This window comes from Somniosus microcephalus, chromosome 30 (genome assembly GCF_052327205.1).
Source record: "Somniosus microcephalus isolate GS21.2 chromosome 30, FLI_Smic_1.0, whole genome shotgun sequence".
In the NCBI taxonomy this organism is placed as follows: domain Eukaryota; kingdom Metazoa; phylum Chordata; class Chondrichthyes; order Squaliformes; family Somniosidae; genus Somniosus; species Somniosus microcephalus.
Window position 1 is genome coordinate 28,489,933 of NC_141016.1, and position 71,141 is coordinate 28,561,073.

The window sequence follows — 71,141 nt, forward strand, 5'->3', positions numbered from 1 at the left end:
TGTATTTTGGGCTTTTCTTTCATATTGCTAATGTCACTCATACTGATTAAGTTTGCTTTTGCCCCAGTGTCTAGTTTCAAGGTAACTAATGCTCCATTTACCTGCAGTGGGATCATCCATTTGTCCTCTTTTACTGCATTAACTTTATGTTCAGCATTGTCCATTTCTGAGGGCTGCACATTTTCTGTATCCTTTTTGATATTGTCACATGACACCATTCCTACAAAAAATGTCTCACTTAAATCAGTGTCCTCAATTACATTAACTCGTTGCCCTTTCTTAGTTTGTACTTTTGAAAAGCATTGTTTGGCAAAGTGATTCTTTCCATTACACTTTGTGCACATTTTTCCAAACGCTGGGCATTGTCTTAACTGGTGTTTGTAACCACAGCGTTTACAATTAAAAATTTCATCGTGCGATTGCTTTTCATTTCTGTTCTGCCCATGTTTCTTCCCCTTATAGGACACAGCACCGACAGCAGCATTATCACTCATTACAATCGCATCATTATTGATTTCACTGAAAGTCTTCGCGTGCTTTCGAGCTAGCTCGCTGGCTTGGCATATTTTCACCGCATTTTCCAAATTTAGTTCGGTTTCTCTCAACAAACGTTCCCTGACTTTTTTATCATGAATAGCAAACACAATCTGGTCACGAATCATGGATGCTTTGAGCTCAGAGAAATTACATGTCTGTGCTTTCAGTTTCAGATCAGTTATAAAGCTATCAAAAGTCTCATTTTGCTGCTGTGTCCGAGAACAGAAGATGTATCTTTCATAGGTCTCATTCTTTTTGGGAGAGCAATGTGCATCAAATTTTTTTAGCACATCTTCTAATTTTTCTCTGTTCTCCTCTGGATTAAATACAAATGTATTAAATACCTCTATCGCCTGTGGGCCTGCAACCGTAAGCAGCAACGCTATCTTCCTTGCGTCTGGCTTTGTACCGAATCCAATGGCTGCAATGTAGAGTTCGAATTGTTGTTTAAAAGTCTGCCAATTGTAGTCGATTTTTTCTGTGAGTTTCAAACGCTCTGGTGGCTTCAAATTCTCCATGTCACTTTTCACAATTTTTAGCAGATCTTCACCATCCTGGTACCATCTTATGTTTATTAATAAATAGAGGCCTAGAAATTCAGTGCCCTTAGCACCGATTTTGCGGTGCTAGAGGGCCTAGCGCTGCAATTGGCGCCGGTTCCTAAATTGCCTGGGGCCCTTCCGCGGCGGTAGACCGGTAGCGCTGCGCCGGCACCGATGACGTCATCGGTGTGCGCAGCGTCCCGGTTGCCGTGGTAACCCGGCCCCAAGCCGAAATTCAGTTGCGGCCGCCTCGCCAGTGGCAGCCGCAACTAAGACTCCGGAAAACGAGTGTTGCCGGAGTCTGCGCCGGCGCTTTAAGGAGGCGCGGCAGCCGGCCGCTTTCCCGCCGGCCGCCTGCCCGCAGCTCCCTCCCCGGACTTCTCCCCCCCCCCCCCACCGGAACAGATGCAAGCCCGGCACTTGTCCGAGGTGCCGGGCTCATTTTTGAAGAGATTTGCGCGGGCCGCGGCCGGGTGCAGGCAGCTCCTCCTTAACGGAAGGAGGAGGCCTGCACTTCCCAAGCCTGCCGCACCGCAGTGGGCGCCGCAGCGCCGGAATAGCGCCGCAATGCGGCGCGTTGCGCCAGTTTTCAGGCGCTAAAACCCTTCAGTAGCGCCGGCAGCCGTTTGGGCGCGGCGCTACTGAATTTTTGGCGCGCGCAAAGGGACTTAGCGCCGGCGCTAACTTCCGGCGCTAAAGCCCTGGCGCAGCGCAAACTCAATTTCTAGGCCAGACATTCTTATTATGAACACAGCTAGCTTTTGCTAGTTACTTTATTGAGCACATGTGGACTAGGTACAGTATCTGTAGAGGCTTCCATCTTGACTGCTGCCTTGTGGGTAGCCTAGTGCCTCATGGGTAATGTAGTCTTAATATACATACAGCTGGGTAGTGTAGTCTTATACATACAGCTATATACAGCTCTACACAGCTCTACGGCTCCACCTAGTGTCCACTATAGAATGACATGTTATTGATCATTACAGTCGCTGTTGCAATGTAGGAAATGCAGCAGCCAATTTGCGCACAGCAAGCTCCCACAAACAGCTATGTGATAATGACCAAATAATCTGTTTTAGTGATGTTGATTGAGGGATAAATATTAGGACACTGGGAATAACTCCCCTGCTCTTCTTCGAAATAGTGCTATTGGATCTTTTGCAAGAGCAGACGGGGCCTCGGTTTAATGTCTCACCCGAAAGACGGCACCTCCGACAGTGCAGCACTCCCTCAGTACTGCACCGGAGTGTCAGCCTAGATTTTTGTGCTCAAGTGGGACTTGAACCCACAACCTTCAGATTTACAGGCAAGAATGCTACCCACTGAGCCACAGCTGACACGACTTAATGCTTCCAACACCTTTCTGAATTTTGAAAACCTCCATTAGATTCCCCCCTTCGCCTTCTCTGTTCCATTGAAAGAATCCCAATTTTGAGCCTTTGTTCATAAGTTGTAGCCATTCATTCCTGACTTAATTTACAATCTCTTATTTCACTGTGACATTAAACCATCTTCTACCACCTCCCCCCCCACCCCAGAAATGTCCTGACAAGGATACACTGCCATTTATCGCATCAGAGAGGGATTCAAAAGTTTATCATATCTTTCTCCTCCCACATTTTGCCACTCCTGTCTTTATGGGATCCCACTTATTCAATGACACCATGCTAGCTCCAAATGTGCCTAATAATATCCCTCTTAATATTCCTCTTGTTCTCCTCTTGGTTTGATTGGTGGCACTTCAGCTCTGGTTCATTAGGTTAGAGCCCCATGTCAGGTCATAATGCTGTACTGAGGGAGTGGTGCACTGTTGGAGGTGCCCGCTTTCAGATGAAGATTTAAAACAAGGTCCTATCTGCCTGTTAGGCTGTAATTGCAAAGATCCCTGGGCATTATTTGAAGAACATCAGGGAGTTCTCCTCGTGTCCTGGCCAACATTTATCCCTCAACCAACACCACCAAATATAGATAAGTTGGTCATTCATCGCATTGCTGTTTGTGGGATCTTGCTGTGCACGTTAGCAGTCTACATAGCCGTCAGAAGTAATTCACCGTGTGAAGAACTTTAAGACATTTTGATTTCATAAGGCCCTTTATAAGTGCAACTATTATGTCTTCTCATTATTTTTTTGCTTTTCATCCTCGATTTTATGGTTTCTGTTTGAATCTAGTTTCACGGTCTATGCAGTCCCTTTTCTCAACTTCATTTTTTTAAAAGTTGTCTTTTGCTTTTTTGCCAGGTTGAGTTGTCGGCATTCATTTCATGCTTGCGTAAGGTTAACTCGCACCTCTCCATCATGTCCTGAGATAGATTCTGGTTTTGAGATGTTTTCATTCCAGACTCCTTCCAATTCCTTCCATTGATTGACCTTGTTCCTTTGACAGCAACTCCCCTGAAATCTGCAGTATTTATTTGTGGCCACTCCAGCTTCCTTACATATCCAAAACTATTCCTGATCCCTAATTCCCCCAAACCTATCCTCACTCACAAGCTCCATATGATCTCATCACACACGTCCTCCTATAGTGGCCACACGCACTGCACCCTAACCCTTCTAGCTTTATCATTGCTCCACCGCCCCCCCACCACCCCGTCCCCTGCCCCCCGTCCCCCCATGGAGGAATTCGAAGAGGAGGAAGAGACACCTCGCCCCCCGGAGGAGGAGGAGGAGGAGGAGGAGAGCGAAGAAGAAGGCACTGCATCAACTGCTACCACTGTCGCAGACACCAGCTCAGAGACTGGCACCACGCGTAACTTAAAGGCTAGGGTAGAACACGAATCCTCACAGTGGCACGCATCGGGCACTCGTGACTAGCAGCCACGCCAATGGAAGGGACACCACAGGTGTCACCTTGCCAGGGGTGTAAGGTCCCATACTAGTTCTGCTGTACAGAAGTCAGATGAGGACCTCACAGGGCTAAGCTTCAGAAGAAGGCTGATGGGGAAAAGCTAATTTTACTAAGCTGAGGGCTGATTTAGCCAAAGTGGACTGGAGACAGAAACTTGAAGGTAAATCAGTGTCAGAGCACTGATTCAAGGAAGCGATAGTGAGGGTTCAGAGCAAGTATGTTCTCTTAAAGAACAAGGGTGGGAATACCAAATCTAGAGCTCCCTGGATGTCAAGGGGCAGACAGGGTAGGATAAAGAAAAAAAGGAAAGCTTATGACAGATATCAAGGACTCAATACTGCAGAAAACTGAGAGGAGTACAGAAAGTGCAGGGGTGAAATCAAAAAGGAAATTAGGAAAGCAAAGAGAGGGCATGAAAAATTATTGGCAAGTAAAATCAAGGAAAACCCAAAAATGTTTTATAAATACATTAAGAGCAAGAGGATAACTAAAGTAAGAGTAGGGCCCATTAGGGACCATAAAGGTAACCTGTGAGTGGAGGCGGAAGACATGGGTATGGTTCTTACTGATTACTTTGCATCTGTTTTCACAAAAGAGAGGGATAATGCAGACATTGCAATCAGGGAGGGGGAGTGTGAAATATTAGATGAAATAAACATAGTGAAAGAGGAAGTATTAAGGGGATTAACATCTTTGAAAGTGGATAAATCTCCAGGCCCGGATGAAATGTATAAGAGAAGCAAGAGAGGAAATAGCAGAGGCTCTGACCATCATTTTCCAATCCTCTCTGGCTACAGGTGTGGTGCCAGAGGACTGGAGGACTGCTAACGTGGTACCGTTGTTTAAAAAGGGAGAAAGGGATAGACCGAGTAATTACAGGCCAGTCAGCCTAACCTTGGTGGTGGGAAAATTATTGGAAAAAATTCTGAGGGACAGGATAAAATTCATTTAGAAAGACACGGATTAATCAGGGACAGTCAGCATGGATTTGTTAAGGGAAGGTCGTGTCTGACTAACTTGATTGAATTTTTTGAGGAGGTAACAAGGAGAGTCGATGAGGGTAGTGCGTTTGATGTAGTGTATGTAGATTTTAGCAAGGCTTTTGATAAGGTCCCGCATGGCAGACTGGTCACGAAAGTAAAAGCCCATGGGATCCAAGGCAAAGTGGCAAGTTGGATCCAAAATTTTCTCAGAGGCAGGAAACAAAGGGTAATGGTCAAAGGGTGTTTTTGTGACTGGAAGGCTGTTTCCAGTGGGGTTCTGCAGGGCTCAGTACTGGGTCCTTTGCTTTTTATGGGATATATCAATGATTTGGACTTGAATGTAGGAAGCATGATTAAGAAGTTTGCAGATGATACAAAAATTGGCCGTGTGGTTGATAATGAGGAAGAAAGCTGTAGACTGCAGGAAGATATCAATGGACTGGTCAGGTGGGCAGAACAGTGGCAAATGGAATTCAATCTGGAGAAGTGTGAGGGATTTGGGGAAGGCTAACAAGGCAAGGGAATACACATTAAATGGTAGGACACTGAGAAGTGCAGAATATCAGAGGGACCTTGGAGTGCATGTCCACAGATCCCTGAAGGTAGCAGGACAGGTAGATAAGGTGGTTAAGAAGGCATACGGGATACTTGCCTTTATTAGCCGAGGCATAGAATATAAGAGCAGGGAGATTATGTTTGAACTGTATAAAACACTAGTTAGGCCACAGCTAGAGTACTGCGTACAGTTCTGGTCACCACATTACAGGAAGGATGTGATTGCACTAAAGGGGGTACAGAGGAGATTTACGAGGATGTTGCCTGGGCTGGGGAATTTTAGCTATGAGGAAAGATTGGATAGGCTGGGGTTGTTTTCTTTGGAACAGAGGAAGCTGGGGGGAGATTTAATTGAGGTGTATAAAATGTTGAGGGGCCTAGATAGAGTGGATAGGAAGGAACTGTTTCCCTTAGCAGAGAGGTCAATAAACAGGGGGCATAGATTTAAAGTAATTGGTCGGAGGTTTAGAGGGGATTTGAGGAGAATTTTTTTCACCTAGAGGGTGGTGAGGGTCTGGAACTCACTGCCTGAAGGGTGGTAGAGGCAGAGACCCTCATCACATTTAAAAAGTGGATGGATTTGCAGTTGAAATGCCGTAACCTACAAGGCTACGGACCAAGTGCTGGAAAGTGGGATTAGGGTGGATAGCTCTTTGTCGGCTGGCACGGACAAGATGGGCTGAATGGCCTCCTTCTGTGCTGTAAATCTCTATGATTCTATGCTTGATAGATTTCTGTTAACCAAAGGTATTAAGGGACATGGGCAAAGTCGGGCATACGGAGTTAGATCACAGATCAGCCATGATCTGATTGAATGGCGGAACAGGCTCGAGGGGCTGAATGGCCTCCTCCTGTTCCTATGTTCCTAAATGCCTTTTGAAAGTCCATATACACAACATCAACCACGATACTCTCATCAACCCTCTCCGTTACTTCATCAAAGAACTCAATCAAGTTAATCAAACATGATTTGCCTTTAACAAATCTGTGCTGACTTTCATTTATTAGCCTATACTTTTCCAAATGCCAATTAATTGTGTCCCAGATTATTGGGGGTAATTTTAATGCCCCAAAACGGGTGGTTTTGGTTCAGGTGGGAGGTTAAAAAGTTAAAAATCTGAATCAGGGATCCAAACTGCTTTGAATCCGCCCACTTCCAGTTTAACGGAGGCAGGATGAAGAGGTGCGACCAATCCACTTACAGGAAGCGGGTCGGTCATTGAAACCTTTTAAGGAGGTTATCTGCCACCATTTTAACAGTGATTCTATTTTTAACCACGGTCGGGCGTGTTTCCCAGGCCTTGGGAAACCCGGCAGGTAAAAGGAGGCTAGAAGGGCTGCATCCATAAGGTAAGTACCTTTACAGCACTGCTTGTGGGCCATGAGGAGCAGGACTGTTTCCTCCAGGCCCAGCAAGCTTATCTGTAACCCCCCCCCCAATTCCACCCCACCCCCAGTGATCTGCCTGCGCCACCTCCAATCGGTTCCCCCCAACCACCATCTGCTCCCCCCCACCGTGATTGGACCCCCCCTGACCACCATCTGCTCCCCCCCACAGTGATTGGACACCCCCATACCACCATCTGCTCCCCCCCACAGTGATTGGACACCCCCCTGACCACCATCTGCTCCCCCCCACAGTGATTGGACACCCCCCTGACCACCATCTGCTCCCCCCCACCATGATTGGACACCCCCCTGACCACCATCTGCTCCCCCCCACCATGATTGAACCCCTCCCTGACCACCATCTGCTCCCCCCACCGTGATTGGAGCCCCCTGACCACCATCTCCCCCCCCGTGCTCTTTCCCCCACCCTGCCACAAGACCCCCCGACACGATCTCTCCCTACCTGCAGGCTTTCCCGCCTGGCAGGCAGCCAGCCTATCAATCAGCTGGGAAACCTGGAGAAGAGGATGCGGCCAATGTAGTTAAACTGCAGGACGTTCGGGAAACCCGTAATTCCTGGTTTCCCATCAATAACTCCTCCCCCCTGCACCGACCGCGCCTCCGAGGGAATATCGGGCCATTGTCTCTCAAAGTTTCTCCACCACCGACGTTAAGCTGACCGGCCTGTAGTTGCCGGGTTTATCCCTCTCCACTTTTTTGAACAGGGGTGTAACATTTGCAATCCTCCAGCCCTCTGACACCACTCCAATATCCAAGGAGGATTGGAAGATTGTGGCAAGAGTCTCCACAATTGCCACCCTTACTTCCTTCAGCAACTGAGCATCCATCCCATCTGGATCAGGTGACTTTTCTACTTTGAGCACTGCCAACCTTTTAAGTACCTCCTCTTTATCTTATCCAATATCGACGCTGCCTCCTCCTTTACTGCTGCATTGGCAGCATCTTCTTCTCTAGTGAAGACAGATACAGAGCAATGTTCTCCCTAAGGTACGCGGCCACACACCGATTGTGAGGTCCCGCGCATGCCACTCACCAGCTGCTACCGCTGGAAGAGATACCGCGCATGTGCGGCCAGCAAATTTAAAGGACCCGTTCAGGGAACAAAACATTAGAGGGAACATTGATACAGATTATTCCTCCAACAACACTCAAGAAGCTCGACACCATCCAGGACAAAGCAGCCCGCTTGATCGGCACCCCATCCACCACCTTAAACATTCACTCCCTCCACCACCGGCGCACCGTGGCTGCAGTGTGCACCATCTACAAGATGCACTGCAGCAACTCGCCAAGGCTTCTTCGGCAGCACCTCCCAAACCCGCAACCTCTTCCACTTAGAAGGACAAGGGCAGCAGGCGCATGGGAACACCACCACCTCCAAGTTCCCCTCCAATTCACACACCATCCTGACTTAGAAGTATATCGCTGATCCCTCATCGTCGCTGGGTCAAAATCCTGGAACTCCCTCTCTAACAGCACTGTGGGAGTACCTTCACCACACGGACTGCAGCAGTTCAAGAAGGCAGCTCACCACCACCTTCTCGAGGGCAATTAGGGATGGGCAATAAATGCTGGCCTTCCCAGTGACGCCCACTGTCCATAAAATGAATTTTTTAAAAAGCCATGCCCTCTGCCTCCACAAGACAATCTTCTTTTTGGTCCCTAATCTGTCCCACCCTTCCTTTGACTACCCTTTTAGTATTTATATATATTTATAAAAAAGACTTTTGATTTACTTTTTATGATGACCGCTAATCTATTCTCATACTCTCTCTTTGCCCCTCTTATTCCCATTTTTGGATTCCCTTCTGTACTTTCTATATTCAGCTTGGTTCTCTGCTGTATTATGAACCTTACAATTGTCATAAGCCTTTTTTTCTGTTTCATTTTAGTCTCTATGCGGAAGAGTTTCCGCTTTGGCAAAGTGCACCCAAAATGTACCCATTTTGAAAAGTGCTTTTTCCCCCACCTGCCGAGTTGCCGTTCCAACTCATTTGCATATCGCCAAACACAAAATCTGCTGTGAACCAGTGCAATTGGGCAGCGTTTTAAAATGTAATTTTTTTTAAATTGCTTCAAAAACTATCCCTTGATATATTTAAGAGTGGTACCTCGGTGCAGTTTGATTAATACAACTGAAAATCAGTTTATTGTCAGACTGCTTCTCCGACATACAGTTCTGGATGAGCAGAAATTTTCTCCAATTAAATGTTGGGAAGACCGAAGCCATTGGCCCAGAAATTTGGGTTGGGGGCTTCCCGCGGGTGCAAGCCCCCGACCTGCACTTACCTTGCGCGCCAGCAGTTGAGCTGTAGGGCCCCGTGGAATTCCACTCCGGGGCCTGGCCCAGCTGCTGGCGCGCTGTGCTTGCGTGTCCCAGGGGCGTAGTTAGTGCGATGCGTCCCCTGGGATCACGTGAGCCATAGGCAGCCAATCGGAGGAGGGAAAAGCCCATTCATAAGATTGACAGGAAGGCCTGTCTAAACTTATGAATACTACGGGCCCCAAAATAGCAGTAAACCTTCAAATAATTTTTTTTTTTAAATCACACTTTTTAAATAAACTATAAATTACATAAATAACTATTTTAAACAATAATTTAAATTTTTGAAAAAAATAATTTTATTAAAAAACGGGGCTAAAAATAAACTTACCTTGCTTTAAAGTATTTAAAAATAATAAACCTGTGGAAAAATGTTTTAATTTTAATTAATTGACCACTTACCGTGTAAAAAGCAGGCCTTACGCCTGCTTTTTAAATGTGTAAATCCTGCAGGCTTAACCTCGCGTGAAAACCGGCAAAAAAAACCTAAGTTCAAAGCGCACGCGCAGCCTCCCCTGCGCACGTGTTCGACCTCTGAATCCCTTCATTCAGAGGATCGGAAGTGCCGGTTTCCCGCGCATGCGCAGTGCATGCTGGAAACCCGCACTTCCATTCGGCCTACGGGTGGGTACCCCGTGCGTACTCACCCGTGGAGAGCCGAATTTCTGGGCCATTGTTTTCGGTCCCCGCCACAAACTCCGTTCCCGAGCCACCGACTCCATCCCTCTCCCGAACATCTGTCTGAGGCTGAACCACACTGTTCGCAACCTTGGTGTCATATTTGACCCTGAAATGAGCTTCCGACCACATATCCGCAGCATAACTAAGACCGTCTACTTCCACCTCCGTAACATCGCCCGTCTCCGCCCTTGCCTCAGCTCATCCGCTGCTGAACCCCTCATCCATGCCTTTGTTACCTCTAGACTTGACTATTCCAACGCACTCCTGGCTGGCCTCCCACATTTCACCCTATGTAAACTTGAGGTCATCCAAAACTCGGCTGCCCATGTCCTAACTCTCACCAAGTCCCGTTCACCCATCACCCCTGTGCTCGCTGACCTACATTGGCTCCTGGTTAAGCAACGCCTCAATTTCAAAATTCTCATCCTTGTTTTCAAATCCCTCCATGGCCTCGCCCCTCCCTATCTCTGTAATCTCCTCCAGCCCCACAACCTCTCCCCCCCCCCGAGATATCTGTGCTCCTCTAATTCTGCCCTCTTGAGGATCCCTGATTATAATCACTCAACCATTGGTGGCTGTGCCTTCAGCTGCCTGGGCCCTAAGTTCTGAATTCCCTCCCTAAACCTCTCCGCCTCGCTACCTCTCTTTCCTCCTTTAAGACGCTCCTTAAAACCTACCTCTTTGACCAAGCTTTTGGTCACCTGCCCTAATTTATCGTTATGTGGCTCGGTGTCAAATTTTTATCTTAAAATACTACGTTAATACTATGTTAAAGGCGCTATATAAATACAAGTTGTTGTTGTCGTTGTTGTTATCACAAACAATAAGCATTGTTAATCACAGTGTCAATCCAACACCTGAAAATAATTTAAAAAAAATATACAAAACTATTTTCTAGTTAGATTGGGGTACAGCCTCCTTCTGTGCCGTTATGACTCTTTGACCATGACTCTATGACTAATGGCCCAGAAATTCCGTTCGCAGAAACTGCGATCTGGAAAAATCTGCGCCAAGACTGGAGGGCTCCCGAAAGGCGCACAGTTCCGTTCCTGGGCCTCTCCAATCTGCCGGTGCGCAGGGCCCACGTATCCCAGAGGCGCAGGCAATTCGCAGCGTCCCTGGGATCACGTGGGCCATGGGGAGCCAATCAGAGAAGCGAATCTCCATTCATACACTTGACAGGAAGACCTGTCAAATATATGAATGGAGATCACCCCCAAAACATAGTAAACATAGTAAAACTTCAAATAAATTTTTTTTTAAATCACATTTTTAAAATGACTTGAAATTACATAAATTAAATATTTTAAACAAAAATGTAAATTTTTGAAAAAAATAATTAAAGTTTTTAACAGGGCTAAAAATAAACTTACCTGTCTTTAAAGTATTTTTAAATGATAAATCAGTGGAAATTTTTTTTATTTATTACTTTTTTCAACTCTTATCCTGGTAAAAGCTGGCCTTACGCCTGCTTTTACCAGGCACAAGAATTCTAAGTGTTTTCTGTGGGCGGAGGGTCTCCAAAAAGCGGAACTATCTGCCCGCAGAGGCCCTTCTCCCGGGCAGCCGGAGGATCTGTCAAGAGCTTTCTTGACAGATCGGAAATGCCGGTTTGCAGTGCATGCGCAGTGCATGCCTGAAACCGGCATTTCCGATGTCCCTACAGGTGAGTACACAGCGCGTACCCACCCGTAGGGATCGGAATTTCTATCAAAGCATCTTTTTATGGGAAGGAAACCTGCCATCCTTACCCAGTCTGGCCTGCATGTGACTCTTAACAGCCCTCTGAAGTGGGAAATGCCGGCCTTGCCAGTGACACCCACATCCCGAGAATGAATATTTAGAAAATGCACTGAAGGCAATTTTGCCTCCTGCACCTTTCAAGCTGGTACAAGGGGTAATCTCTATTTACCTGAAGCTGCAGTGTAAATGCACCTTGAAAAACATTTTGATCAAAAACATGGGCCATTCGCTAGCTATTGAGCTTTGTTCTATTTATTTACTGCCACGAAAGAAGGGAAGAAGCCAACCTGGGATTGTCAGGAACCTTAAGTGATGATCGGAGTTAGTCATCTTCGAATGAGATCTTCACTTTTTTTATTCGATCCTGGGATGTGGACGTCACTGGCAAGGCCAGCATTTATTGCCCTTGAGAAGGTGGTGGTGAGCCACCTTCTTGAACCGCTGCAGTCCGTGCGGTGAAGGTGCTCCCACAGTGCTGTTCGGGAGGGAGTTCCAGGGTTTTGACCCAGCGACGATGAAGGAACGGCCGATATATTTCCGAGTCAGGATGGTGTGTGACTTGGAGGGGAACTTGGAGGTGGTGGTGTTCCCATGCGCCTGCTGCCCTTGTCCTTCTAGGTGGTGGAGGTCGCAGGTTTGGGAGGTGCTGTCAGAGATGCCTTGGCGAGTTGCTGCAGTGCATCTTGTAGATGGTACACACTGTAGCCACGGTCATCATGCGATAAGTCATCACGCAATCTTCATTAGAGGAAGCCAGTGACTACCTACATTTCTATTGGATTGGATTTCCAGAGTCCCCTACCTATAATTCTGGGCCTTTGATTTCTCAATATTTTAAAGGGATTGAAAATTAGAACTAAGAAGTAAGTAAAGCAACGAGGAAAGAGCCAGAGAAATTGAACAGGATAAAAGTGAATGGAAGAATCGAGGCAGATGTGAAGAGATTGAATGACTATCTGCCCCTGGTTATCCGCCATTATTGACCCATGTTTTGGGACCAATGTCAACGGTGAAAGTTACAATTCAATCCGGAAATCGGGCTCCTATGTGTAAACTTCTTGTTAGGAAAATAAAACACAGGCGTTTATTGAATCCAATTTTAAACTAGGTTTAATATACGGGGAGAATTTACAGGAAGAGAATGCAAGAGGAGTTTAGGACCCGCGAGGAATCGGAGAACTTGGTCAGTGTTCCTGTTGGTCGAAATTAATCGAAATCAGCCGCATTCCCCAGGCGGGGAAACAGCATTCAATAAATGGGCAAGATCCATAGAGAAGGAGGTGACTGGTGCAATGAGATGAGGGATCACAACTCGAGCAGCCTGGACAAGGTGAGCAGGGAAGGGCCGAGCGGTCTCTGCACATTCAGATACTTCCCTGACGCTGTGAGATGGGCTGGAGAAAGTTAGCAGTGAAAGTTTGAGAAAGGATTGCCCTGAAATCACAGCCGGGGGATCTGCTGTTGGAAGGGAGGCTTCGTCCTGGTGTATTCACATTTAAAGTTTGGACCTTGGATCCAGCTCTCAGTATCTCAGGATAGAAAGGCTTCGATGGGACACCAACAACATTGACCATTGGTTTATTCTGTGCAGCCGAAAACCTTCGATCGCCTGAAGCCAGATGTGAAGATCTATTAAGGACACAGCTGCTTTAGGAAGCCCCGCACTTATCCTCTTCAGTGCCAAAGAACCCGTCCACTGCCAGCACCGAGTCAACACCAGGCACACAGCTTGGGGGAGATAAGACAGGGTAGAACTATCGAGCTTGAGGTATTCGTCAGTTGCTTTTGGTTGGAGTTGGATCCGCAGGTCGCTGAAGGGGAGGGGGGGGGGGTCCCGATCTCATTGTGGGCCCCAACATCTGGGCGCTGGAAACACCTGGTCAACACCTGGGAACTAGCAAAGAGGCCCAGTGCGGGTTCCAATTTCCTGCGGGGACTTGCTGGGATCTGTCCAGAGATTGGATCTTTGACCCCGCGAAATAAAATGCTGGACTTTGTAACCGAACTCACCCACCCAATCTTCACCGAGACCCGGAGCTTTTACACTTTGTTTTCAGCCAGAGCAGCCCTTAAGGTCGCAGAACAGGTTCCCAAACATTCCCCCCCCTCCTTGAATTTAGTTGGAGATGAATATTACCCCCCCGAGGTTCTGCAACACTGGCTGCAAGCTTGGAATCTATCCCGCAGAGAGTTCATAGGGTACCTTCAATTTGCAGCCACTGGTTTATGTGCCTCAACTGCCCCTCAGTCTGAAGGTCCTCTTCTCAGTCCTTTACGTGCGGATCTTTGTGCTGGCTCTTCTCGGTAACTGCATGGTCATCTACAAGAACATGAAGGTCCCCATCAGGACCTCCACCATCATCTTCATCACTTCACTGGTGGTCAGCGATTTGTTGGGCTCCATCTTCTGCATCCCCATCACCCTTCTCCAGCACTTAACTGCGAACTGGATGGCCGGTGAGTACTCTTAGTGTGCCTCCTCTTCCCCATGCTGCTGTGTTTCTCATCAATTCAGCTTCTGATGGTGGAGCAGGAGAGTGGCAGTATTTCGAATCGCTCTTTGTCAAGTGACTGGAAGGTATTGGCAAATGTTGTACTAAGTGCCAAGTGTAGCCAATCCGCTCCAAAGCGTTTTGCTACAAATTGTGCAAAGTTGTCTTTGACATAGAATCATAGAAATTACAACATAGATAGAGGCCATTCGGCCCACCACACCTGTGCCGGTGCTAGCTCCACATCAGAGTGGTCTACTCCAGTGCCATTTCCCTGCTCTTTCCCTATACACTTCCAAATGTCCTTTAAGTCTTCATCTAATTCCCTCTGAAGTGCGATGACTGATTTGGATTCACTAGCTCCTCGTAATTTATTCCAATGACCCTTTGTGTGAACATTTTCCTTCTAACTGCCCCTTTTATGTTTTTAGTATTAATCCTTAATTAATACCCCCTCGTTACTGGTTTACCAACCAATGGAAATAATCTTTCACTATTTATTCCCTCAAACTCTTTAAACATTTTGGGGCCTTCTATTAGAGTCCCATTAGTGGATGTTGTCCATCTTTCTTGATATTCCCACAATTTCATCATTGGCAGCTCTCCCAATTCATATTCCACTCTCTCCCATCTCTGTGTTACTTGGACAGGGTCCAGCTCTTTACAAAGCTCAGGCCAGGTACAATCAACTGTCAGATTGATTGAATGGTGAATCCTGTAAAATATGTCAAGAAATCTCAACAGGGAATTAACATTAAGAACATAAGAATTCGGAGCAGGAGTCAGCCATTTGGCCCTTTGAGCCTGCTCCGCCATTCAATAAGATCATGGCTGATCTTCTACCTCATTAATATCAGACAAATCTATTTCCTCTTTACTAACATGTTCACGTCAAATAGTTGGATTGGAATTTATCATTCAGCTCTAAGGTTTATAAATTAGATTGGTTTCAGACCATCTTAAATGACCCAGTCCAAATTATGTTAAATAAAAACATAAAATGCTGGAAACACTCAGCAGGTCTTGATATACTATATTCATATAGTTACACCAGCCAAACCGATCAGTACAAGGATGAAGTCCGTCATTGTGAGAAGTAATTACTCCTGTTAGCTAGAATCATTAAAGATAAAGTCAGCCACAGAGATGCATTAACTAACACTACTTAATTTAGGCACAGTAGCATCGCCAAGTTTAGCCCTGAGGCCTACATAAAGTATTTCAATATATATAGTTCATAGAGTCTATATCAAAGGCACAAGTGGAATTTAATATATTGCAGGATCTCAGCAGAAAGAAAGACTTGCATTTCTATAGCGCCTTTTATGACCACCGGACGTTCCAAAGTGCTTTACAGCCAATGAAGTACTTTTGAAGTGTAGTCACTGTTGTAATGTAGGAAATGCGGCAGCCAATTTGCGCACAGCAAGCTCCCACAAACAGCAATGTGAAAATGACCAGATAATCTGTTTTTAGTGATGTTGATTGAGGGATAAATATTGGCCAGGACACCGGGGAGAACTCCCCTGCTCTTCTTCAAAATAGTGCCATGCGATCTTTTACGATTTTTGAGAGAGCAGACGGGGCCTCGGTTTAACGTCTCATCCAAAAGACAACACCTCCAACAGTGCAGCACTTCCATACTATTGCACTGGAGTGTCGGCCTAGATTTTGTGCTCTCTGGAGTGGGACTTGAACCCACAACTCAGAGGCGAGGGTACTACCGACTGAGCCACAGCAGAAGCTGGGCTTTGCTCGATAACAGTATAACAGAGTTATGTTCAATGACCAATGTCCAAAGATGTGCGGGTTAGGTTGATTGGCTATGATAAATTGACCCTTAGTGTTAGGGGGATTAAATACATGGGGTTACTGGGATAGGGTGGGATATGTGTTGGTGTAGGGGTTACGGGGATCGGGTGGGATATGTGTCGGTGCAGGCTCGACGGGCCGAAATGGCCTCTATCTGCACTGTGGGGTTTCTGTGATTCTGTGATTCTGTGACAGTACAGCTTGGCAAGGTTAAGTTTACAGTTTGTAGTCAAGATATCACGGGCCAGCATTCAGTATCTCCCTCTGTGACATGAGCAGAAGCCATAAAACCTTGTCCTTCCAATAGGTCTGGGTGTGGATGAATGACATGGTTCTTGTCTTCTCTTGGCTGCTCACCTTCACCTTGGAGAGTGGCTCACCATCCGTGATCATTGTCTTCTTTCATCACTTGTCTTCTTCCTCCCCTAACTTCACTCACCTTGCATGTATGTGTTTCTCTGTATTGTTACAGTGCTACTTTACTCTCACACTGTATTCAAGGACTTGAACTCTTAACGAACAATGGCAATCCACTGTACAAGCTTACTTGAGTCAGGTTAAATTCTTAACAACAACAATTTGTATTTAGATAGCACCTTTAACATAGAAAAACCTTGCAAGGTGCTTCACAGGAGCGTTACCAAACAAAATTTGATTCCAAGCCACGTAAGGAGATATTAGGACAGGCTTGTTCTTAACAGGACAGGTAGGTTTTAAGGAACGGCTTAAAGAACATAAGAACATAAGAAATAGGAGCAGGAGTAGGCCATTCGGCCCTTCGAGCCTGCTCCGCCATTCAATGAGATCATGGCTGATCTTCTGCCTCAACTCCATTCACCGGCCCTATCGCCATATCCCATGATGCCTTTACTAGTCAGAAATCTATTGACTTCTGTCTTGAATATACTCAATGACTGAGCCTCCACAGCCCTCTGGGGTAGAGAATTCCAAAGATTCACCACCCTCTGTGTGAGGAAATTTCTTCTCATCTCAGTCCTGAATGGCCTACCCTTTATCCTGAGGCTGTGGCCCCTGGTTCCAGACTCCCCAGCCAAGGGAAACATTCTCCCAGCATGCACCCTATCAAGCCCTGTAATAATTTTGAATGCTTCAATGAGATCCCCTCTCATTCTTCTGAATTCAAGAGAATACAGGCCTAGTTTACGCAATCTCTTCTCATACAACAGTCCCGCCATCCCAGGAATCAATCTCGTGAACCTTCGTTGCACTCCCTCTATGGCAAGTATATCCTTCCTTAGGTAAGGAGACCAAAATTGTACACAGTACTCCAGGTGTTGTCTCACCAAGGCTCTATATAATTGGAGTAAGACTTCTTTACTCCTGTACTCAAATCCTCTTGTAATGAAGGCCAGCATACCATTTGCCTTCCTAATGTCTTGCTGCACCTGCACATTCACTTTCAGTGACTCATGTACAAGGACACCCAGGTCCCTTTGAGCATCTGCATTCCCCAATCTTTCACCATTTAGGAAACACTCTGCCTTTCTGTTTTTTCTACCAAAGTGGATAACTTCACATTTATCCACATTATATTCCATCTGCCATGTTCTCGCTCACTCACTGAGCCTGTTGAGATCCCCTTGAAGCCTCTTCACATCCTCTTCGCAACTGACACTGCCACCTAGCTTTGTATCATCAGCAAATTTGGAAATGTTACATTTAGTCCCCTCATCCAAATCATTGATATAGATTGTGAATAGCTGGGGCCCAAGCACCGATCCTTGTGGTACCCCACTAGTCACAGCTCTGCCATCCTGAAAAAGACCCGTTTATCCCTACTCTTTGTTTTCTGTCTGTTAACCAATTCTCAATCCATGCTAGTATATTACCCCCAATTCCATGTGCCATAATTTTGTTCACCAACCTCTTGTGTGGGACCTTATCGAAGGCCTTCTGAAAATCCAAATACACCACATCTACTGGTTCCTCTTTGTCTACTCCACTAGTTGCATCCTCAAAGAACTCCAATAGGTTTGTTAAACAGGATTTCCCTTTCATAAATCCATGTTGACTCTGCCCAATCTCACTATTAGTTTCTAAGTGCCCAGTTATTGCATCCTTTATAATAAATTCCAGCATTTTCCCAACTACTGATGTGAGGCTAACAGATTTGTAGTTCCCCGTTTTCTCTCTCCCTCCTTTCTTAAATAGCGGGGTTACATTTGCTATCCTCCAATCTGCAGGAACCGTTCCAGAATCTATAGAATTTTGGAAGATGACAAACCAATGCGTCCACTATCCCAATGGTCACCTCTTTCAAAACCCTGGGATGTAGGTCATCCGGTCCTTGGGATTTATCAACTTTTAGTCCCATACTATTTTTTAACTAATAATAATTTCTTTAAGTTCCTCATTCTCGCCACACCCTTGGTTTTCTCGTATTTCTGGGAGGTTTTTTGTGTCTCCCTCTGTGAAGACAGAAACAAAGTATTAATTTAATTTCCCTGCCATTTCCTCATTCCCCATTATAAATTATCCCGTCTCTGACTGTAAAGGACCTAGAGTCATAGAGTCATAGAGTTAAACAGCACAGAAAGAGGCCCTTTGGCCCATCGCGTCCACGCCGGCCATCAAGCCCTATCTAATCTAATCCCATTTTCCAGCATTTGGTCCGTAGCCTTGTATGCTATGGCATTTCAAGTGCTCATCCAAATGCTTCTTGAATGTTGTGAGGGTTCCTGCCTCTACCACCCTTTCAGGCAGTGAGTTCCAGATTCCAACCACCCTCTGGGTGAAAAAGTTTTTCCTCAAATCCCCTCTAAACCTCCTGCCCCTTACCTTGAATCTATGCCCCCTTGTTATTGACCCCTCTACTAAGGGGAAAAGTTCCTTTCTATCCACCCTATCTATGCCCCTCATAATTTTGTATACCTCAATCAGGTCCCCCCTCAGCCTTCTCTGCTCCAAGGAAAACAACCCCAGCCTGTCCAGTCTCTCTTCATAGCTGAAGTGCTCCAGCCCAGGTAACATCCTGGTAAATCTCCTCTGCACCCTCTCCAAAGCAATCACATCCTTCCTATAGTGTGGTGACCAGAACTGCACACAGTACTCCAGCTGTGGCCTTACCAGCGTTTTGTACAGCTCCATCATAACCTCCCTGCTCTTATATTCTATGACTCAGCTAATGAAGGCAAGTATCCCATATGCCTTTTTAACCACCTTATCCACCTGTTCTGCTGCCTTCAGGGATCTATGTACATGCACACCAAGGTCCCTCTGATCCTCTGTCTTTCCTAGGGTCTTACCATTCATTGTGTATTCCCTTGCCTTGTTAGTCCGTCCAAAATGCATCACCTCACACTTTTCAGGGTTAAATTCCATTAGCCACTGTTCCGCCCATCTGACCAACCCATCTATATCGTCCTGTAGCCTGAGGCTTCCCGCCTCGCTATTTACCACCCCACCAATTTTCGTGTCATCTGCGAACTTACTGATCATACCTTTTACATTCACATCCAAATCATTAATGTAGACCACAAACAGCAAGGGACCCAGCACCGATCCCTGCGGTACCCCACTGGACACAGGCTTCCAGTCACAAAAACAACCTTCCACCATCACCCTCTGCCTTCTGCCACTAAACCAGTTTTGGATCCAATGTGTCAAGGCACCCTGGATCCCATGGGCTCTTACCTTCCTGACCAGTCTCCTATGTGAGACTTTATCAAAAGCCTTACTGAAATCCATGTAAACCACATCTACTACACTACCCTCATCAACACACCTAGTCACCCCCTTGAAAAATTCAATCAAATTGGTCAGACATGATCTTCCCTTGACAAAGCCATGCTGGCTATCCCTAATTAATCCCTGCCTCTCCAAGTGGAGACCAATTCTGTCCCTCAGAAATTTTTCCAATAATTTCCCTACCACTGATGTTAGGCTCACTGGCCTGTAATTCCCTGGTTTATTCCTACTACCCTTCTTGAATAATGGTACTACGTTAGCTGTTCTCCGGTCCTCTGGCACATCTCCTGTGGCCAGAGAGGTTCTGAAAATTTGTGTCAGATCCCCTGCAATCTCCTCCTTTGCCTCACATAGTAGCCTGGGATACATCTCGTCCGGGCCTGGGGATTTATCCACTTTTAAGCCTGCTAAAACCACTAGTACCTCCTCCCTCTCGATGCTAAATGTTCAAGTATATCACAGTCCCCCTGCCCGATTTCTATGTCCACAACGTCCTTCTCCATAGTGAACACAGATGCCAAAAATTCATTTAAAACCCCACCTACATCCTCTGGCTCTACACACAGTTTGCCACTTTGGTCCCTAATGGGCCCTACTCTTTCCCTAGTTATCCTCTTGCCCTTAATATACTTACAAAACACCTTAGGATTTTCCTTTATTTTGCTCGTCAGTGTTATTTCATGGCCCCTCCTCGCTCTCCTAATTTCTTTAAGTATCCCCCTGCACTTTTTATACTCCTCTAGGGCTTCCTCTGTCTTTAGTCCTTTGTATCTGCCAAAAGCCCCCCTTTTTTTCCTAATCCATTCTCATATATCCCTTGACATCCAAGGTTCCCTGGGCTTGTTGGTCCCACCCTTGACCTTTACGGGAACATGTTGCCATTGTACTCTCTCAATTTCCTTTCTGAAAGACTCCCATTGCTCCGATGTGGATTTTCCTTCAAGTAGCTGATCCCAGTCCACATTGGCCAGATCCTGCCTTATCATATTAAAATCGGCCTTCCCCCAATTGAGAACCTTTATTTCCGGTCCATCTTTGTCCTTTTCCATGACTGCCTTAAATCTCACCGAATTATGGTCACTGTCACCAAAGTGCTCACCTACTAACACTTCTACCACATGCCCGGCCACATTCCCTAGAATTAGGTCCAGTACCGCCCCCTCTCTTGTTGGACTTTCTACATGCTGGCTCAAAAAGCTCTCCTGGATGCACTTTAAGAATTCTGCACCCTCTAAGCCTTTCACACTCTGACTATCCCAGTTAATATTGGGGAAGTTGAAATCCCCCACTATAATTACCCTATTATTTGCACACTTCTCTGAGATTTGCCTACATATCTGTTCCTCTATCTCCCCCTGGCTGTTTGGGGGCCTATAGTACACTCCCAGCAAAGTGCTAGCCCCCTTTTTGTTTTTAAGTTCAACCCATATGGCCTCATTAGAGGAACCTGTTAATATATCATCCCTCCTTACAGCAGTAATTGTCTCCTTAATTAATATTGCGACACCCCCTCCTCTTTTACCCCCCCCCCCCACCCCGTCTCGCCTGAAGATTCTATACCCCGGAATATTGAGCTGCCAGTCTTGCCCCTCCCTCAACCATGTCTCCGTGATAGCAACAATATCATACTCCCATGTGTTCATCAGCAACTTCAGTTCATCCACCTTATTCGTAAGACTCCTTGCATTAAAATAAATGCCATTTAGCCTTGCCCTACTCCCTTGTGCTGTTACATATTTGCTCTGCCTTCCAGGCTGATTTATTTTTTCCTCTATATTTGGTTGTACATCACCCCCTATTATAGCTCCACTCTGTATCCCATCCCCCTGCCAAGTTAGTTTAAACCCCCCGAACAGTGCTAGCAAACCTCCCCGCAAGGATACTTGTCCCGTTCTGGTTCAGGTGCAACCCGTCCGACTTGTACAAGTGCCACCTTCTCCAGAAGCAGGCCTAGTGATCCAGGAAACTAAAGCCCTCCCTCCTGCACCAACTCTTTAGCCACGCATTCATCTGCTCTATCCTCCTATTCCTATACTCACTAGCACTTGGCACCGGGAGTAATCCAGAGATTACAACCTTTGAGGTCCTGCTCTTTAGTCTGCTGCCTAGCTCCCTAATTTCTTGCTGCAGGACCTCATCCCTCTTCCTACCCATGTCATTGGTCCCAATATGAACCACGACCTCTGACTGTTCACCCTCCCCCTTCAGAATGCCCTGCAGCCGTTCAGTGACAGCCTTGACCCTGGCACCAGGGAGGCAACAAACCATCCTGGAGTCACGTCTACGGCCACAGAAACGCCTATCTGTTCCCCTACCACTATTGCTCTCCCACTCTTTTTCCTCCCTTCCTGAGCAGCAGAAGCACCCCTGGTGCCAGGAAGTTGGCTGCTGCTGCCTTCCTCCGGTAAGTCATCCCCCTCAACAGTATCCAAATCGGTATACCTGTTTGAGAGGGGGATGTCCACAGGGGACCCCTGCACTACCTGCCTGCTTCTACTGCTCCGCCTGATGGTCACCCATTTCCCTTCTGCCTGTGAAGCCCTTACCTGTGGTGTGACCAACTCACTAAACGTGCTACTCACGACCCTCTCAGCATCGTGAATGCTCCAAAACTCATCCATCCGCAGCTCCAGCGCCGCAATGCGGTCTACTAGTAGCTGCAGCTGGATACATTTCTGGCACACATGGTCGTCAGGGACACAGGCAGCGTCCCTGAATTCCCACGTAGAGCAAGAGGAGCATAACACGGGGCTGGGCTGTCCTGACATGACTTACACTTTAATTAATTTAAATTAATTCAATACCACCAATTAAAGATATACACTAGGGTGCTTGTATGGTTTACCAACAGCCCCCGCTACACCAGAAAGACCTTAGCAACTATAAACCAGAGTTAAAGTTTAAAAAATAGAGAAATACTCACCAACCGATCACTTACCTGCTTCATGGTGACGTCACACTCTGATTACTTTTTACCTCTCTCCTCGCTGCTGAGTTGGTAAGCCTCGCTCGCTGCCGCCGCTTTTATGCTCCGCCTCGGTCGCTGCTCTCCCCCAGGTCCAGCCGCTGTGGTCGGGCCTCGCTCGCTGCCGCCGCTTTTATGCTCCACCTCGGTCACTGCTCTCCCCCATTTACCTTCACCAGTCTTTTCCTTTTCACATACCTATAGAAGCTTTTACAATCCGTTTTTATATTTTTCGCTAGTTTGTGCTCATATTCCATTTTCCCTTTCTTTCTCAATTTCTTGGTCCCCCTTTGCTGATTTCTAAAAAGATCCCAATCCTCAGGCTAACCGCTTTTTCTGGCAACTTTATAAGCTTCCTCCTTTGACTTAATACTAGCTTTAATTTCTTTTGTTAGCCATGGTTGGATCACTTTTCCTTTTGGGTTTTTATGCCCTAGAACAGCTCCACCTTTTTTTTATTCATTGATGGGATGTGGGCGTCGCTGGCTAGGCCTGCATTTAGTGCCCATCCCTAATTGCCCTTGAGAAGATGGTGGTGAGCCGCCTTCTTGAACCGCTGCAGTCCATATGGTGTAGGTACACCCACAATGCTGTTAGGAAGGGAGTTCCAGGATTTTGGCCCAGCGACAGTGAAGGAACCTAGTGTACCATTCTAGAATGACATGTTACTGATCATTACAGTGCCTTTAACTTTGCCTGTTTAATATTTTTCTGCACTTTGACCCTCTTTACTGTTGGCCTTTGTTTCTGCTCCCTACTAGTTTTGCTGACTACTTTTCTAACTTGCACTTCCAGCTTTGTTTCTCTCCGTTCTGGGCCCACACTTAGGTTCCCAGCCCCCTGACAAACTAGTTTAAATCCTTCCCAACAGCTCTAGCAAACCGCCCTGTGAGGATATTGGTCCCAGTTCTGCTGAAGTGTAATCCGTCCAGCTTGTACAGGTCCCATCTTCCCCAGAATCGGTCCCAATGCCTCAGGAATTTAAACCTCTCCCTCCTACACCATCTCTCCAGCCACGCATTCATCTGGTCTATTCTCCTACTTCTGCTCTCGCTAGCACGTGGCACTGAGAGTAATCCTGAGATTATTACTTCTGAGGTCCTGCTTTTTAATTTATTTCCTAGCTCCCTATGTTCTGCTTGCAGGACCTCGTCCCTCTTTCTACCTATGTCGTTGGTACCGATATGGACTACGACTTCTGGCTGTTCACCCTCCCCCTTCAGAATGTCTTGCAGCCACTCAGTGACATCCTTGACCCTGGCACCAGGGAGGCAACAAGGAGGATAGAGAGATAGAGAGACGGAGAGATTTAGGGAGGGAATTCCAGAGCTTAGGGCCTAGGCAGCTAAAGGCACGGCTGCCAATGGTAGAGTGATGAAAATCAGGGATGCACAAGCGGCCAGAAATGGAGGAGCGCAGAGATCTCAGAGTGTATTAATGTTGGAGTTGGGAGTGGCGAGACCATGGATGGATTTGAAAACAAGGATGAGAATTTTAAAATCTTGCCATTGCTAGACCGGGAGCCAAAGTAAGCCAGCAAGCACAGGGGTGATGGATGAACGCCACTTAGTGCGAGTTAGGATACTGGCACCAGAGCTTTCAGTGTGCTCAAATTCATGGAGGGTGCAAGGTGGGAGGTTGGCCAGAAAAGTATTGGAATAGTCGAGTCTGGAGCTAACAAAGGCATGGCTGACCTTTCGTAACCTTTTGACATTCACTTTTAATGCTGTAAGAAGCAGGTCTAATGAGTTTTATACTCAAATGTCAATCTGTCTTTTCTCTTCCTACCAAGTGACAGATCTGTTGTGTTTTTTCACTATTTTCGGTTTTTCATTCAAATTTCCAGCTGCTCTTTGATCTTATTCTATTTAATCAATGTATGTTCATTCTAAGGTAAAAGTGGAATAACGTTCCAGAACAAGATGTGGGGGTTGGTATGGTGATTTCACTGAATCTTTTATTTAATTATAACTTAACTATTTAGACCTCTTGATGCCCATAAATTATTCCGATAATCAACGAGTTTTCCTCAAACCCTTCGATGCAATGTTTGGTGAAAATCCACCATTTAATTGACGGTGTGTACTGTTATCTCAATCAATGTTCCCACTAATTTTTTTTTGGGTGCGCGGCCCCTTTAATGGACTGTGCGGCCCAGTTAAATTTCCGCGCTTGCGCGTGCTTTTTATTCATTCCATTGCCGGTGAGCGGCCTGCACAAGACCTACAGACTGCTGTACAGCCACGCGGCTTAACAGGAACATTGTTTTCAATATATAAAGGTGAACTGGTATACAATATGTGCAGAAAAACATTTGTACATTCACATTTGAGTTCTACCAGTGGGACTAACTAATCCCCAACACTTGCTCAGTTCACACTTCAATCATGGTGATGCAGTAACACAATAATGGCCCAGAAATTCGGGTCTCCACGGGTGAGTACGCACGGGGTACTCACCCGTAGGCACAATGGAAGTGCCGGTTTCGTGCATGCACTGCGCATGCGTGGGAAACCGGAACTTCCGTTCCCTTAAAGGAAGGGGTTCAGAGGTTGAACGCGTGCGCCGGAGAGGCAGCGCGTGCGCATCGAACTTACGTTTTTTTTGCGGGTTTCTCCGGGAGGGTAAGTCTCCAGGAGTTACACATTTAAAAAGCAGGTGCAAGGCCTGCTTTTAACAAGGTAAGTGGTGAATTAATTAAAATTAAAACATTTTTTCCACAGGTTTATTATTTTTAAATACTTTAAAGAAAGGTAAGTTTATTTTTAGCCCTGTTAGAAAATGTAATTAATTTTTTCAAAAATTTAAATTATTGTTTAAAATAGTTATTTCATGTAATTTATAGTTATTTTAAAAATGTGATTTAAAAAAAATGTATTTGAAGTTTTAGTGATGTTTTGGGACTTATAGTATTTATAGGTTTGACAGCTCTTCCTGTCAAACTTATGAATGAAGCATTCCCTGCTACCATTGGCTCTCCATGGCCCACGTGATCCCAAGGGACGCTTCGAACTAACTGCGCCCCTGGGATACGCAAGCACTGTGCGCCGGCAGTTGGAGGAGGCCCACGATCGGAATCCCACGTGGGCCCACAGCTCAACGGCCGGCGCGCTAGGTAAGTGCAGGTCGGAGGCTTGCACCTGCGGGAAGCCTCCGACCCGAATTTCTGGGCCATTGTCTTTTGGCCAGAAGATATCACTCCATCCCACCCAGCCTTCCAAACAGATTACCAGCCATTGGCAGAGTACCACCCACGGTTACCATAGTGACTGTTCTATCACCTTGTTTAATGCACTGTACTTCGATCCCATTCTGGTTCCACTCCGTTTAATGGACCATCTGGTTTGATATTTCCTTGTTTGTAAGGTTCCATGACTTTGTGAGACTAGGACTAGTAACCTGAATCCTATGCCAGCTGTGGCTCAGTGGGCGGCACTCTCTAGGTGGGAGGGGCTAGGAGTGAGCCAGGTGTGACTGGTTGCCTAATTGCATAGCAGCACGGTGGCATAGTGGTTAGCACTGTTGTCTCACAGCGCCAGGGACCCGGGTTCGAATCCGGCCTCGGGTGACTGTCTGTGTGGAGTTTGCACATTCTCCCCGTGTTTGCGTGGGTTTCCTCCGGGTGCTCCGGTTTCCTCCCACAGTCCAAAGATGTGCAGGTTAGGTTGATTGGCTATGATAAATTGACCCTTAGTGTTAGGGGGATTAAATACGTGGGGTTACGGGGATAGGGTGGGATATGTGTTGGTGCAGGGGTTACGGGGATCGGGTGGGATATGTGTCGGTGCAGGCTCGATGGGCCGAAATGGCCTCTATCTGCACTGTGGGGTTTCTGTGATTTCTGTGAAGATTGTGAAGGGGCTTGATCGGGTGGATGTGGTGAGGATGTTCCCAATGATGGGTGAAACTAGAACTAGGGGGCATAATCTTAGAATAAGGGGCTGCTCTTTCAAAACTGAGATGAGGAGAAACTTCTTCACTCAGAGGGTAGTAGGTCTGTGGAATTTGCTGCCCCAGAAAGCTGTGGAAGCTACATCATTAAATAAATTTAAAACAGAAATAGACAGTTTCTTAGAAGTAAAGGGAATTAGGGGTTACGGGGAGCGGGCAGGAAATTGCACATGAGTCTATGTTCGGAACAGTCATGGCCCTGTGGGTAGCGGAGCGGGCCCAGGGGCCGTGTAGCCTGGTTCTGCTCCTACTTCTTGTGTTCTAATTATGTGTTAGATTTCAGGAGATGGTTCTATTCCTGTTCCTGGCTGGGGTGGAGATCACCTTTTACAGAAGGTAAGTACTGTAGAAAATATAGGGACAGTGATCTCCTGGACGAGTTTCGATCGCCTAGATGGGTCAGAGAGGAATTTCCCAGATTTTTTTCTCCCAAATTGGCCATTGGGTTTTTTATCTGGTTTTTCGCCTCTCCCAGGAGATCACATGGGTTCGGGAGGGATGTAGAGTGATAGTGGATTTGAGGTTAGGCTCAGATCAGCCATGATCTTATTGAATGGTGGAGCAGGCTCGAGGGGCCGATTGGCCTACTCCTGCTCCTATTTCTTATGTTCTTATGTTCTTATGGGTGTTGGAGGGAGTTTTGTAAAAAGTTGGTGGAGGGTTTTGGGGTGTTGTTTTCAGGTTTTAGGGCCTTTTTGGCCCACAAAAAACAGCCAGATGGCTGCTGAGGTGTCCGGAGTGCCGGGCCCCTCAGAGGACAATATTCCCGAGAGGAATTTTATTAGGGAAGAAACTGTGGTGTGAAGGGGGAAAAAAAGGCCCAAAGATTTGGGCCGGGACCTCAGGAGGTTTGGTAAAGAAAATACGGTGGTGGTGCAATGTGAAGATAAGAAGATTCGAGCCTGGGATATAATCCAGGCAGTTCATGAGGACTGTGGTGAGGGAAGCTGTTTTGCCTGCCAACCAAAACCAAATGTGGGATTTGAGGTGATGGTCAGTGGCCGTGAGGAGGTGGAAAAACTGCTGCTCAGTCTGAAAGTTGGGGAGAAATTCTTGGAGGTGACTCTACTATATTCAGAGGAGGTGGTGGTTTCATTTTTGAACTTGCTTGTGTACATCGAGGACGAAGTGCTGAGCAAAAAGTTGGAGTCGTGGGACATTAAAATCTGTTCCGAAATAAAGAGGAGGTACTATCCGGGAATACGGGTAGCAGACAGAACCCGGTATGTAAAGGTGCGGTTCCCAGAGGGGGTGAGGTCTTTGCCTTACAGTATGAAGTTCGAGACGCTGGAAGGAGTGCAGTACTTTCGTGTGCTGCACGATAACCAAGTAAAGGTGTGTTACTATTGTCTGGGACATGACCATCTCGTAAGAAACTGTCCTGATTTGTATTGTTACAATTGCGGTGAGTCGGGACATATCGCGCGGAGCTGCAAGGCGGAGAGCTGTGGGGTGTGTCGTAAAGGCCCCACCCGCTGTGAGTGTGTGGCAGAAGGGAGCGAAATAAGTGATGAGGAGATGGGAGAAGGAGCAGGAGAGGAGCGTGGAACGGCCAGAGGTGCGATGCAGTCGGAGGACACAGCCGGTAAAATGAAGGAAAAAGGAGCAGAGGAAGAGGCAGAGGATGGCAGAGCGGAGATCGAGATGGAGATGGCGGAAAACACGGCGAGTGCTATGGAGGGGAACAAAGACAGCAGCGGGCAGCGAGGGTCGAGTGCAGACTCGAGCCTTAGTGCAGTTCGGCTCCCCCTGGGGAGTCTGGTGTCTGCGGGGGGAGAGGAGGCAGGAGCGGGGTGTGTCGTGGAAGTGAGTGCTCCGGGGAGAGGCGGGGAGTCGGATATTTTGGTGAGCGGGAGGGGGCAGGGCGGGGAGAGGGTGCAAGAGGCAGGAGCCTTAAAGGGACAGCAGAATGGGATCGGCGAGATAGAGACGTCAGAAGGGAACAATTTAGGTGCGCCATTGTCCCATGGAGTGAGGGAACAAGGTGCAAGGGTCAGAGGTGGAGACGTGGTCGAAGGGGGTGGCACAGTGGGAGAAACTGCGATAGCAGGAAGACTCTCTATAGGAGATGAAGTATCTGATGGGGAGCAGGATTATGTATCTGACGGGGAGCAGGCACAGGGAGTTGCAGAAGAGCTTGAGTGTGGGGAATTAGAGGGGGACAGAGACATGGAAGTCGGGGATGGGGTGGCATCATGTGGAAAGGGAAAGGTTAGTGAGGGGCAGAAGGAGGGAGAAAGGGCAGCTCCTGGGTCCAAACATAAGGCAAGGAAGAGGCTGAAACAGCAGGGAGGGGTCAAACAGGAGGGGAAAAAGAGCCGGAGGCTGCAGGAAAAAGCAACAGCTGCCCGAAAAGTTGAGAAGGAGCATGAGAGGAGGGAAGAGCCAGAGATTAAATGATGGGGAGATTATTGGGCATACATCCCTTCTTTGGAGCCATGATTACATTGGTCTCGATCAATGTGAACGGACTGAGGGGTGAGAAGAAATTGCAGCAGTTGTTGCAGGGTTTTAAAGGCACGGACTTGTGTCTGCAAGAAACTTTTTGGGATGAGGATGTTCTAGAGAGAGTTCAGAAGGTGTGGAAGGGAGAGGTGTTTGCAAGTTGTGCAAACAATAACCGTAGAGGGGTGGCTGTTTTGGTGAGTCCGTCCATAGAAGAGAACGTTGCCTTGGTGGACAAGGACACTGAAGGGAGATTTTTACGGCTAAGGGTAAAATTGGAGGGATTTAATTGTGATCTCTTTAATATCTATGCACCGAACAACCATTGCAAGCGTCGCGAGTTTTTTCGGGGGTTATTCACTGAAGTGGCAGAGGTGGAAAATCCTTGTATAGTGGGGGATTTTAATGTATTTTTATCTTGGATGGACATTTCAGCCCAGATGACCTTTAAAGATGATAACTCCAGAGGGATGATTGTAAAAATGATGGCAAATTTAAATTTGAGAGACTTATGGAGGGACCGGAACCCCATAAAAAGGGAGTTCTCCAGAGCAGGTTGGGTGGGTGATGTTTTAAAACAGAGCCGTATAGATTTTGTGTTAATGCGGGAAGGGTTAAGTTCAGAGGTGATGGAGATTTATTATAAAAAAGTATTTTTTAGTGATCATTCGGCTTTGGTTCTTAGAATTAGGAACAACAGAGTTAAGATCGGTTCAGGGGTGTGGATTTTAAACAATCAATACCTGAAGGAAAGTGCTTATAAAGAAAGGATTATAAATATAATAAAGAATGCTCGGAAGGAACTTTTGTTCTTGAAAGAAAGAAGAGTTTGGTGGGACAATTTCAAATATGAGGTAAAAGTTTTTTCGGTACGTTATGGGAAAAAGAGGGCGGCAGCTAACCGGCATCGAGAAGAGAATATAAACAAAAGGTTTACGGATGTCTGTAAAGCAGTTGACGGAGGGGATAAGGGAGCTGAGACTAAGTTCCGGGTGCTAAAGGAAGAGTGGGAATTATTGCAAGCTGAAAAATGCAAGGGGGCCATTCTCCGTGCAAAGGCTAGAGATGCATTAGAGGGCGAAAGATGCACTAGATATTTTCTAGAGCAAGAGAAGCTGTGACAGAGATTATCGTTAATTGAAGAGTTGAAAGTTGGAGAGAAGATCATTCATGAAAGTGAGGAGATTTTGGAGGCGGCTAGCTGCTTTTATCAAGAGCTATATACAAAAGAAGACATTTCCAATTTGGAGATGGAGAAGGTTACTGTTTTTATTGAAAAGGGTTTAAAGGAGGATGAGAGAAGCATGTGTGATAAAGAAGTAGGATGAGCGGAAATAAAAATAGCAATAAGTGGAATGAAGGGGGGGGAAGCCCAGGGTCCGATGGACTAAGTGCAGAATTTTATAAGGAATTTTTTGAGATTTTAAGTCCATCTTAGGAGTTTTTAAGGAAATTAAAATTGAGGGAAGCCTGGCCCCATCTATGAGGAGAGGTATCATAAGCTTAGCTTATAAAAATAAAGGGGATAGACGGGATCTGAAGAATTGGAGGCCCATCACACTATTAAATGTGGATTATAAGATCTTGGCGAGGGTTATGGCAAATCGTTTGAAGGAGGTGTTACCGGAGATAGTTTGGCCCTCTCAGTCCTATGGAGTCATAGGCCGGGACATCGCAGACTCTGTGGTCTCAATCCGAGATGCGATAGAGCTCATGGAAGAGAGTGGGAGGGAGGCTTATGTATTAAAGATAGATCAAGAGAAAGCCTTTGATAGGGTCTCTCATGAGTTTTTATTGAAGGTTTTGGAAGCATTTGGTTTCAAGGAAAATTTCATTCAGTGGATAAGGATTTTTTATTCAAACATATTTAGCTGTGTTAAATGTAATGGTTTTTTATCCAATATTTTCCGATACAGAAATCAGTGAGACAGGGTTGTCCCCTGTCCCCATTGCTGTACACATTGGTAGCAGAACCAATAGGTTACATGATGCGAAAGAAACAAGGTGTAGTTGGGATTGTGGTACCCAGTTCTGGGCTGGTGTCGGTGATACACCAATATGCAGATGACACAACCTTAACATTGAGAAATGGGGAGTCAGTGAGGAAAGCTATGGAGGTAGTGGAGGAATATTGTAGAGCTTCAGGTGCCAGAGTGAATTATAGTAAGTCCCAATGCCTGGTTGCAGGGAGGGGTAGGGGGGAATGGTTGAGGGAATGTCCCTTTAAGGTGGTGGAGGTTTTGGAAGTTCTGGGGGTGCATATGGGGTGCAAGAAAGACAGGGAAGAAGTGGATCGATTAAATTGGGAACCGAAGGTTATGAAAATTAAAAAGATTTTGGGAAGATGGGAAAGAAGGTGGTTGAAAGTGCAAGGAAGAGCGACAGTGGTGTCTGCTCTCCTGCTATCTAAGCTATGGTACTTATTGACGGTGGAGGATATTCCTGAGTGGGCAGAAAATTCCATCCGAGAGGCTTGTGTGAGGTTTTTATGGGAAGGGAAACCAGCCTTGGTGGCTTAAAATACCATCATTGGATGGAGAAATCAGGGAGGACTCAATTTCCCAGATATTGATTTGAAGAAAAAATCCTTTAGAATCAAATGGGTGAAGAGATTTCTTCAGAAGTCAAATACAAGTTTTTGGAAGAGTTTTGAGCATTTTTTTAAACGAAGTGGGATAGGAGGGCAGGGGATATTGTATATGGAATATAATAATCTGTTTTTGAAATTGATTAAACTTCTCCCTAGGTTTTATAAAGGGGTTGTAGAGACTTGGGCTCAATTTTTAAAAAGTGTGCAGTTTATGCCCAAGGGGGCTGAGGAATTTTTAGAACAGCCCTTATTTTTGAATAGGTGGGTCAGCATCGAAGGAGAGGTTTTATTTAATCAAGCTTTAATAAAAGCTGGGATTATATCTGTGAAAGATGTATTATACGAGGTGATTCCAGATTGGTTGCCGGAAGCAATAGTGAGGGACATGGTGTGGGAGGAGGATCAGGAGGTAGAGGGAAAAGCAATAGGAATCATGTATGAGAAGATTGTGAGGGCAATGCCACAGGATTGGATGGAAGAAATAAATGCGGAAATCTCCAAAGGAAGTAAAATGCGTCCTGCTTTTCCAAGCTTTGTACTGGAGAAAGGGGGAGAGTTAGTCCAGTTTGACAACTGTAATACTCGAGATTTCTATGAGGTATTCAGAGAATGGAGATTCAAGACACCTGCTGGTCAGGAGTTTTGGCAGAGTATATACCCACAGCTGGACTTCAACAGGATTTGGAAGGGAGTGTGGGCGAATTTTAAATGCCCAGAATGGATTGAACTAGATTTCAAATTGGCTCATAGCTGGATTTTTACCATGATGGTCTTGTGCAAGATTGGACGAGTGGAGGCGGCAACTTGCCCAATGTGTGGGACACAGGATGAGACTCTGTCCCATTTACTGGTGTTATGTCCGCAGTTAAATGACTTTAAGTACTATGTTCGACAGTTGTGTGAAGCTTTTTTGCTGGGTGGGGACCGAACAGCGAGAATGGGAATCCCGTGGGACTCAACTTTGAGATGGGGATTGCAGGAGAGTCTGCCAGAGTCTAGCGGAGCGGCAATTCATTTAATGTTCAGTTTGTTAGATTGTTAGATCGGGTAATTAATTTCAGTGGACCACACTGATTTGAGGTCAACACACTAAAATAAAAGTTTGCGAGTCCGGTGGTAAGTTTTAAATAGTCGATTTATTGCATCACTTGATTTACACTGTTTGACTTCCTTCATCCGACTAACATTATATTCAAAATGGCTGATTTTTATACAGCAGCAGATGTACCCGCCCCCTTTATTACCATTGGCTCAGCAGCATGCATGCAGAGCTATGGTTGGTTCAACTACATCACACTGATTGGATCTCTGATACATCAATCATTCCTTTGTTCTCTAGTTAAGCAGAATCATCACTTTCAGTTTTAAGCTAAGATCAGCACTTTCACAGTTTAAGCTAAATCAGCATTTTCATTGTTCTCAGTTTTTAAGTCAGCCGATGTGACGTTACCAGCTGTGATTGGATCTGATACATCACACCATCCTTTGGCACGTGGTCAGCTTAAGCATAATCAGATTTCTTTAAATCATTAGATTTTAATCATATTAAAATCTATGTTATTAAAATATATATATATATATATTCCCTAACAGCTAGATTCGTGATTGTGCAAAGAAGGAATGCTCTGTTTTTTAAGGGGAGGAGAATCAATCTAAAAGAGTATTTTAAATATAAGCTAAAAGACCATTATAAGGCTCTGTGGATGTTTTATTCAGAAAGGAATTTAAGGACAGTATTTTACAACCAATTTTTAAAGTACAATCGATTAATATATGTTACAGGTGACAAATTAAACTTCAGGTTTTGATGTTAAAATGTGGTGGCGGAATGGCTGTGCAGGGCGGTGGAATTGATTTGTATCATACAATGTAATGATCACGATGTTGTAAATGTTCTTAATGTTCAATAAAGTATAATAAAAAAAAAAAAAGTGGGTAGCACTCTTGCCTGTGAGTCAGAAGATTGTGGGTTCAAGTCCCACTCCAGAGACTTGAGCACAAAAATCTAGGCTGACACTCCAGTGCGGTGCTGAGGGAGTGCTGCACTGTTGGAGGTGCCGTCTTTTGGATGAAACATTAAACCAATGCCCTGTCTGCTCTCTCAGCTGGAGGTAAAAGGTCCCATGGCATTATTTTGAAGAAGAGCAGGGGAGTTATCCCCGGTGTCCTGGCCAATATTTATCACTCAATCAACATCACTAAAAACAGATTTATCTGGTCATTATCACATTGCTGTTTGTGGGAGCTTGCTGTGTACAAATTGGCTGCCGTGTTTCCCACATTACAACAGTGACTACACTTCAGAAGTACTTCACTGGCTGTAAAGCACTTTTAGATATCCGGTGGTAGTTAAATGCAAGTCCTTCTTTTATTAACAGGAATTTAACTAGTACTTTTATAAGCCTGTCCTGGTTTTCTGATCTATCACCTTCACTGGTAATCTGTTCCACATTCTTAGACTCTCTTATTAAAATAAGTCGCCTAAGTTTCTTATTTTCTTTTGACACCCTAAGTTTAAAACCGTGTCTACTCACCTTTGCCTTTTGGTCTCAATAAAAGAATTTTCCTGGATCTAAGTTCTCCATACCCATGAAAATCTAGCAAAGATTCAGCAGACACGCTGGCCAAAACACCTCTTTCTGTGTTGTAGACCCATGGTTCTTAACGACCTCAATTAAATCCTCTCTCACCCTCCCCAAGAGAGTGGACAAGTTTTCCTCTTAACTCAGCCCTCGTCACCATCCTCTGGCCATCCTCCATTAACTCCATATTCTTTCTGTAGTACAGTGAAAGAAAACAGTACTCTAGACACAGCTGTGCCAAGGCCAGACCCAATATCAGCATCATCCCCTTCCATTTATACGTCATGCCCTTAGCTACATCCCAAAATTTTATTCGCTTTCTTCACACTGAACCGATCCACCAGAACTTCCAGATCTGTCTCCTGCTCTATTACTTCAACAACTTAGCCGTTGAACATGTACTCCACCTTCCCATCCATGTTGACCTCCATCTGCCACCTCTCTGCCCATTGAAATAGCCCGTCTGTCCAGATCTCTTTGGATAGTCGCACATTAGTTAGCATCATTGGCCACTGCACTCAATCTGGTATCATCTACAAACCTAGGCACCTTAGACAATAGTCTGCCCTCTAAGCCAGACTCAGCAGCCCCAATGGCAACCCTTGGGATTCCACTAGCAACTGGCTTCCACCTTCCAACACACACACACACACACCACCCTTTGCTGCCTACCTTTCAGTCACGCATCAATCCAGCCTAATGCTTTGCCACCTATCCTATGGGCACACACCTTGTGAATCTGCCTGTTGTGTGGGACATTGTCAAATGCCTTTATGGAATCTCAGCAGAAAGCATCCACTGCCTCACCCTTATCCACTAGATCTGTAACCAAGAACTAAACTAGAACAAAGCAAGGTTTTAATTGCCAAGTGAAAGCCCAGCTGTATTCCTTCAATATTGTACACAGCATTGCTTCACTGTGTCACACAGCACGCCTGCAATTTTCAAAGTGCTTATAGATACTTGAACTTGAATGGTGCATTAATGTGAAAATTAATTATGTTCCACTTGAGGTTTGCAGACTCCAAATGTACCAGCTGCTGAAATGAGCTGATGGAAAGGAAGGAAGAATAATGTTTGGAGAGTTTCCATGTTGATAATGTGCCTGAAGTCTATGTTGGGTAAAACACTTGGGTCTTGTTAGGATTTGACAAGATTTGACTCCTAATTAATGTTGCTTACATGTCTTGTTGGATTTATTTTCTGGATTGGTTCATGTACAATTAAGAGGGACATCCCAGAGTAGCTCGCCTCTACTGCTAACTCCCAATCGAGTTGCTGTAGAAACCTTATTCATATTGCGGGGCAGTTTCAGAGCAGCACATGTGCAAGGTCTTTAGAAATCCCAAAGTGCAGTGCGCTGGGCCCAGGTTGTGCTAATGATTTGCCCGACAATGAGTCTCATAAGAACATAAGAAATAGGAGCAGGAGACGGCCCCTCGAGCCTGCTCCGCCATTCAGTAAGATCATGGCTGATCATCGACCTCAACTCCACTTTCCCACCCAATCTCCATATCCATTGATTCCCCTAGAGTCCAAAAATCTATCGATCTCCACCTTGAATATACTCAACGACTCAGCATCCAGAGAATTCCAAAGATTCACAACCCTCTGAGTGAAGAAATTCCTCCTCATCTCAGTCTTAAATGGCCAATCCCTTTATCTTGAGGCTGTGGCCCCCTAGTTCTAGACTCTCCAGCCAGGGGAAACAACCTCTCAGCATCTACCCTGTCAATCCCCCTCAGAATCTTATACGTTTCAATGAGATCACCTCTCATTCTTCTAAACTCCAGAGAGTCTAGGCCCAATCTGACAGGGACATTACGGTGAAGCGGTGAACCCAAACCAACACGTCCCCAGAAGAAGGGAAAGAGGAAATTACTCTGAGTCACATTTTTCCCCTGTGCCTGATTGCAGAGTGATATGGGGTATCTGCACTACCACATCTCCAGTACAGCCTGAAGTGGCTGAATGTGGGAAATAGTGACTGAGTGTAAGAGATTTAGGTGGATTCCTCGCTCAGGCCTGAGTTAAAATTACAGTCGGGTCTCAATGATGTCATCGGGCCGCAACATGCATGTGTAAAGAAGGACCCTGTTGGCTCCAGGCGTGTGCCCTTGCTGCCTGCTTAGGAGAGCGGGTTAAAATTGCAGATGTTGCGATTGTGACAGTTTTCGGACAGGTAAGGGCCAGGACGATTCTAACTGCCCACCCGCCAGGTTCCCGGGCGAGTAGGGATAAAATCGTCCCGGTGTAGAAAATAGTGAGACTGTGAACTTGTAAATGTATGGAATAGTGAGTGTGAGATATAGTGAGTGAGTGGGTGAAATAGTGAGTGTGTAGAATGGTGAGTGGATGTGGGAAATAGTGAGTGAATATGTGAAATAGTGAGGTGTGAAGTAGTGTGAGAAATAGTGAGTGAACTAAATGATAAGTGTATGGAACAATGAGTACGTTGAATAGTAAGTGTCTGAGATTGTGAAATAGTGAGTGTTACAGATGTCTCGTGCAAAACAAGACACCTTTGGAGAAAATTCGTGTGGTTTGCGCCACACGTTAGCGCCACAAGATGACGCTAAAACGTGGTTGACAGCTGATGCCGGTTCCAGCGCCGCACGCCATATTGGTCTTACCAGTAGCGCTACCGGGGACCTCGCCATCATGGAGATCATGACGTCAGTGAGTGTGCAACGCTCACTGGACGCCCGATTTCCCAACTTCATTATAGCCAATGGACTTACTGGCTGGAGTTAACAACGACAGGTTGAGGTGGCGTGCAGCAGCAGGAAGCCGGCTGCAGCAACGCTATTTAAAAGGATCTTCACCAAACACTTGCACCTGACAGGATTGTGAAGTTTGAGTGGCCGTGTGTTAGTTGCTGCTACTGCAACAGTTTTCTTTAGCAATTTCCAGGTTTTTTGGTATCAGGAGTGTTCTGACAAGCACAAAACTACATAATTATTTCTGGAAAGATTCAAACTACAACTTTTGCTAGATTAATGGGGGCTGTACTGGCAGTTGACCTCACCCTCCTGGATCTACAGCGGAGGGAGCGGAGGCAGGAAGAAAGACAGGAACATGTGCGCAGAGTGAGGAGTCGGGCCATCAGGGCTCTCAACAGGAGGCCTTACCCAACAAAGGTATTCCGAGAGCACTTCTCCTACCCTTAATTAAGCGAGTAGCAATGTATTAGGAGGCTCTGCTTCACCAAGGAGGTGGTCACAGAACTCTGCCACCTCCTTGCAACTAGACCTCCAGCCTCAGACCAGGGTGACCACGGCTCTCCCAGTGGCAGTTAAGGTCACCGTGGCCCTCAATTTCTTTGCCAGTAGATCCTTCCAGTCTGCAGCAGGAGACATAGCTAACATCTCGCAGTTCACCATCCCTCGCTGCATCCGGGCGGTCACTGAGGCTCTCTACAGTCGAAGAAGGTACTACATTAGCTTCCCCATCCCCAGAGAGAAGCAGGACGAGCGTGCATGTGGCTTTGCCAGGATAGTGGGATTCCCAATCATGCAGGATGCCGTTGACTGCACCCACGTGGCTTTGCAGGCACCGCATAACAATTCTGAGATCTTCCGTAACCGCAAAGGCTACCACTCACTGTGAGGGTGCCAGTCAGTTCCTTCAGTAACCTCTAGATGGCACCTTCACTTGTTTGTTTCCTTGTTAATTGTTTCTAGTCTCCTGTGTTAATTCTTAATTGATTGTTATTGGGCTTATGAGTTTCACCTGTGATTTGTAGTATTTAAGTTCTGTGGTTTCTTCTCTTTGTGTTCAGTCCTAACAAGGGAGGTAGTCCTGACAAGGTTCTCTGTCTTGACTAGGTGCTCAGTTTTGACTAACCTTTTGCTCTGTGGCAACTTGCCTTGACAAGCTGGTTGCCATGGTTGTTGCTTGTATTTAAGTCTGTGGTTCTTCCTTTTGATCTCGGTCTTGACAAGTTGCTTAGTCTTGATAAGGTGCTCAGTTTGGACAAGCATGTTGCCTGTGGTAGCTTGTCCTGAGCTCTGTATTGATAAGCCGATTACCCCTGTGGTAGCTTGTCTTGAGTCTTATCTCAGCAAGCTGGTTGCCTAGGTGGTAGCTTGTCGCGAGCTCAGTCAGGACAAGTGGGTTTCCTCATGGAAGCTTGTCCTGAGTTCCTATCTTAACTAGCCGTTTGGTAGTTTGTCTTGCTCTCTTATGTTTGTTATTGTTTTCCTTGTGTGAATCTAGTTATGTGTGAATCTAGTAAAGTAATGTTTAAAGTTCAAATAAAGTACTGTTACTTAAGACTGTATACCTGCTTCTAGCCTCGTCTCTGCACTTGGGTCCAGAACCTACCTCGCTCGGACAGCACGGCCCCGTGACTCCCACCCCCGTGACACTCACTTAATGTGCAGTTGGTATGCGACCACACACAGCGAATCCTCACCGTCAATGCCTGCTATCCTGGCAGCAGCCACAATGCCTTCATCCTGCGCCAGCACTCTTCCAGCCACCACATCAAATTCGGAGACAAGGGCTATCCGCTCTCCACCTGGCTCATGACTCCCCTCCGCAACCCCAACACTCATGCTCAGCATTCATATAATGAGAGCCATGCTGCCACCAGGAAAATCATCTTCCAGACCATCGGCCTACCGGATCAACGGCTCCACTGCCTTGACCACTCGGGAGGAGCCCTCCAGTACCCGGCTGAGCGGGTTTCCCATTTGGTAGTGGTCTGCTGTACCCTCCACAACTTGGCCATCATGAGGGCACAGCCCTTGCCACCAGGGATTGTGGGACCACCTCAGGAGGAGGATGAGGGAGAGGAGGACTAGGAGGAAGATGAGGAGGAGGAGGAGGAGGAGGAACAGGAGCAAGGGAGGAGGCAGCCACTCAATTGACCTTCTGGAAGGGCGGTCCGCGACCTGCCCATCAGACTCTGCTTCGAATGAATGAAACCCCAGATCCTTGTTGCTCACCACATCACCATCATACCATCCCTGTCGTAGGCCATATCACAGCGCAAAGCTGAAATGAGAGACACCACAAAAGAATCCAAAGAGAATTAATAAATTTATCTGTACACATATAACACATAACATCAATACTATTAACTAATCACCCTTGTGCAATCCCTTAGTGCCTGTCGCTCATGTGCCTTTTCCTAGTCTAGTGCTACCCCAGTGGCTATAGCAAGGCTGGTGGAAGGCTGCTGAGTGTCCGCGTGGGAGACTTCAGATGGCCTTGCAGGACACCCTCGACCAGCTCTGGACCTGGAAGGCCCGGCTGTAGACTGCACCACCTCGGCATAGGCAGCAGCAGTCTGGGCTGGCTGGATGACAGGCAGCGACAAGGTGGACTGGCAGCGGTGGGAGCAGGAATGCTGTCATCCTGAGAGAGGACAGCAGGTTCCTGCTCCACTGACACACTGCCACGCTCCCAGGGCAGCATCTCAGCATCCCTAGCAATCTGTTGGAGCACAGATTGCTGGCCTGCTGCGACACCGTGAAAGCCCTGGTCGATGGTGGTTGACCCAGCCATGATGGCAGCATGAGAACAGCCTGAGCTTCCACTGCAGCACTCAGACGTTGGCTCGCTTCCGCCTGTGCTGCAATGGAAGCTGCAACATCGCCCATCATGCGTGCCATAATGTCTGGGTCGCCATGGTCTCTTTGGGAGTCGACCATCCTTTGCAGACTGGAAATGCTGGGCTCCATGGTGTGCGCAGAGCCCCGTGCAATGTTGGAGACGGACTCCTCCATGCTCCTTGCCATTGCCGAGAGGCTCTCTGGCACCCTTGCCACTGCACTTATCATTTCCGTGTGCATGCCCATCACCCTTCTTCTAAAGGCCTCCCCATCGAGGTCCTCTTCTGAATCCTGTGCAGCAGAACTCGCGCGCGAACTCTCCCTCCGGGGAGCTGCCTCCTGAGCTACCCTTTCCCCCTGGCCTTGCTGCAGCCCACTCGTGCCCGGTGCAGATCCCGCTACTACACTAGCCTCTAAAGAACGCGTAGTGCCAGTATCTGAGCTGGTGTCTGCGGGTGAGATGCAGTGACGTGGTGTTTCTGCCTGCTCTCCCGCCTCGCTCTCTGCGGTACCCTCAGGGACAGGCTGCTCAGATGCTTGCTGATTATCTGAAAGCAGAAAGGCACAAGAGTCGGGTTTTGGTGAGGGGAGGGGGGCAGGAAGGGAGAAAGGCATGCATACAGCATGCGTAGCTTGAAAGTGTGAAACGATTGAGGGCTGAGGGGGAAGTGGGATGTGTGAAGAAGGAAGAGGCATGAACATACTGTTGTTGTCCCCAAGGGGGTCACGAGCTGGCACCCAATGATCTGCAGCACTCGATTCTCCAGGTCACTCAGATTTTCAAAGTGGGCTTGGACCCCACCTGTCCGCACCTGCTCCCTCTGGTTGTGCACCACCTTGGCATGCAAGAGAAAGGAAAGTGTGTGAGTAAGTGTGGTGCAAGATGTTTGGGTGATGTGCCTGCCATAGTTGAATAGCTGTCATTGTGTGCAAGGTGTGAGATGTGGTTGTGAGTGTTGCTAGGTAGAGATTGTTGGTGGGTGAGTGCTGGGGGTGTGGTGCCTTGAGCAGTGTGTGAGGCTAGTGGTACAGTTAGTGGTATGTAGCAGTTGTTGAAACCTTCACTCACCCTGACCACCTGTGTGAGGTCGTTAAACTTCTTCCTGCATTGGCTGTGGGTCCTGGGGACCAGAGTGCTGCCCGTGATGTGCTGTGCTACCTCCCTCCACATAGTGCGGAATACTTGTGGTGAGGGCCTCCTGCCAGTTGGCGGGTACAGGACCGCCTGCCTTCTCTCCACCGTGAAAACCAATGTCGCCAAAGCTTCGTCAGAGAATCTCCAGGCTCTCTCCCTGGGGCGGCAATCTGCCATCACAACAACTTATTCACTGCTCCAGATCCTCCTCCTCCTTCTTCTCCTTCTTCTTGTTGGGGCAGCTGCACAGCCAGCAATGCTGAGAATGAGGTGCTGCAGCATCAATGAACCGCCCCTTTAAGTAATGAAACAAGCCTGTGGCAATCATTACTTGCGTTTAGACTGCCCCTGATATTGGTCCAACTTTTCAGTGTAACACCAATGAGCTTGGGTTTTTAGACTAGATTTATGACTGCAATCATTTTAATGAGGAGTGAGGATGAATTTTGCGTGCAGTCTAGACGATTTTCACCTGGTATTACTTAACCATTTTTAGTCTAAACACTTGGCTATTATGAATTTCTAGCCTTTTTTTTCTACGCATGGCTGACTGGTGTGGGAGTTTGCCAAGCTCCAGCCTTTGATCTTGTCCACAGTTGAAAATGGCTAAGTTCTTCTGGGAAAAATGACCATCATCCACACTGAAATATGGCGTAGCCTTTGCCCGGCTCCAATTCCCATAGTCTTCACTTTTCTTCCTCTTTAGTCTGATATAATGTTGGGTTAAAATTACTTAAGAATGTATGAAGTTATAGGAACAGGAAATGATTATTAGACACAAGTCAGCCTGTCCCTTTTGATAGATCAACCCCACTACCCACCTTCTCACTGTATCCTTCAATTCAGAACCACATCTAAATGCTGAGCGGAACAGGCTTGAGGGGCTAAATGGCCTCTTCCTGTTCCTATGTTCCTAAGTGCCTCTCGGTCCTCACTGATGTTGTTTGCTTCAGTGCCCTACCTTGTAATTTACCCCGCAACTCTGGGCCTGACTTCTGTCGTTATTCTTCAGGCCCTGGCGTTCAGCTTCGTGTCAGCTGGTATTGAGTTGCAAGCACATTTCCCATTCTGGCCAATAAAGCGATGCTGAGCTGCGAGGTGTGGGTTAGGACTGCGCCGGTGAATTCCTGCTCTAATCAGCAACGAGGTGGGCTGTCGCTGTGAGGGTGCTTAACAAAGCATAACAAAGACCACCTACTTCCACCTCCGTAACATCGCCCGTCTCCGCCTTTGCCTCAGCTCATCCGCTGCTGAAACCCTCATCCATGCCTTTGTTACCTCTAGACTTGACTATTCCAACGCACTCCTGGCCGGCCTCCCACTTTCCACCCTACGTAAACTTGCGGTCATCCAAAACTCTGCTGCCCATGTCCTAAATCGCACCAAGTCCCGTTCGCCCATCTCCCCTGTGCTCGCTGACCTACGTTGGCTCCCGGTTAAGCAACGCACCGATTTCAAAACTCTCATCCTTGTTTTCAAATCCCTCCATGGCCTCGCCCCTCCCTATCTCTGTAATCTCTTTCAGCCCCACAACCCCCCGAGATATCTGCGCTCCTCTAATTCTTCCCTCTTGAGTATCCCTGATTATAATTGCTCAACCATTGGCGGCCGTGCCTTCTGTTGCCTGGGCCCTAAGCTCTGGAATTCCCTGCCTAAACCTCTCCACCTCACGACCTCTCCTTCCTCCTTTAAGATGCTCCTTAAAACCTACCTCTTTGACCAAGCTTTTGGTCACCTGCCCTAATTTATCCAAATGTGCATCGGTGTCAAATTTTTTGTCTTAAAATACTCCTGTGCAGCGCCTTGGGACGTTTTACTACGTTAAAGGCACTATATAAATACAAGTTGTTGTTGTTGCTTGTTGCTGAAGGAGACTGACTCTTGTTGGCAGGTGTGTTCCTCTGCAAGCAGATGCCGTTTGTCTAAACCTCTGTCTGCCGTGTGTCTGGTGGAATTCTGACCATGATGTGTGTTATAAATCTCATCATTCATCAAGAAACGACTCATGAAATAATGCTGGACGGCCAGCTGGTGGCGCCGTCCAAGGAGTATAAATACTCGGGCGTGGGCCCAGCTTGCCCAGGGACATTTTGTAAGACAAGGAACTAGTGAAGTACAACTAGACCTCCATGTTCTGAAACAAGTTGATTAAAGCCTTGCTTTATACTCAAACCAAGTGCGGAGTGAGCTTTATTGCGCCAATGTGCATCGCGGTTGAACGCTTCCAGCGTGTGTTGTACCCGCTGCGGTCCAGGAACTACTGTGCATCTCAGCGGGGCATGAAACTGGCAGGTAAGCATTACCTGACCATCCTGGGGTTCATTCATTCCTGGTGCATTCAACAAGAAGTGAAAGCGACAGAATAGCAGTGTGAGCAGATCAAGAATCCCTTAGCCCAGCGGGAATGGTGCGTGGGAGAGGTGTGTGGGAGTTTAGAAGAATGAGAGGTGATCTCATTGAAACATACAAGATTCTGAGGGGGATTGACAGGGTAGATGCTGAGAGGTTGTTTCCCCTGGCTGGAGTGTCTAGAACTAGGGGGCATAGTCTCAGGATAAGGGGTCAGCCATTTAAGACTGAGATGAGGAGGAATTTCTTCACTCAGAGGTTTGTGAATCTTTGGAATTCTCTGCCCCAGAGGGCCGTGGATGCTGAGTCTTTGCGTATATTCAAGGCTGAGACTGATAGATTTTTGGACTCTAGGGGAATCAAGGGATATGGAGATCGGGTGGGAAAGTGGAGTTGAGGTCGATGATCAGCCACGATCTTATTGAATGGCGGAGCAGGCTCGAGGGGCTGTATGGTCTACTCTTATTTTTTATGTAAAATAAAATTCTGCCTCCGGCTCCAACCCACCGTCTTCCTGGCCCTTTGGATTTTTACTGCCCCAAATCAGGTCTTCCTAGCCCCGGCCTCCCCTCCTGACCTCGTTGGAACACCCGCTCCCCATCAGAGCCCTCCTTCCACTGACCGCTGGGGATAGTTCCCATGGTTCCCCAGCTTGAGCCTCTTGTCGCTAAATTCCCACTGCCGCCTGCCGGCCAGGCGGTCTACATGACTGGGTGTCGAGCGGGTCTCAGCGAAGAGTTATTGCCGGGTTCGTCACCCACTACCAGGCTTGCCCATACCCCCCTGCTCCCCCCCTCCCCGTTAATATCGAGGCCAATGTCTTGTTACTGGGTGAGTGGTAACAATTCAGCTCCCTGGTCGAACAGCTGGTAAACCACTGGGACTGAACGTAGCTGAGTCATTACAATTGGTCTCAGTTTGCCGGAGCGAGGGAAAGGAAGAATCAGTCAGGCCCCACCCCCCGCTGATCAGTGATGGGAAGTGCTCAATTGAGAACACCGTGCTCAACTGTGATGGCCCCCCCTGTTGAATAGCTAGGCAGCAATTGAGGCTCAAAAACCGCCTCTAGGGCAAGGTGCTAGAGGGCACTTATGAAATGATACCACAGCAAGAGTTAATTACATTTGAGGGAGGGAGAAGGGTTTAATCATTCTGACATGAATCAGTCATTCATGAAAGAAAGACTTATGAAATAATACTGAACGGCCTACGGGTGGCGCTGTCCAGGGCAAGTGTGGCGGAGCCACCAAAGGACTCAGAGCAGTTGTACATAATTCTTTAACAGCATTGTAGTTACAGCCTGTGTCTGTACCTTTAATTACACTGTTTAACTGTACTATGTCTAGTTACCTTCACAGCGCAGTTTTAACGTGATGACGTCATGCCGTTAGTCACGTGATCCCCCAATGGCAGGAAGAACTTGATGACGTCATGACGTCAGCCATCGGACCAGCCCAGCAGTCCTCGTGCAGCCTTCAGAGAGAACAGACCGACTATCGATGTATTCCAGCAGTTTCCAGTTAAAACCAGTTTTGTTTCATTAAAGTTCTTTGTTTTAATTGCCTGAGTCGAACTCAGTCTTTTCGCTAGGAACCTCCGTTCCTACAAGAGTATAAATACTCGGGCATGGGCCCAGCTTGCGCAGGACATTCTTTAACAGGGACTAGTGAAGGACACAACTAGACCTCCATGTTGTAAAACAGTTGATTAAAGCTTTGTTTAACGCTTAGACCAAGTGCCTAGTAGTTTTCTTACGCCACATTCATTCTCATCTCATACTGTGTGGCTTGTGTATTGGACCCTCATTCCTTTATGTAGCAGGTCTTTTATTTCATCTTCATACATCCAAACTGGGCTTTTGGCTTCTCAGTTCTGTTGCTCGTTGCTGTGTGAAATTGACATGGTTTAGCGAATTTCGCAGTAATATATCTGATGTATTGCCCGTTTTTTTTTCTGTCCAGTGAGCCCATGAAAGGAGTGAAGCTGCTAGTTCCAAGCGAGGACAGCAGGGATGAGCTGCAGGGAGTGTGGGCGTCAGTTGTGAATTCAGCAGCTGCCTCCCTCACAGCTCGCTTCAAGCCCCCTTGGCCCCGATGGTTTAAGAGGCCGTTCCGCCCAACGAAAGCGTTTGCCAAACTTCTTTCATTTGGAGAAGGCAAGCTATGGGGGTAGAGATTGGTCAGCGATGCGCCCCCTCTGTTTGGGCATTAAAGGGGCGCAGAGCTGACCAACGTAGCAGCGGGATGGACTGCGCCAAGGCGACACAGGCCTTCGGCTTGCGGCTAAACCCGTGGGGCCGCCTAAAGCAGGCGTTAGAAGCCTTTAATATGCAAGGCCCAGACCAGAATCTACCCATGTGTCACTTTTGATGCATTGCTTTTTGCACACAACGTGACTTTAATGTCGCATGGTTGCAAACAAGCTGGCCAGGTTTCTGGAATATTTTCTTTGATGAGGATTGTGCCCTTTGGTTGAATGTTAAACTCAACAGGCGGTCATTTTGACTGAGGATGATGGTGTAAAACAGGCCATATTGAATCAGCTGCCCGATTTTAATTTCCATTGAAGTCAAGCGGGGGGAGATGGCTGATCCGTTTTACGCTATCACCCAAAGTCAGAATGGCTCCCGATGGTGCTCGGTGCTGTTTACCTGTTTGTTTTGCCTCGTGTTCAGTGTACAAGCTGTGGTTTAAGCCCATTCCTATCTGACTGATTGACTTTCTGGTATTTCAGTGGCGGTCTGGTTGTCCGCAGCGGCCACCGCCTCACCCATGTGGTACGCACAGCAGGTTGAGGTTCAAATCAGCTTCTTTTCTTACACTCTGTCCTGCACTATGAACCTTGGCCCCTCACCTCGCTATCCCAACAAAACAATGTGACTGAATGTCTCTCTAAATTTGCCTTGTTGACAGAATTCTAGTAAGATGCTGCTATAAAGCTAGCCACGTGCCCTTCACTCCTACATCACTGCCCTCATCATCTTCTAACTTGCATTTTACCCTGCTCAGATAGTTCCATGTGTCCCTTGTCTATAAGTGAAACGTTTCTCTGCTTAAAACAGTGAACTTTATACAACGCAATATAAATTACACTTCCACCCACCCCGCTTCCTGTAAGGACTCTATTCCATTCTCCCAGTTTCTCCGTCTCTGTTGCATCTGTTCTGACAATGCCACCTTCCACACCAGTGCTTCCGATATGGCTTCCTTTTTCCTCAATCAAGGATTCCTCTCCATCGTGGTTGACGGGGCCCTCGACCATGTCCGTCCTATTTTCCACACTTCAGCCCTCAACCCGTCCCTTCTCTCCCAGAACCATGATAAGGTCCCCCTTGTCCTCACCTTGCACCCCACCAGCCTTCACATTCAATGCTACACTTCCGACCCAATGCCTCTCAATGTAAAGACCCTTACAGACTGACTCCCACATTCACTCCTTCCTTGGCTATTTATTCTGTGAAAGGGGTCAGTGCTTTCTTTCTGGATCTCAGCCCCTCTTGTGTAATGTTGCTGTTTGATTTTTGAGCAGGTTCAACACGATTGCCTCTTTGAAGTCCACTACATCTGCTGTTAGGAGATATGGCATCAGCCCCAGCAGAGACAAGCCTACACCACCACCATTCTGCTGCTGGTTTTCTTCATTCCGTTCATTACATTGGCCTTCATCTATGGAAAGGTAGCACATGAGTTGTGGCTCAAGCACCGTGTTTACGATTCCATGCTTCAAACTCTGTCCAGATATGAGATGAACAAGAGGACCAGGTAGAGTTCTAGCAAGAACATTAGCCAGACAACAGATACTTTGAAGTTTACTACAGTTTGATGTGGGTTGATGGTACTGGAGATTTTCTTGGGAAAGTTTTGATTGGGGTTCCTGTAAATAGATTTTTTAAAGTTAGACTTCACTGTTGTCATGAAGATTTCAGTGACATGTTAATGGTGAGTGGGCAACATTATCTGTTGAAGCTGTGAAAAATACCTAGCAGTGCAATCAGAGATTTTGTCTTTCCAAATTTGGGATGTGTCTGAAGAGAGCATTTTACGTTGCATAAAACCAGGATTTACACTTCTATGTTGCTAGGGTTAGATGAAGTAGGGTGGGAGGAGGCTCATATGGATGTTCTCAGTCACACACCATCCTGACTTGGAAGTATATCGTCGTTCCTTTATTTGCCCTGGGTCAAAATCCTGGAACACCCTCCCTAACAGCACCGTGGGAGTATCTTCACCGCGCGGACTGCAGCGGTTCAAGAAGGTGGCTCACCACCACCTTCTCAAGGGCAACTAGGGATGAGCAATAAATGCTGGCCTTGCCAGCGACACCCACATCCCATGAGTGAATTAAAAAAACATGATGTACTCAGTAAATGATGCTCTCACTGAGTGATGCTCTCAGTAAAGGTACAGTTTAGGTGTGTTCTATTGTATTGCCAAGTTACGATTTATTTCTGCATTTGTGTTCCAAAGTAATTGTCCAACAGTGACAAGAGCGGGTTTGGTAAGTTGGCTATGCCTGTCTGTGTCCACAGAAAGAAGAGGCGTGCGGTGAAAAAGATGGTGGTGGTGGTGGTTGTATTTGCGGTTTGCTGGACTCCATTTCATCTCGTCACTACGGTAACGTATTCCGATCAACTCAGGGGAGTCACCAGGTGAATTCCCCATTCCCCAATACTGAGCACGGGGCTTCAGTACAGTTAATGTTCCTCCAATCTTCCATCCTAGGTCATGGGGGCAGGACTGGAGGAGTCTATAAATTGCCCAAAACATAGACCTGTGATTCATGTCTGAAGCAGGTTACAAGCAGCTTGATCTACAAGTCAAGGTCCCTTAAAAGAAGGGACTTACATTTATTTAATTCACAACCTCATGACATCCCAAAGCGCTTTACAGCCAATAAAGTACTTTCAAATGTAGTCACTGTTGCAATGTAGGAAACGCGGCAGCCAATTTGCGCACAGCAAGTTCACTCAAACAGAAAATGAGATTAATGATCAGATAACCAGATGATGTTGGTTGAAGGATAAATGTTGGCCAGGACACCAGGATAACTCGTCCGCTCTTCTCTGAATAGAGATCTTTTACATCCATCTGAGAGAGTAGACGGGGGCCTTGGCTTAACGTCTCATCCGAAAGACGGCACCTTCGACAGTGCAGCCCTCCCACAGCACCGCACTGAAGTGTCAGCCTGGAGTTTGTGCTCAAGTCTCTGGTGTGGGACTTGAGTCCACAACCGCAGAGGCGGAAAGGTGCATATATTTTGTACTTTTGTGACTACACTTCAAAAGTACTTTATTGACTGTAAAGCACTTTGGAATATCCCGAGGTCGTGAAAGGCAGGGTATAAATGCTGTATCTTCCCATATTGGCCCCCAGTTTAGACTTCAGCCGAGTGGACCAGGGAGGTCCCAAGTTCAAGACTTCGTCTATGCTGAGTCAATAGTAAGGGAGAGGACTATGATTGGCTTTAGTGCCCCAGGTTTCCTGCTCCTGATCACTATCCAGTGAGTCATGCTAAAAATTAATGTGTTGGTGTTGGGCGAGAATGGGATCATGCTGAGTTGCAATCCTCCCCATGGATGGATAACACACCAGCTATACAGACCCAAACATGGCGAATGGCCACTTGAGGGAGATCCATGATGAGTAGCAGGTGCCTATGGAGGCACCCCCTAAAAGGCTGGCTTTAAGACAGAAGAAAGTATCAGAACACAATAGTTCAGATATTGACTGAATGCTGTGTTATCTTGAGTGCAGAATGAACAAAGTTCATCTGCTGCTGAATCCCTCGTTTTTATTACCTCTAGACTTGACTATTCCAATGTTCTTCTGCCCGGCCTCCCAAACTCCACCCTCCATAAACCAGAGCTTATCCAAAACTCGGCTGCCCATGTCCTAACTCGCACCATTCACCCTTCACCCCTGTGCTCGCTGACCTTCAGTGGCTCCCGGTCCGGCAACACCTCAATTTGAAAATTCTAATCCTTGTTTTCAAATCCCTCCATGGCCTCGTCCTCTCCCTATCTCTGTGACCTCCTTCAGCCTTACACCCCCCCGAGATCTTTGCGCTTCTCTAATTCTGGCCTCTTGAGCATCCGTGATTTTAATCACTCCACCATTGGCGGCCGTGCCTTCAGCTGCCTGGGTCCTAAGCTCTGGAATTCCCTCCCTAAACCTCTGTCTCTCTGCCTCTCTTTCCTCCTTAAGATGCTCCTTAAAACCTATCTCTTTGACCAAGCTTTTGGTCATCTGTCCTAATATCTCCTTATGTGGCTCGGTGTCAAATTTTGCTTGATAACCCTCCTCTGAAGCGCCTTGGAACGTTTTACTACGTTAAAGGCGCTATATAAATACAAGTTGTTGTTGTTGTTTGATGCTGATGGGTGTTTTTTTGTGAGAAACCTTTGCCCTTTCAGCCATTCTAAATTATCTTTCTCTGCAGGCAAACTTCAGTTGCGTGCAGACAAGGAGACTGTTGTCTTTGCTTCCGTACAGCTTTTGGGTTTCAGTAACTCCATCTGTACTGGCTGTGCTAGACGTGCTCCTATCTAGTTATCCAGCAAGTTAAACACTTATTCAAAATAATTCTTCGTGAAGCCGTTTGCTGTTTGAAGCCTTTACTTGAACAATTTTTGTGAAACTGTAAACAAAGATAAAGTATGTTTTGTACATAAACTGAGTACTATATATTCGATATTACATAAGATATAAACATATTTACAACAGTAGAATAGACTAATTGTATAACTAACTAACATTTGGACTAACTTCTGTAACTATCAAATATTAACCTTTTATAAACATATTATTGTCAAAATACTACTCTGACAACGTTGCTATTATGCTAACAAACAAAGATACTCACAGATATTGCGCTTGGCCTAACATATGAAATCAGATTACATTGGATTGTGAAACCCTCATGGAATCCTCCATTACTGCCAGGTTCTTCCTGGAATTCTACTTCCTGGGATTCTACTTCCTTGGTTACACAGGAAGAAAGGTACGAAGGTCAAATGACATCTCACAGGAAGAAAGGAACAAAGGTCAAATGACCTCACACAGGAAGAAAGGAACAAAGGTCAAATGACCTCTGTTTCATACAAACACACTGCCAACACATAACCACCACCAGAGGGTGCTATCTGCACATAAAATAGTCCATCGGTCCAGAATACTCCCCGTCTGGGGTCATTAACAACTCCACATAGTCCGAACTCTACTTGTCACTGGAGTCCTCTGGCGACAAAAGAAGAACTACCTCGGAGACGGTCCGTCGGTGTCGATGATAGGATGCAGCTTCATTAGACTGCTGTGAGGAGGTAGGTTGCGTTCTGCTACGCACAGTTCCAATCTGGGTATGGTGAGGTCTGGCTGGGGCGCCAACTTGCCTCTATCAAAGACAAGGCTGATTTTGCTTTGTCCTTCTTGAGTGGTGACCTTCAGGTAAGCCACGCTTGCAATGGCCTTAGCGGATGCGTCTGCAAAGACGCAAAGCTCTTTGAATTGGGCATTTAAGGGAGAGAAAGGTGAATAGCAGCGAGGTATTCGGATCTCCTGTAAGTCTTGGAGTGAGTCTCTCCATCTGTCCCACTCTGCTTCCATCTCTTCAGGGAGAGGTGAATCCCACTCTTCAGCGCATGTGGAGAGTTCCCTGAGGAGCAGCCTGCCTTGTATGGTGACAGGGGCTAAGAAGCTGAGAGGGTCATACAGGCTGTTGACTGTAGAGAGCACTCCTCTACGTGTGAAGGGTTTCTTGACATGTAAGACTTGGAACGTGAACGTGTCTGTTGCTATGTTCCACGACATCCCTAGGCTACGCTGTAGGGGGAGGTCATCAGTGAAGAGGTCTAGGTCTTTGACGTCCTTAGCACGATCTTCAGGGGGGAATGCCTCCATCACTGCTGGTCTGTTAGAAGCTATCTTATGCAGCCTGAGGTTGGATAGTGCAAGTAGTTCCTGGGCTCGTCCGAGGGTACTGATGGCCTCTGCTTCAGTCGGGAATGACTTCAGTGCGTCGTCGACATAGAACTCTCGTTCGATGAACCTTCTCACATCACTGCCAAAGTCGTCGTCTTCTTCCTTGGCAGCTCTCCTTAGTCCGTATATGGCGACAGCAGGGGATGAGCTATTCCCAAAGACATGGACACGCATTCTGTAGTCCACAATGTCTCTATTGGGGTCATTGTCCCGATACCACAGGAAGCGAAGGACGTCTCTGTGGTCTTCTCTCGCCACGAAGCAATGAAACATGTGCTGGATATCGGCAGTGATGGCAACGGGCTCTTTCCTGAATCTCATGAGCACTCCCAAGAGGCTGTTGTTAAGATCGGGCCCTGTGAGGAGTACATCGTTGAGAGAGACTCCCTGATATGGTGCACTGGAGTCAAACACCACGCGGATCTGTTCCGGCTTTTTGGTGTGGTAGTCTCCGAAGGAAGGGAGGTACCAACACTCTTGGCCTTCCTGGAGTGGAGGAGCTATCTCTGCATTATCGTTGACAAGCATTTTCTTGACAAATTCTAGGAAGTGTGCTTTCATCTCTGGCTTCTCTAGTGTGCGACGGAGTGAGTTAAGACGATTATAGGCATAACCCCTGTTGTTCGGCAGCCGTCGTCTGGGGTTCCAGAAGGGTAAGGGTGCAACCCAGCTGTTAGAGCTGTCACGAGAGACCTCATTGTCCATAATCTGGAGGAACCTCATGTCGCCGATCGATGGAGCAAGTTTGTGGTCATTGGCGGTGCGACAGAAGACTGACTGACCCGGGTTCTCTCCAGTGAGCATCATCTGTGTGCTGTCTGCGGAGATCAGCGCTGGGGGGGTTCTGAGGCTGGGCCGTATGACTGAACTCTGTCACTCGGATCTGACTACTGCATGGGGTAAGGTAACTTGGACGACCATTCTCCAAGATGGAAGTCTTGAGTGTGCTCACCTGAGATGGCTTGTGAGTGCCCTTGAGGCACACATCTCCAACAACGACCCAGCCGAGGTCTAGCCTTTGGGCGAAAGGGGCGTCATGTGGACCGTTGATCTGTTCCCTTATCTTATGTACCCTCAGGATGTCCCTTCCCAACAACAGAAGTATGCCTGCATCTGGATCAAGAGGTGGGATCTCGTCTGCAATGCGTCTCAGATGACGGTGATGATGAGCTGCATTCGGAGTGGGAATCTCAGAACGGTTGTCGGGGACTTGATTACATTCAATGAGTGTAGGAAGGGGGAGACTAATCTTCCCGTCGGCTGACTTTGAAAGTCCAGCACACGTCTTCAGCGTGTAAGGCGACGGACTTCCTTTGACCTTGAAGATGTTGAAGAACTCGGATCTTGCTAGAGAACGATTGCTTTGTTCATCTAGTATGGCATACATCTTTTCAGATTCCTGACGACATCCTGCAGGGTACACATTAACGAGGCATATCTTGGAGCATGCTCTTGCGCTCACTCCTTCTCCACACACCTCGGTGCACCTGGATGTAATCTCCGGACCAGCAGCTCCCTCTCTCTCCCCGCCATGCTCTGAAGCGGGAGGAGGCGTCTCTGACTTCCAAGGAGCTGGGCCTGGGTGTAGTGCTGAAACGTGCCGATCACTTTCACCTTCAGTGCATTTTGCATCTACCTTGCAGTTCTTGGCGAGATGGCTCGTGGAAGAGCAGCACTTGAAACATATAGAGTTCTCTTTAAGATATTGTTTCCGATCTTCCAGGGACATCTCCCTGAAGCCTCTGCACTTCTTTAAAGGATGGGGCTTGTTGTGGATAGGGCATTGTTTGCTCATATCCTCAGGTTTCTTCTGAATCTTTGTGTGCTCAGTTGAGGACACTTGCATTTTGTGGACAGATATTGGTATCTTTCCATGTCTGTCGAACTTGCCTCTTCTGGCATGTGCTGGGTGGGCGGAGAAGAAGTTGAAGCTGGGGTCGTTCCTGGCTTTGGCTTCCTTACGGATGAATTTAACGAACGCAGAGAATGTGGGAACGCCACGTTGTGCTTTAGCTTGAACTTTGATCCAAACGTTATCCACTTCTCCTGCAGGTTAAATGGAAGCTTCTCAATGATGGGACTTACCCCTCTGGAAATGTCTAAGTACGATAGACCAGGTAGGTAGCCGTCCTGCTTTGCGGCTTCGAGTTCCGACAGCAGATCTCCAAGGTCGCGGAGCTTCTGGGGTTCCTTACTCGTCAACCTCGGAAAGTTCTCCAACCTGTCGAAGAGAGCCCCTTCAATGGCTTCGGGCGAGCCGTAGCTTTCTTCCAGCCTCACCCAAGCCTTCTTCAACCCCTCTGGCAGCTGTCCCACATTGGCCACTTTTATTCTGCAGGCCTGTCCGGCGGACTCTGGGCCGAGCCGCTTGATAAGGAGGCCGAGCTCTTCTCCTGCCGACAGGTCTAAGCCCGATATGGCATCGTGGAAGCCGGACTTCCAAGCCCGATAATTCTCCGGCCTATCATCGAACTTGGTTAACCCTGTAGTCACCAGCTGGGTGCGTGCAAGGTATTTGGCAAGGTCGTAGGTGCTGGGACCTGTGCCAGGGTTGCCTTGGCTAGGGGCTCTGTTGGGGGTCTCAAGGAACCGAGAGGGGATTTGCCTCTGACTTTCTCTATTCGGCGTCCTATTCCTTTGCACCGTGTCTTCCGTTCTGCTGGGGGAGACTCTGCGGCTTGAGGCACGCCGTCTGCTTTGACCTTGGTTGGCAACTTGTGGCATGTTATACGAAGTGCTTGCGTCTGTAGAGATGTGCGGGCCTTCATCCCTTTCTCCTGTAAAATGTATGTCGGCATGGTCGCTCACGTAATCTATGGTGCGCTTTCGTGGACTCTGCCATGAAATGGGAATTAAAGGTTTGTAAGCTGTCTCGGGATCAGCTCCCTCCAAGATTGCCTCGAATACTTGTGTCTCGGCTAATGCAGCATCTATCTCTTTTTGTTGCTGCAGAGCGTCTAATGTGGCTTGGAGACGGGCCTGTTCAGCCTGGCGTTCCACTTGGTGACAGGCCTGTTCTGCTTGAACATAAGAACATAAGAAGTAGGAGCAGGAGTAGGCCATACAGCCCCTCGGGCCTGCTCCGCCATTCTATAGGATCATGGCTGATCTGAATCTAGACTCACGTCCACTTCCCTGCCCGCTCCCCGTAACCCCTAATTCCCTTATCTGCTAGGAAACTGTCTATCTCCATTTTAAATTTATTTAATGTTGCAGCTTCCACAGCTCTCTGGGGTAGCAAATTCCATAGATTTACTACCCTCTGAGTGAAGAAGTTTCTCCTCATCTCAGTTTTGAAAGCGCAGCCCCTTATTCTAAGATTATGCCCCCTAGTTCTAGTCTCACCCATCAGTGGAAACGTCCTCACCGCATCCACCCGATCAAGCCCCCTCACAATCTTATATGTTTCGATAAGATCGCCTCTCATTCTTCTGAACTCCAATGAGTAGAGTCCCAACCTACTCAACCTTTCCTCATACGTCAACCCCCTCATCTCTGGAATCAACCGAGTGAACCTTCTCTGAAGCGCCTCGAGAGCAAGTATATCTTTTCTTAAATATGGAAACCAAAACTGCACGCAGTATTCCAGGTGTGGCCTCACCAATACCCTGTATAACTGCAGCAAGACTTCCCTGTTTTTATACTCCATCCCCCTCGCAATAAAAGCCAAGATTCCATTGGCCTCCCTGATCACCTGCTGCACCTGCATACTAACTTTTTGTGTTTCATGCACCAGGACCCCCAGATCCCTTTGTATTGTAGCACTTTGCAGTTTCTCTCCATTTAGATAATAACTTGCTCTTTGATTTTTTCTGCCAAAGTGCATAACCTCACACTTTCCAACATTATATTGCATCTGCCAAATCTCTGCCCACTCACTTAGCCTGTCTATGTCCTTTTGCAGGCTTTTTATGTCCTCCTCACTCATTGCTTTCCCTCCCATCTTTGTATCGTCGGCAAACTTGGATATGTTGCACTCGGTCCCTTCCTCCAAATCATTAATATAGATTGTAAAGAGTTGGGGTCCCAGCACTGACCCCTGCGGAACACCACTAGTTACTGATTGCCAGCCCGAGAATGAACCATTTATCCCAACTCTTTGTTTTCTGTTAGATAGCCAATCTTCCACCCATGCCAGTATATAACCCCCAATCCTGTGATTTCTTATCTTGATCAGTAATCTTTTGTGTGGAACCTTGTCAAATGGAGTCGGGCCTGTTCTGCTTTTATTTCTATTTCGCTGTTCGCATGCGCAGCTCTGGCTTGAGCTGCCACTAGCTTAGCCCGTGCTCTGGTGATAGTCATGCTTATTGTAGAACCACCTGATGACCGTGAACCAGCTTGCGATCTGACGTAACCGGAGCTTATAGACCGATTGTCACCTTCTACAGTTACGTCTGCCTGTTTAAGGTCATCTCCTCGCTGCAAAGTATTTTCGTTATTATCTTCTGACATGTTGATGTGAGGTAGATGTGCTCTACGAGGTTAAGGCTTACACTGGGTTCCTCCTGCTCCGCTCTTCACAGCTAGCTGTATTGCTATCTTTTCACTGTACTGGCCGCGCTAGACGTGCTCCTATCTAGTTATCCAGCAAGTTAAACACTTATTCAAAATAATTCTTCGTGAAGCCGTTTGCTGTTTGAAGCCTTTATTTGAACAATTTTTGTGAAACTGTAAACAAAGATAAAGTATGTTTTGTACATAAACTGAGTACTATATATTCGATATTACATAAGATATAAACATATTTACAACAGTAGAATAGACTAATTGTATAACTAACTAACATTTGGACTAACTTCTGTAACTATCAAATATTAACCTTTTATAAACATATTATTGTCAAAATACTACTCTGACAACGTTGCTATTATGCTAACAAACAAAGATACTCACAGATATTGCGCTTGGCCTAACATATGAAATCAGATTACATTGGATTGTGAAACCCTCATGGAATCCTCCATTACTGCCAGGTTCTTCCTGGAATTCTACTTCCTGGGATTCTACTTCCTTGGTTACACAGGAAGAAAGGTACGAAGGTCAAATGACATCTCACAGGAAGAAAGGAACAAAGGTCAAATGACCTCACACAGGAAGAAAGGAACAAAGGTCAAATGACCTCACACAGGAAGAAAGGAACAAAGGTCAAATGACCTCTGTTTCATACAAACACACTGCTAACACATAACCACCACCAGAGGGTGCTATCTGCACATAAAATAGTCCATCGGTCCAGAATACCATCTGTAATCCCATCATCTACGCGGCCCTAAAGGAAAACTGCAAGAACTTCTACAGCACCACCTGCTGTCAGAGGAGGAGGATCGGCAGAAGAATCGGAGTCTCTGCTGTGGAGAGTCCTGTCCTGGGTAAGAGGCTGGAGCGCAGCGCTCAGCAACCCCACACTGTCCCTCTGCCCTCAGAGCCGTGCCTGGCCTGGGAAGACGAACCGGGCCAGAGCACCCGCTTTCCACACGTTCACCTCTTCAGGGGCCACAGCGAAGCTGACAGTCAGGGATCCAATCATCTCTCAGTGCCCCAAGGCACAAGACCGCAAGAACAAGTGATGCACTCACTGACTTCGTGCGAAGAGTTTTGAGTGCATACCTAGGCAGCCCTCTGTTCCCATCTAATGTGGGAGATTGTTGAGTGTCCATCACATTCCAGACATCACTCATTGTTCCATCCTGGTTTACTTCTATTTGACATAATCTACAAAAATAATTGTGCGGAAAAAGGTTTTGCTCTGACCTTGAGATAAGCTGGTATTTCCTCAAGGTCCCTTTTGTTTGATTCGCTGTTTGACATGCACAGAAAGCCATTGCTACGTTGAAGAATCTCCGGACCATAAATAGAGGAAAACAGATCAAATTAAGATCAAGGCCAATTATATATTGTGTCTCACACATCCTGTGACACACTTCCTGTGACACATTTCCTGTAATGCTTTTGTGTAACACTTTTGAAAGCCCGCAGAGAAAGATAATTTAGAATGGCTGAAAGGGCAAAGGTTTCTCACAAAAAAACACCCATTTATTAATTTTATAGATTTATGCTACAAACTTAAGGCAGTTGATTGAGTGATAAGTAAATTAATTCCACTTCAAGCCTATTTCCTTCAGCAGATTGGGTGACATGGGAATATATTCATAGAATCATAGAACCCATCGAGTCTGCGCCGGCTCTATCGAAGAGCAATCCAGTTAGTCCCACTCCCCCCGCTCTTTCCCCATATCCCTGCAAATTTTTCTCCTTCAAGTATTTATCCAATTCCCTTTTGAAGGCTGCTATTGAATCTGTTTCCACCGCCCTATCAGGCAGCGCATTCCAAATCCTAACCACTCGTTGCGTAAAACAGTTTTCCCTCAGGTCGCCTTTAGTTCTTTTGCCAATCACCTTAAATCTGTGCCCTCTGGTTATCGACCCTTCAGCCATTGGAAACAGTTTCTCTTTATTTACTCTATCAAAACTCTTCATGATTTTAAACACCTCGATCAAATCTCCTCTTATCCTTCTCTGCTCCAAGGAGAACAACCCCAGCTTCTCCAGTCTATCCACGTAACTGTAATCCCGCATCCCTGGAACCATTCTAGTAAATCTCTTCTGTACCCTCTCCGAAGCATTCATGTCCTTCATAGAATCATAGAAGTCTACAGCACAGGAGGCCATTCGGCCCATCTTGTCCGTGCCAGCCGACAAAGAGCTATCTAGCCTAATCCCACTTTCCAGCACTTGATCCGTAGCCCTGTAGGTTACGGCACTTCAAGTGCATATCCAAGTACTTTTTAAATGTGATGAGGGTCTCTGCCTCTACCACCCTTTCAGGCAGTGAGTTCCAGACCCCCACCACCCTCAGGGTGAAAATATTTCACCTGAAATCCCCTCTAAACCTCCAACCAATTACTTTAAATCTATGTCCCCTGGTTATTGACGCTTCTACGAAGGGAAATAGGTCCTTCTATCTAGGCCCCTCATAATTTTATACATCTCAATTAGGTCTCCCCTCAGCCTCCTCTGTTCCAGAGAAAACAACCCCAGCCTATCCAACCTTTCCTCATAGCTAAAATTCCCCAGCCCAGGCAACATCCTCGTAAATCTCCTCTGTCCCCTCTCTAGTGCAATCACATCCTGTAATGTGGTGACCAGAACTGTACGCAGTATTCTAGCTGAGGCCTAACTAGTGTTTTATACAGTTCAAGCATAACCTCCCTGCTCTTATATTCTATGCCTCGGCTAATAAAGGCAAGTATCCCGTATGCCTTCTTAACCGCCTTATCTACCTGTCCTGCTACCTTCAGGGATCTGTGGACATGCACTCCAAGGTCCCTCTGATCTTCTGCACTTCTCAGTGTCCTACCATTTAATGTGTATTCCCTTGCCTTGTTAGCCTTCCCCAAATGCATTACCTCACACTTCTCCAGATTGAATTCCATTTGCCACTGTTCTGTCCACCTGACCAGTCCATTGATATCTTCCTGCAGTCTGCAGCTTTCTTCTTCATTATCAACCACACGGCCAATTTTAGTATCATCTGCAAACTTCTTAATCATACTCCCTACATTCAAGTCCAAATCATTGATATGTACCACAAAAAGCAAAGGACCCAGTACTGAGTCCTGCAGAACCCCACTGGAAACAGCCTTCCAGTCACAAAAACCCATTGACCATTACACTCTGCTTCCTGCCTCCAAGCCCGTTTTGGGTCCAACTTGCCACTTTGCCCTGGATCCCATGGGCTTTTACTTTCGTGACCAGTCAGCCATGTGGGACATTATCAAAAGCCTTGCTAAAATCCATATAGACTACATCAAACGCACTACCCTTATCGACCCTCCTTGTTACCTCCTCAAAAAATTCAATCAAGTTAGTCAGACACGACCTTCCCTTAACAAATCCCTGCTGACTGTCCCTGATTAATCCATGTCTTTCTAAATGAAAATTTATCCTGTCCCTCAGAATTTTTTCCAATAATTTTCCCACCACCAAGGTTAGGCTGACTGGCCTGTAATTGCTCGCTCTATCCCTTTCTCCCTTTTTAAACAACGGTACCACGTTAGCAGTCCCCCAGTCCTGTGACACCACACCTGTAGCCAGAGAGGATTGGAAAATGATGGTCAGAGCCTCTGCTATTTCCTCTCATATATCTCTTAACAGTCTGGGATACATTTCATCCGGGCCTGGGGATTTATCCACTTTCAAAGCTATTAAACCCCTTAATACTTCCTCTTTCACTATGTTTATTTCATCTAATATTTCACACTCCTCCTCCCTGATAGCAATGTCTGCATCGTCCCTCTCCTTTGTGAAAACAGACGCAAAGTAATCAGTAAGAACCCTACCGACGTCTCCCGCCTCCACACACAGATTACCTTTCTGGTCCCTAATAGGCCATACTCTTACTTTAGTTATATTCTTGCTCTTAATGTATTTATAAAACATTGTTTGGTTTTCCTTGATTTTACTTGCCAATATTTTTTCATGCCCTCTCTTTGCTTTCCTAATTTCCTTTTTAATTTCACCCCTGCACTTTCTACATTCCTCTCGGCTTTCTGTAGTATGGAGTCCTCGGTATCTGTCAGAAGCTTCCCTTTTTTTCTTTATCCTAGGCCCTGTATGCCCCTTGACATCCAGGGAGCTCTAGACTATGGTGCCCAGAATGGGACCGAACTAGTGTTTAATATACATTGAGATTCGCTCATATATGAATTTCTTATAGGACCTTTAGGCCAAGCGAACCAATTAAATTGCTCAACAAAATTCAATATTCTTTCATCTACCATTTTTTTCTCAGTAACTGAAAATTCTAATGTCCAAATTAGAGTTTTAACAAAATTATCTCATCAAAATGTTGCGTATTTCCAAATGCAGTTTTCTCGGGTTAGCTCACTTGCAAGTTACTCACAGCTCTTGGTGTCCTTGTGCAGAGAACTAGCCTAATGGAAGCAGCTGAAAATTGCTAAGTTGGTGAACTAAGAAGAGACGCCGTGTTTAAAAGGAGGAAGCTGGGGTGGGGTGGGGGGGGTGGTTGCAGCAATTGCCTCAGCCTTTAGAAAGGTTTGAAGGCATTTCAACCTGTTGGTAACCTTTGCCGAAACTGACAGGAGAGATGGAGTAAAGAAACCCCATGTGGAAACGCAAATACAGGGACTGGGGGTAAATGATGTTTCGGGTGGGGAAACAGACCAGATAAAGGCAGGATGGGGGCAACCAAACATGTTCTGAAGTCTGGTCAGAGAGAAAGTGGAGTTCAGTGTTTTTGTTAATGTAGGGCTACGATCCTCTCACAATGGAGCTCACTACTAATTTGATGCCTATAATTTTACCCATCATTTTTTTCTGTCTCTCTATCTCTGTGCTATTTGCTGAGTGAAGCATTGTGCTTCACGTCAATGGAAACAATGCTGCTTTGGTGATCTTGACTCAGGTCTGTCAGAGTTTAAGTTGAGCGCTGTATTCCTGTTTCAGGGAGCTTTTGTTACTGTCCCGTCAAGTCGTGGCTCTGATGCTGGCACCTGCAGATTGCCAGCCCTGCCTTCAAGAGACCTGAGTGACACCATTAGCCCTTGTTCTGAAAGTCACTCAGTTCTAGGCAGATTCAAAGTGGTGGACCTCTCCACAGCCGGGTTCCACCGAGCACTCATTATTTATTTTATCAAACAAACGTTGAATTGTATCAGTTTAATTCTCATTGTGGCTGTGAAGCTTCTATTCAAACTAAAAGGGTCCAGGGTTCTGCAGCAAATTGGAAGCCTTTCATCCGTGAGTTCAATCCAGCCCAGACTGCTGCAGTGAAAGACTGCTTTTGGCTGGGTGTAGGGGATCCTACGTGAAATGAATTTGGGTCAGGCACAGTCCAGTTCCCAGCGAGCATGGACCCACAAAATTGTCCTTAAATTAGCACTACCACAGAGGAAGGCTGGTTGGGAGTTACAAAAAGACCCGCTTCTGCAATGGATGCAGGTGGGGTGGGGGGGTGGGGGGGTGGTTGTCTTCTGAGAGCAGAGCTACATTGTTAGGGTTGCAGTCTACAACTGACCCATACCCCAACCAGGGTTCAGAGTCTCTATCGAACCCGTGCTGTACCTGCCCTGGGAGTGTTTGATGGGACAGTGTAGAGGGAGCTTTACTCTGTATCTAACCCGTGCTGTACCTGCCCTGGGAGTGTTTGATGGGACAGTGTAGAGGGAGCTTTACTCTGTATCTAACCCGTGCTGTACCTGCCCTGGGAGTGTTTGATGGGACAGTGTAGAGGGAGCTTTACTCTGTATCTAACCCATGCTGTACCTGTCCTAGGGGTGTTTGATGGGACAGTGTAGAGGGAGCTTTACTCTCTATCTAACCCGTGCTGTACCTGCCCTGGGAGTGTTTGATGGGACAGTGTAGAGGGAGCTTTACTCTGTATCTAACCTGTGCTGTACCTGCCCTGGGAGTGTTTGATGGGACAGTGTAGAGGGAGCTTTACTCTGTATCTAACCCATGCTGTACCTGTCCTAGGGGTGTTTGATGGGACAGTGTAGAGGGAGCTTTACTCTCTATCTAACCCATGCTGTACCTGTCCTAGGGGTGTTTGATGGGACAGTGTAGAGGGAGCTTTACTCTGTATCTAACCCATACTGTACCTGTCCTAGGGGTGTTTGATGGGACAGTGTAGAGGGAGCTTTACTCTCTATCTAACCCGTGCTGTACCTGCCCTGGGAGTGTTTGATGGGACAGTGTAGAGGGAGCTTTACTCTGTATCTAACCCGTGCTGTACCTGTCCTAGGGGTGTTTGATGGGACAGTGTAGACGGAGCTTTACTCTGTACCTAACCCGTACTGTACCTGCCCTGGGAGTGTTTGATGGGACAGTATAGAGGGAGCTTTACTCTGTATGTAACCCGTGCTGTACCTGCCCTGGGAGTGTTTGACGGGACAGTGTAGAGGGAGCTTTACTCTGTATCTAACCCGTGCTGCACCTGCCCTGGGAGTGTTTGATGGGACAGTGTAGAGGGAGCTTTACTCTGTATCTAACCCGTGCTGTACCTGCCCTGGGAGTGTTTGATGGGACAGTGTAGAGGGAGCTTTACTCTGTATCTATCCCGTGTTGTACCTGCCCTGGGAGTGTATGATGGACAGTGTAGAGGGAGCTTTACTCTGTATCTAACCCATGCTGTACCTGCCCTGGGAGTGTTTGATGGGACAGTGTAGAGGGAGCTTTACTCTGTATCTAACCCGTGCTGTACCTGCCCTGGGAGTGTTTGATGGGACAGTGTAGAGGGAGCTTTACTCTGTATTTAACCCGCGCTGTACCTGCCCTGGGAGTGTTTGATGGGACAGTGTAGAGGGAGCTTTACTCTGTATCTAACCCGTGCTGTACCTGCCCTGGGAGTGTTTGATGGGACAGTGTAGAGGGAGCTTTACTCTGTATCTAACCCTGTGCTGTACCTGCCCTGGAAGTGTTTGATGGGACAGTGTAGACGGAGCATTATACTGCTTTAACTCATACCAGATGTGACCATTTTGTTACAATTTGCAATCTTTTATAAATAACAATTCAAATTTGCTCTGCTGTTCCGTACTTCTGGCTTCTTACCTAACTGCTTCTACTTGTTTGAGTTCCATGGAGATTGCAATGGGGGCGGGGAGCAGGAGTGGCAGAGGGGTGAAGTTCAATTGCACGGCAGAGAACGCTCCATCTTATCTGCCTGAACCCCGGGGATTCAAAGAGCTAGAACCAGTTAAGCCAGAAGTCAGCAGCAGGAATCCCATGCCTCTGAATGTGCTTGTGTTTCACCCGCTGTGTGTGGGGAGGGATTCACTGGAACACCAGCCCTACTATGGGCAAAGGTTTAAACACACTGCGCACCCGGTGAAACAGCAGGGTTGGCGGTGCTGGGCATCCTGCTGCTCTCACCTTTCTCACCTGGTGCCACCTCTTTGAATTTACATCTACTACATTACCCTTATCCACCCTTTCTGTTACTTCTTCAATCAGGTTGATCATCCCATTAAAAAGTAAGAACAAATTAGCCAGTAATGACACACCATGGATGAATAAGTACATAGATAATAAAGAGAGGATAACAAAGTCATTCTAGTAAATCCTTTTCTGCACCTTCCCCGTTGCCTCTATATCCTTTTTATAATACGGAGACCAGAACTGTTCACAGTACTCCAACTGTGGTCTAACCAAGGTTCTGTACAAGTTTTAACATCACTTCTCTGCTTTTCAATTCTATCCCTCTAGAAATGAACCCCCTGTGCTTGGTTTGCTTTTTTATGGCCTTATTAACCTGTGTTGCTACTTTTAGTGATCTGTGTAATTGTACCCCAGATCCCTCTGTTCCTCAATCTCCTTTAGACACTTATTTTCCAAGGAGTGTGTGGCCTCCTTATTCTTGCTTCTGACTCAGGTGATACATTTTGGTAGCAAGAAGGTTGTGGGTTCAAGTCCCACTCCAGAGATTGAGCCCATAAACTAGGCTGACACTCCAGTGGAGTGCTGCTCTGTCTGAGGTGCCGTCTTTCAGACGAGGTGTTAAACTGTAGGCCCCGTCTGCTCTCTCAGGTGCACTTAGAAGATCCCAGGACGCTATTTCGAAGAAGAGCGGGGGAGTTCTCCCTGGTGTCCTGGGCCAATATGTGTCCCTCAATCAACATCACTAAAAACAGATTATCTGGCCATGATCACATTGGTGTTTGTGGGAGCTTGCAACAGTGACTACACTTCAAAAGTGCTCTGGGATGTCCTGAGGTTGTGAAAGGTGATATATAAATGCAGATCTTTCTCGTGAGACCAGAAACTAGGGGCCATAGATATAAGATAATCACTAATAAATCCCATAGGGAATTCAGGAGAAACTTCTTTACCCAGAGAGTGGTGAGAATGTGGAACTTGCGACCACAGGGAGTGGTTGAGGCGAATAGTATAGATGCATTTAAGGGGAGGCTTGATAAATACACGAGGGAGAAGGGAATGGAAGGATATGCTGATAAAGAGGGATGGGAGGAGGATCGTGTGGAGCAGCATGACCTGTTGGGCCGAATGGCCTTGTTTCTGTGCTGTAAGTACTTTGTAAATTCCCGCCCCACTCCCACAGCCTGAAGCCCATGGAGGTTGAACATAATGGAAAGGAGAGCATGGCTGGAAGACGGAGCTGGGAGGGAAAAGCACGGCTGGGCAATGGGATGGGAGTAGACCTGGGAGGAACAGTAGCCGCTGTCCATCGGACCCTCATTTTGACTCTTGACCCTTCCATCTTCGAAGCACCGATAGCTCCCGCCCTCCCTGGAATAAAGGGCTCTAAATAAATATCACTCGGCAGTAATAGTGTGAGCGAGTCCAGGGGATCCCATGGTCGGTAGTCGGGAGAGTGTGTGCGGCTAGATTTATAAACGGGCCAAAGTCAATGCTTTATATTGAGTTCAGCCATATTGTGCACAGCAAGATCCCACAAACATAATGAACAAGTGACCAGTACATCTGTTCTTGATGGTGTGGGTTTGAGGGGTGAGCTGTGATCTGGAGAACTCCTGCTCTTTGATCAGTGCAGTGTAGTACATACACTATAGTGTAGTGCATTATATGTACTCTATTGTAGAGTGATATTAGTGTATTATAAATAGCTTACTGTGCAGTGACAGGTGGTTTATTAAGTAGTGTGATGTATGCACTGTGATGTGGTTTATTAAGTAGTTTTGGTCTCCTTATCTAAGGAAGGATATACTTGCCTTGGAGGCGGTGCAACAAAGGTTCACTAGATTGATTCCTGGGATGAGAGGGTTGTCCTATGAGGAGAGATTGAGTAGAATGGGCCGATACTCTCTGGAGTTTAGAAGAATGAGAGGTGATCTCATTGAAACACACAAGATTCTGAGGGGGATTGACAGGGTAGATGCTGAGAGGTTGTTCCCCCTGGCTGGAGTGTCTAGAACTAGGGGGCATAGTCTCAGGATAAGGGATTGGCCATTTAAGACCGAGATGAGGAAGAATTTCTTCACTCAGAGGGTGGTGAATCTTTGGAATTCTCTGCCCCAGAGGGCTGTGGATGCTGAATTGTTGAGTATATTCAAGGCTGAGATCGATTGGACTCTAGGGGAATCGAGGGATATGGAGATCGGGCGGGAAAGTGGAGTTTCGGTTGAAGATCAGCCATGATCTTATTGAATGGTGGAGCAGGCCCGAGGGGCCGTATGGCCGACTCTTGCTCCGAATTATTATGTTCTTATGTTCTACAGTATATTAGTGTGATGTGTATTATATGGTATATTGAATATTATCTTTGTATATTGTATTATCTAAACTATATTTAGTTCATGTACTATGCACAGTATAATGAATAGTGTGATATGTAATGTGTTATGTACAGTATATTCTATTGTGTATTATACAATAGATTGTATAGTGTGAGTGTATTATCTACAGTATATTAAAGAATCTTATAGCACAGAAGGTGGCCATTTGGCCCATCATGTCTGTACTGGCTCTTTGATAAAGCTATCCAATTAGTCCCACTCCCCTGCTCTTCCCCCCTAGCCCTGTATATTATTCCTCTTCAGATATTTATCAATTCCTTTTTGAAAGTTACTATTGAATCTGCTTTGAACACCTCCATCAGATCGCCCCTTAACCGTCTCTGCTCTAAGGAGAACAACCCCAGCTTCTCCAGTCACTCCCCATAACTGAAGTCCCTCATCCCTGGTACCATTCTAGTAAATCTCCTCTGTACCCTCTCCAAGGCCTTGACATCCTTCCTAAAAGTGTGGTGCCCAGAATTGAACACAGTGCTGAGGCCTAACCAGTGTTTTATAAAGTTTTAGCATAACTTCATTGCTTTTGTACTTTATGCCTTGATTAATAAAGCCAAGGATCCCATATACTTTTTTAACAGCCTTCTCAACTTGTCCTGTCACCTTCAAAGATTTGTGTACATACACGCCCAGGTCTCTCTGTTCCTGCATCCCCTTTTAAATTATGTTGCTTAGAACCTGTATTTCATTTATGTACAGGTCCTCAACTCTGCATGGGTTTCTTATCAGTGTAGGGCATGGTGTGGAAGTCTTGTCCAGTGAATACTTCAAGGAAGTACTGAGTATTTTACTTTCTGCTCATCCTTAGTTTCATCCCCAATGAAATCCTTCAAGGTTCTCAACTCTTCCTTGCCTCTCCTCAGTCTTTGTACCGGGGTGTGGGTGGGGCTTCAGTTTAATGTCTCCTGTGGGCTATGGCACCTCAGACGGTGCAGGAACTTTTTTGTACTACACTGGACAGCCCGCCCCGATTACACATTTTGAATGCCTGGAGTGGGACTTTCTACCTCTGTTCTGCTCCCACAATGGCGATGGTTCAATATCTTTGTTTATTCATTCCTGGGATGTGGGCATTGCTGGCAAGGACAGCATTTATTACCCATCCCTAATTGCCCTTGAGAAGGTGGTGGTGAACCGCCTTCTTGAACCGCTGCAGTCCGTGTGGTGAAGGTACTCCCACAGTGCTGTTAGGGAGGGAGTTCCAGGATTTTGACCCAGTGACAATGAAGGAAAGGTGATATATTTCCAAGTCAGGATGGTGTGTGACTTGGAGGTGGTGGTGTTCCCATGCGCCTGCTGTCTTTGTCCTTCTAGGTGGTAGAGGTCGTGGGCTTGGGAGGTGCTGTTGAAGAAGCCTTGGCGAGTTGCTGCAGTGCATCTTGTAGATGGTACACACTGCAGCCATGGTACGCCGGCGGTGGAGGGAGTGAATGTTTAAGGTGGTGGATGGGGTGCCAATCAAGCGGGCTGCTTTGACCTGGATGGTGTCGAGCTTCCTGAGTGTTGTTGGAGCTGCACTCATCCAGGCAAGTGGAGAGTATTCCATCACACTCCTGACTTGTGCCTTGTAGATGGTGGAAAGGCTTTGGGGAATCGGGAGGTGAGACACTCGCCACAGAATACCCAGCCTCTGACCTGCTCTTGTAGCCACAGTATTTATGTGGGTATTTTTGTTCATCTGAGACTACAGCGAAACAATCAGCCGTGAGTTTAACACTCAGCTGGCATTCAGAAGAACCTTTTGTGAATTGCGACACTGAGCAGCGGTTCTGTTTGAAAGCCTCACCTGTGACTCAGTATCGTGTAGGAGGTGGAACATGGTGAAGATCACAGCTGCTGCCATGGCAACGATGGGTTGTGTTGCCGAGTGCAAGTCTGCTCCCTTGTGGCCATCTCTGTGCGAATAAAGAAAGTCTGTGAGTTTCAGTCAGTGTAAATGTTGCTGGATGGTATCTGCACCAGAAATGTGCCTCATTTGTACAGGTCCCTGAGTCTCACCTCCTCCACTGTCAATGCTCCACACACAGGCTGTTCCTGAATGCTCTCGAATGCTCTGGAACGCTCTGGGATGCTCTGAGATGCTCTGGGTGCTCTGGGAAGCTCTGGGATGCTCTGTCAGTGATATCCTGGGATCCGACTTTAACATCTTCTCCCCGTGTGAGTGGTGAAATGAATGTTTTTACAGAAACGTTGTTGAAAGTTCTGTGAACATATTTTGCTTCCTACAAAATGTGGGAGTAAGTTGAACCCAACAGACTGCCCATAAACCTTGCTTCCCTTTTAGTAACAGCAACGTGCTTACCTCACACTGCTTGTAACTTGCAGTCAGTGAGGTCACTCCACAAGGAGTGGTCCGAACTGGACAAGCAGTGAGAACTTGGCCAGAGTCCTGTGCTGGGAAGCTTTTATAAAGTTATATTTTCAGGTGTGGGTGTCGCTGGCAAGTCCGGCATTTATTGCCCATCCCTAGTTGCCCTGAGAAGCTGATGGTGGGCATTTTATTGACCCACTGGTAGCAGGTTTGATACAAATTGAGTGGCCACTTCGGAGGGCTGCTAAGAGTCGACCACGTTGGTGTGGGACTGGAGTCACATATAGGCCAGACCGGGTAAGGGCGGCAGATTTCCTTTTCCAAAGGACATCAGTGATCCAGTTGGATTTTTACAACAGTCTGACAGCTTCATGGTCACTTTTACTGATCCCAGCTTTTTATTCCAGGTTTTTAAAAAACCGAATTCAAATTCTCAAACTACCATGGTGGGGATTTGTACTCATGTTCTCCTAATTATTAATCCAGTAACGCAACCGCAAGCTGTCGGGTTTTAGCTGGTTCATCTCCAGTAGTGTATCTGTGCACACTGGGGAGTCTTTAGGCTTTGGCCATCTTATGCGGTCCCCTCCCCCTGGCCTCTTACCCTCTCTAGATCTTTTCATCACCAACTGCCGCCGTGACATCAGCCGTCTCCATTTCTCTGCTCCCCTCACTCACTCCAACCTACCTCCCTCTGAACTCGCAGCACTCCATTCTCTCAGATCCAACCCTGACATTGTCATTAAACCCGCTGACAAGGGTGGTGCTGTTGTTGTTTGGCGTACAGACCTCTACCTAGCGGAAGCTGAACGCCAACTCTCCAACACCTCCTCCTACCTCCACCTGGACCATGACCCCACTACTGAACATCAAACCACCATTTCCAAGACTGTCACTGACCTCATCTCCTCTGGAGATCTTCCCCCCGCTGCCACCAATCTCATAGTTCCCCAACCCCGCACAGCCCGCTTCTACCTCCTTCCCAAGATCCACAAACAGGACTGCCCTGGTAGACCCATCGTTTCAGCCTGCGAAAGGGAAGGGCTGTTTGGGGTGATAGAGGAGTGGACTAGGGAAAAAGAGGTGAGGGAGGGGACCTGAGTAGGGCTGGAACAAAGATTGTTCCACATAGCCCACGAAAAGGCAGGCATAGCTAGGACCCATGCGGGTACCCATAGCAACACCTTTAATTTGGAGGAAATGAGTGGAGTCAAAGGAGAAGTTGTTCAATGTGAGAACAAGCTCAGCCAGGCGGGGGAGGGTGGTGGTGGATGGGGACTGGTCGAGCCTCTGTTCAAGGAAGAAGCGGAGCGCCCCCAGGCCATCCTGGTGGGGGATGGAGGTGTAGAGGGATTGTACGTCCATGGTGAAAAGGAAGCGGTTGGGGCCAGGAAACTGTTAAAGTGGCGGAGGGCGTCCGAAGAGTCGCGGATGTAGGTGGGAAGAGACTGGACAAAGGGAGAAAAAATAGAGTCGAGATAGGAAGAGATGAGTTCCGTGGGGCAAGAACTGACTGTATCGGTGCAGTTTCCTGCTCTCGCCCCGAACTAGACAATTTCATTCACTTTGCCTCCAATTTCCACCCTTCCCTCACCTTCACATGGTCCATCTCTGACTCCTCCCTTCCCTTCCTCGACTTCTCCGTCTCCATCTCTGGGGATAGGTTATCGACCAATATTCACTCCAAGCCCACTGACTCCCACAGCTACCTGGACTACACTTCCTCCCACCCCGCCTCCTGTAAGGACTCTAATCCATTCTCCCAGTTTCTCCGCCTCCGCCGTATCTGCTCCGACGATGCCACCTTCCACACCAGTGCTTCCGACATGTCTTCCTTTTTCCGCAACCGAGGATTCCCCTCTACCGTGGTCAACATGGCCCTCGACCGTGTCCGTTCTATCTCATGCACTTCTGCCCTCACCCTTGCCCCTCCCTCCCAGAATCACGATAGGGTTCCCCTTGTCCTCACCTTTCACCCCACCAGCCTCCACATTCAACGGATCATCCTCCGCCATTTCCGCTACCTCCAAAGTGATCCCACCACCAAACACATCTTCCCCTCCCCTCCCCTTTCAGCATTCCGTAGGGACCGCTCCCTCCATGACAGCCTAGTCCACTCCTCTATCACCCCCAACAGCCCTTCCCCTTCGCCTGTCACCTTCCCGTGCAAGCGCAGGAGACGTAACACCTGCCCCTATACCTCCCCCCTTCCCACTGTCCAGGGCCCCAAACACCCCTTCCAGGTGAAACAGCGATTCACTTGTACTTCTTGCAATCTAGTATACTGTATTCGCTGCTCACGATGCGGTCTCCTCTACATTGGGGAGACCAAACGCAGGTTGAGTGACCGCTTTGCGGAACACCTCCGTTCAGTCCGTAAGGGTGACCCTGAGCTTCCGGTCGCCTGTCATTTTAATTCACCGCTCCATTCCCACTCGGACCTCACCGTCCTTGGCCTCTTGTATTTTTCCACGGAAGCTCAACGTAAACTCGAGGAACAGCAAATCATCTTTCGATTAGGCACTTTGCAGCCTTCCGGACTCAATATCGAGTTCAATAATTTCAGATCATAACCTCGGCCTGTATTACTTTTTTCCTTTTAATTTTTTCCACCCCTTTGTTTTGGGTCCTCCTTCCCCGCCCCCCCCCCCCTCCTTTCCTTTTGTTTCTCTCTCTCACCTGGCAGCTGTCCTTATCCTGCCAGTACACTTCACACCTAATCTCAGCTGCCTTTTGTCTCCACGGGCCCATTACCATCTCATCTGGCTTCTAATACCTTTTATTGTCTCCTTTTCTTCTTTTGTTCGATCGCAGCTTTGCCTTCGATCTTTTTATTTTCTTTCCAGTTTTGAAGAAGGGTTTCAACCCGAAATGTCAACTCAAATTGTGATCTGCTGAGTTTTTCCAGCATTCTCTGTTGTTATTTTCAATGATCTCATTAGATTGCAAAACATTAGTACAAAGCCACACTCACCTTCATCCTGCTGTGCCTCTCATCACATCCCCATCACTCTGCCTTCCCTACCCTACTCCTGCACATCCTTACTCACACCAACTTACCTTGCACCTCCACTCATCCCTCTCTCTCTATCTACATTATCACATCCCCATCTCACTAGCCAACCCTCACACTCACCCTCATCCTAGTGCAATCATACCAACTAACAACACACGAGGGTAGCCACTTGGGTGTTTTATCCAATATTCATGTAAAGTTTCTGTTAATGTGGTGTCAAACATTGAAACCTTTATTTTCAACACTTTCTGTTCTTAGACAGATTTACATGTACCTTTGGAAGTGGCTTAGTGAGTTGCAGTGACTGGTGAGACATAACGGTACCCCAGCAAT

General features: G+C 46.9%; 1 protein-coding gene across 1 annotated transcript; it reads left to right on the forward strand.

Annotated features, from left to right (window-relative positions):
- The first annotated feature begins 13,936 nt into the window (after positions 1 to 13,936).
- LOC147098057 (pyroglutamylated RF-amide peptide receptor-like) lies at positions 13,937 to 56,760 on the forward strand. The gene is made up of 7 exons (XM_085970810.1): positions 13,937 to 14,081; positions 38,767 to 38,869; positions 45,176 to 45,369; positions 45,948 to 46,009; positions 46,788 to 46,975; positions 47,743 to 47,827; positions 56,617 to 56,760. The coding sequence occupies exons 1-7, from the start codon at positions 13,937 to 13,939 to the stop codon at positions 56,758 to 56,760; spliced, it is 921 nt and encodes a 306-aa protein (XP_085826936.1).
- The last annotated feature ends 14,381 nt before the right edge of the window (positions 56,761 to 71,141 follow it).

Excerpts from the sequence above, each read along its gene's own strand:
- LOC147098057 (XM_085970810.1), top strand. The coding sequence starts at position 13,937 with ATGGTCATCTACAAGAACATGAAGGTCCCCATCAGGACCTCCACCATC. Across the intron at positions 14,082-38,766 it reads AACTGCGAACTGGATGGCCG|GAAAATCATCTTCCAGACCA; the intron begins GTGAGTACTCTT and ends TGCTGCCACCAG. Across the intron at positions 46,976-47,742 it reads GAGATGAACAAGAGGACCAG|AAAGAAGAGGCGTGCGGTGA; the intron begins GTAGAGTTCTAG and ends CTGTGTCCACAG.